The following is a 64,679-nucleotide window of genomic DNA, read 5'->3' as shown; positions in this document are numbered from 1 at the left end:
ACTACCTCGACTGTCTTCAGAGGTGTGTCGTACTGACTGTAAAATATAATAATACCAGTAAAAATTTGCACGATCAGAAGCTGGAATAGTAAATACTGAACGGTGAGCTGCTCATTTCAGTTACCCAATTTAATTATAAGATTTACAATTATGACCATTATGAACACTGGCAATCTCAGACATTTATCAATAACGCCTGAACAAAGGATGGATCGATTTTAGGTATTACTGATCAAAGCATTTCGAATAAAACCAAGACTAAATCGAATTATTCATTTTAGGAAATAACAAGCAAGTACTCGTTCATGTATATTTATGAACTATGGCTGCTGCAAGTATTTGTCGATGAAAATATTTCACGAAGTAAAATATTTTGATAATTATGATCACTTTTAATTGACAGACGACTTTTAAAACGATGCACGCAACAGACAAGATTGCTTCAAACTTTAGAAGGTCAATGGAATATTATTCTATTAAGCCATTCCCTCGAGGAAATAAATGAGAGGTTCTACAATAGAACAGAATAAATTTACTTACCAATTTGCAGCGGCGGCAGAAAAAACTCGAAGATGTCGAAGAATAAGTCCGCCTCTCAATATTTTCGAATGATTTGTCTTTGAATTACGGAAGTCGTTTACCAAAAGGTTTGTGCATGCCAAGCAATAATTTCGTTGAAAGATTGCGTCTTCTTATAACTAGTAGATTATGAGGTGGAAAACAAACGAATACTTCAGCTTAAAGCGAGTTATTTTCCAGCTTGAAATTTCAAAATTTTTTCATAGTTATGAGGAAGAATTGTATGGTCGTCTCGGAATCTAAAATATCGTGCATACCACCATTTGAAGCGATGATGTTTGTATGGTTTGAAGTTAATGGCAGGCGTTTAAAAAGCATAAAATTGAAAAAAAATATAGGAGGAAGAAGGTCGTCCATTTCGACTTGTTCTAAGCAGCATCGTCTGTCTCGAAAGATTGATACATCAATTAAGCCAACATGAAAAGCATCTTAAGACATCAAGAAAGCGTTACATTAAGTACCAAGCGAATTAAAAATTGTCACTTGTGGCAATTTATTGCAGTTTTCAATATTAAATTTTATTCATTTATTGGAAATTATGTTAAAAATTTGGCATATTTTCTATAGATGACGTTCATGTTCTCTATCATTTTTTTAATAAGTTTACAATATCCTTGAAATTTTCAGGACATAGCTGAAATTTGCTAATAAATACAACATATTTTGAAATACAGACCAAAATTCGTAACAGAATAAATTTCATTGTAGAAAAACAAACAGTATAAATAATTTTCTTGAACGTGTATTTATTAATTAACATTAAATGTAGGGCAGTAATTCTAGCATTAATTTTTGTTCTTAGGATGCAAAGATTAGTCGAGTAACTCCGTATCACTTTTCCTGCATTCAGTGATTAATTATCACAGCTATCACTGTGATATTTAATCACAGTGATTAAATATCACAACCGCTGTCGATGAAGATGAAATTTTGAAGCGTTGGAAAAATTTATCAACTATTTCATTTGAGAATGAACATAACATTTTAATCTCGCAAACTGTAAACAAAATTATATTAACGAATGACTGAAATTGTTCGGCCTGTAGTATATCAGATACAGAAGGTAACATATCATCAAGATTTCGATTCAATAAATACCTACCGATGTATTTCTATGAAGATCATTATGCAGGACAGAAGATACAAGATAGAATTTAAAACATTCAAGTAGGTAGTTTTTCTCCAAAGAAACGATGATAAAATGTCATAAATTACATGTACCTAAGGTTCATATACTGTTACTTATAGAAATAAGTAAATTTCAAAATCTTGTTGGGAAATCATGTCGGGTGAACAGGACAGCTCCTGATATGAAGAAAATTGTGACAGCTCCTGATATAAACATGAAGAAAATTTAAAAATTAAGACAGACATACAAGAATTTTTTTTCCATATTAAAAACTCATCGTAGCTAACGAAACACAAATAGGAGACAGAATATGGAGGAATTATTATAAGTAATATATCATCTGAAATATTTTTCATCAGCAAGAAGTTGAATGTAGGAGTAGATCCAAGATACTCGTCTGAAGTACTTGTAGATCAATTCATAATCTACTGCTTATGAAATACAAGCATGAATTGTCCAGTTTACCGAACTAAATTACCTTTATCTAAATCAATAAATATTTGTTACGGAAATGTCAGCAGCCAAGAAGAGAAGCAGTCAAGGTCTTTAAAAACGCACTAATTTCTATCAAACGAATTATAAATATTTATTTAATTACTATTCATATGGCTATCAAACAAATTATAAAATATTTATTTAATTACTATTCATATGGTCCCCCAGTTTCCTCATCAGCAGGATTAGTTTTCCTCTCCGCTGCAATCCTGGCGTGCTGAGCTTTTATTCGTTCAAACAAATCCTGGTGCAAGTTGCGAGCTTTTTCCAGCACCGGCGTGAACTGCGGCAGTGAGGCTGGATCCACGTTGCCGTCTGGGTACTCCACATTGATAGGAGCGTCGTATCTGCAGTGAAAAATATTAAATTTCTATGGAATTTCTGCTTTAATAATATGCGTTTAAAAATTACTTTTTAAAGACAACACTTCTAAAGAATCCAGTGTCTTTGATGTTACACATGTATAATGAATTTCTAATTTTATTTTCAAATATTAAAAAACTTAATTTTCAAATTATTTTACTATATAAAAATTTTTTTCATTTTTCAAATTAATCATTCTGTCAATTGATTCATGCATTGTCTGCAACTTTTCGCAAGTATGCAAAATTTCAGATCGATTGGACAGGTAGAAGTGTGTCAAATATCGATTATAAGATTTGTAGGAGACAAAATTATTTAAAGTTTTTTAATAGTGAAAAAATTTACATTTTTAAAATTATTTATTCTGCCAATTGATTCATGCTCCAACTTTTCGCAAGTATGCAAAATTTCAGATCGAAAGGACAAGTAGAAGAGTGTTGAATATCGATTATAAGATTGTAGAAGACAAAAGGGAAGTGTTGTAAAAATGCTAAGTCTCGGGAATATGCTCAGCTACTAGCCGAAAGGAGTACCAGAAGAACCACAAAAATCTCCTGAAACCATTTAAAGTGTTCAATTTAGATAGTGCAGCTTGGTTATTCAGTATCTTTGTGTATGCAGTGAAATTTGACACAAGTTTTATAAAGTGAACAATCTTCTTGAAGGAGAACGGAACGTGATTTTTCAAAATAATTACTTTAGGCAAGCAAATCAAACATTTGTTTCACATGAACAGAAAATATAAATTTATTAGCTTATTTTTGTCAATATACCGCATTAACCATGGAAAAATTTATTGAACTGAATCTGTTGCAATATCTTTATACATGTCTTTATATATAATATCTTTTTATTATAGCAACGCAACAAAGCAAATTATTTTCAACCATAAACTTGAATAAAAAACTTAAAGAAATAAAGAACTGAAAAAAATGAATAAAATGAGCCATTTCAAGTTGCAAATTTTTTCCTGAGAGATATGTTCATAAAAATAAACTAACGTCTGAGGTTCATATCCCAGTTCGGCAGCCCTGAGCGCATGCTCGGAGCCAATCTTGGAGTGTTCCTCAGCAATCTTCTGGAAGAGTTGAGCGTGGCGCTCGCGCTCAGCGATCTGGGCATCAGTGTACTGGGGCTGGTTGGTGCCCTCCACATGGAAGCCTTGATCGTCTGCAGTGTAGATCACTTCTTGAACACGCAGGCTAGGGTCAACGTACCTGCAGTAATGAGTTATTCATTTTATAATCACGGCGAATTATCTGTTCATTTATAATCATAGCGATTTATTCATTTATAATTACGGAGAAATGTGCATTTATAATCATAGCGAGTTGTTCGTTTATAATCATAGCGAGTTGTTCGTTAATAATCATAGCGAGTTATTCATTTATAATTACAGTGACTTGTTCAGTTATAATGATAGCGAGTTGTTCATTTATAATCATAGCAAGTTGTTCATTTATAATCATAGCGAGTTGTTCATTTATAATCATAGCAAGTTGTTCATTTATAATCATAGCGAGTTATGCATTTATAATCAGAGTGAGTTATTCATTTATAATTACAGCGAGATGTTCATTTATAATCATAGTGAGTCATTCATGTATAATCACTGTGAATTGTTCATTTATAATCATAGCTAGTTGTTCGTTTATAGTCATAGTGAGTTGTTCATTTATAATCATAGCTATTGTTCATTTATAATCATAGTGAGTTATTCATTCATAATCATAGCGAGTTATTCATTTATAATCACGGCGAGTTATTCATTTATAATCACTGTGAATTGTTCATTTATAATCAAAGCGAGTTGTTCGTTTATAATCATAGCAAGTGGTTCATCTATAATCATAGCGAGTTATTCATTTATAAGCAAGGCGAATTGTTCATTTATAATTACATCGAGTTGTTGGTTAATAATCATAGCGAGTTATTCATTTATAATCACGGCGAATTGTTCATTTATAATCATAGCGAGTTGCTTGGTTTTAATCATAGCGAGTTATTTATTTATAATCACAGAGAGTTGGTCATTTATAATCATTTATAATCGCAGGGTGGCAGCAAGCCATGTTTTTAAGGAGATTATCAGTCGTTGGAAAAAGCCAATGAATGTTAACATACTAAATACAACGTTATCTAAAATTTTTTTTGATTCAAGCGTGTAAATTCTTCATTGTATTCACTACACAAGTTTAGTCTCATCTTGTTAAGGAAAATATTTTTGGACCATACAATGCTAATTGTCCATTTAAATTTTTTGAAGTAGACAAACACCTGTAAACGCCTCTAGTGATGCCATCAGCGCCCCTCTCTTCCTTGTGCTCCCGGTCTGGTGCGCCGTGGTAATGACGTGAGGCCTCCCATGCGAAGCTGTACGGCCGCTTCTCATCGTCATCGTCGTCACGATCGCTGCGAGATTCACGCTGGTCGTGCAAGTCGTCGAGCTTGTCGGGCAACGCTTCCGTGACGACAAGGATGCCGAGTAGCATCCATAGAGCGAACGCCTGACGAGAAGATGTGCCGACATTATTTTCCTAGCTACGAGGGGTGATACAAATAGAAGAATAAGGATTAATAATTAGTTATAGAAGTCGATATGTTCTGGAAACCTACCTCTTACAGATATCTTAATTAGAATATTATTTGCAAATCAAGAGTTGTCTGCAGGATTGATTTGCCGACATTATTTTCCTAGCTACGAGGGATGATACAAATAGTAGAATTATGATTAATAATTAGTTATAGAAGTCGATATGTCCTGTGAACCTGTCTCTTGCAGGTCTCTTAATTAGAATATTCTTTTGCAAACCAAAAATTTTTTGCAGTCTTTATTTGCAACTATTTTTGTCGTAAAGTTTAAATACGATCGAATATAGAATTGACATAAATTTGCTGAAGTCTTGACAGTTTCCAAACTTCGATGTTTGGAGTAGTCATGACCAGGTAGTTCGATGCTTGAAAGGATTTGGCTGTTCATCATTTATTGCTTTTTAGTTCTTTTCAATAAATGAATACAAAGGAAAAATAGTGATAGCATTTAAATTCTGCCTCGATCTTTGCTGCGTCTGCGTTGTGGGGGTAATCTGGCATGTGCTTTCGGTCGGGTTAGGCACTGGTTTCTTGGTGGAGACTGCGAGTCAGGCCAAACGAATGGGACCTCCTTCCAATATAATGCGCATCATAGAACGGTTCCACATTCTTCACGAAAATGTTGGGGTACATGGGGTCCATATTGGCTCTCTGTCCCCGCTTTAGATCGCTCAATCTTATTAGAGACCCCGTTGCTCTGTCCGCCTAAAATTTTCTTTTAATCCATAATTCACATCTTATCGCATGGGCTTCACCCTAATCATGGACCACATTCATGCTGTCCTCGGCCGTCCAGTGACCTGGCGAGGATACTTCCTCCAGTGTTCAAGATCCAGTGCCCAGTCACAAAAGAGCTGTTCATGCCATCCGCTTATAAGTCCACCTTTGATCAGTTTTATAGTCTTTGATTAGAATTTCAGGAGAATATTTTAATTTTGAGGAATGATTAATAACTTTGCAATAATAGAAATGAAGTGGTATAACGAAGGCTTAGTTTAATATACAATGCATTACTTTATTGGGAACCTTCTGGCCAGGCAATCTTATCACCTGCAGGTTTACCAAGTGATTATACTTCTGAGTACCAGGATTAGAATAGTGAGTTGTGGGCTCGATCCAAGCTTCCTGTGACAGTTCTGGTCAAAATCGGAGTAGTGGCCGAGTGGTTAGGAATATCAAGATTAATTGGAGCACTTATATAATTAACATTGGGTTCAAAGCCCAGTGAGCTACTTTCCCAATTATTTCTGGAGAAACGATCAAAAAACGTTGAAATTAAATAAATTAAATGGTACAACGGAACCATGATATCATCCTTAATGCATGTCATTATAAAAAACCTTCAGGCCGAAAAATCTTTACCAATTATTTCCGAAAAATAAATGCATCAAGACACGTGCTTCAAAGTTGATTACTGAAGAGATGCATAGTGCAAGTGTCCTCGGTCATCGCCTTGATCTACGCCCAGCGCTTGTGCGCTCGAGGTCATAAAATGAATGAAAAAATCTAGTTACCTCTGCTGAAAAGAAATCAGAGTTCCTAGAATTAAGCAAAGGCCGAGATTGTATGGGGGTTACAGTGACAACGAAATATTTATTCAAAATCACATGTGTAACCTGTGATTTGATATAATTTTTTCACCGTTCATTGGCATGTAATGTTGCAATATGAAGGTCAATTATTGCACATACTGAACTTTATTTTCTAAGGGAGTCAAAACAAATGAAATCTTGGGCAACATTCAAATTTTACTTATTCATGTGACAGTTAGGTATATGGTAACATGTAATTTATAGGCAATATAAACTTGAATAATATCAATTTAATTGAAGGAATATATACTAGTCATAAGTTTTATAAGCTATTTGAAAGCTGAAGCGATGGAAATGAACGACCTGATTGGGGAACTGTTTCGTTCCATATGTTGGAGATAAGAAAGTCTTGATTTAATATATTCTCTACGTGTACTTATTCAAATGTAACTTTTTATATTATTGAAATAGGATATGCCTCAAATTTACGTCGCACTGAGCACAGCTTACTTCAATCTCAATAGAGTAATAAAATCATATTGAGAATATTTACGTTCATACTAAGTGTCTAAACTAAAAGTCCACGGCACAAATCCACGTTTTTACGAAGAATATAGCTTCCAACAAACCATGCGCTGCAAAATGCAAGCCTGCAATCCTGAACCATATAGTGATGCGAGTTCAGGAGATCAGTTCATGGCCAACGCTGCTTCCGAAACTTTCTATTTAGTTTGACATTAAAGAGAAACGTGGCAAGGGCAGAGCACAAAGCCAACGAATCTTCGAGCTAGTATAAGAATCGCTGAATTTGAACTTTATTTCCAGCTATAGCGAGACCAAAATTAGACAAATATAAGCATGCATTGTTGCATTAGTGATTGCTCGAGAAGTTTATTTTAAGCTTAGTATTTCTTATTAGTTAGCACCTTCTTAGTAGATTGAAAGCTGTTTGAATTCGAGGTGAGTTTAATTAGAAATACGATATCATGTAGCTACATTAAAACCCAATCGTAACACTCGGCAAAACACGCGATTTTTATTATAGGATTTTCCCAATCAGCTGAAATTAACATGAATTCCATATAATTTGTTTAGGTACCTAGAAATAAGCATGGAACTCGATATGATTACCGATATTCAGAAACATGAAGTCAGAATTCTATCGCTAGCCTTACTGTAATTTATTTTAATATATGACAAAAATATGGATCAATCCTTACCTTGCGGTTCATGATAATCCTAATTGCGCACAGTAATATACCCCCAATTCACTCAATCGATGTCACCAGGAATTTTGATCAGTTCTGTGTCGTAAGTGAGGCAAGAACTAATCAAGCACCGATACCTGCGCACTGCTCACTGCACCGAGGCAAGACTGCAAGTGGAGTCCAGCGTTGTTGTTGCTCACTTTATTAGTCGCTTCCATGCGCCTCAGTGAAAGTGTCTGCTCACAGACTGCGCACTTCCAAGAACGCAGACCATACGCGCTGTGATCTTCGTGGCTGTGCTCTATGAGAATGTTTTCTGCCATGAGTCTGTCGTGGGTGTCGCAACTTGTATGTTCGTCACTGCTGTGGCTTGGGTTAGTTAGAACGTTTTTTTTGCGGTTAAACTGTCTTGAGTGCCTCGACATGTTCATCGTCTTGGGACAATTAGACGTTTTTTTGCCATTATAATGTTATGAGAGATTAAACTAAATTAAAATGGCTTAAGTAGCTGCAGTGTCATACCTGCGACCAGGAGTTCTTTATGCAGTCATGCTTTTTTAAGATGTGTCGAAGGAGTAAACAAAAAATTTAGTTACATGTTGATCATGATGGTGGCCTTCACGCTGATTCTGTCAATAGGTGTCATTATAGACTATTATGTCTGAATGATGTTTTCGTCAATTATAACTATTGTATTTGTAACAACAGCTCTTGGAGCCAACGTTTTATTGAAACTGAGCTCATTCTATTCAGTTTCGAGGTTTATGAAGAGAAGTTCCTTTCATCTTATAAAACACTGAAGCTAATTAAACTACACTAAGTAGTTTAATTTATTTTGACGTAACTATATACAGAGAGGCAGGCAGCTGTTTTAAATGAGAGTAGCGCTGCCAAAAAAGTAAATAGTTCACAGTAATCGCCCCGTCTGTACTTAGAGTACAATTCTTCTTGACGACGTGAATATTACCTTGATGGTAGTACAAGAAAACTAATTGCGTATTTAATACAGATCCATCCTATAAATGTAGCTTCCATCTTACTACCGTTTGCTAACCTTATTGTAGAGACAAAATCGGTAGAAAATATCCATCTTTCTCCATCTTATAGTCACACGATTAAATTTATTTCTATATTGTACATATCAATGGTTGGAGTTTCACGATCAAAACAAACCGTTCACGTGCATTGATGTCTGAGCTGCGAGGCAGGGTTGAATTTTGAGCCTAACCGACTGAAGCTGTTCAGTGCGTTAGCCGTTCGCTGAATTTTTAAGCGGTTTAAATTTTTTTCATCGAGAGTGCGAGAGCTTGCATGCCTTGCATATGAGAGTACCCGTGCCAACCAGCACGGTTAAAATTTCACAATAATATCGAATCCTCTCCTACTCCAAAATCAATTTATTCCCATTTCGGTGGTTAGTACAGTAACAGCATACAAATCCCACCGGAAGTTTTTCCATTATCTGAGCCAATTAAGTGGTAAGGTTGCTCGCCGGTCAATATAGTTCATTTTTTTATTCAATTCTTAGTAATGTTTTAATAAATCCTATATTCTTAGAATCTTAGGGCATAATTCACAAATCTATCTTCACTAATTTATTTATAGAACTTTACAATAATAAAAAAACTTTACTGAGTCCAACTGCTATTATTTTGCCTCGGTGCTGTCAAGCGCTCGACAATTTATTCTTCATACAATTTGTTTTTCATACATGAAATACAAGCAACGATTTATTTCACAAGCCATTAATTAAAGTTACAAAATCTCTTATGATACTTATAACTTATAGGGTATAGGTACTCTTCATACTTATAGGTTCTTAAGAAAGATCTTCAGGCGCCTAGCATTTAATTAGATTTGAGTCAAGTCATCAATTCATTATTCAAAAATGTTGAACCTGAATTGCACTTCCGAGTTATAAAATTTAGTATTATTTAAAAAGAAACAATGAATTTTTAGGAATTCTTCCTGACTTATCAAGACTGAATGTAATTTTGAATGCCTTCATGTTCGCTAAATAAGTGTTATTTATGATTATTTATATATGTAGGTTCAATGAGGAAACATTGCTTTGAAAACCAGTGACCGATTTTCAAAATGGCGATTGCACTTTTAGATCTTCACCAGCCTCGTAGTATATATCCCACTCATAATTATACTATCAAAAGTATAAATAATTTTTCCTGGTTTTATTTTTAATCAATTTGCTGAGCTATTTGATCTTATCTCCATCGAATAAGCTATGGAAAATATATGGTCCTTTTTTAAATAAATTCGGTTGACGTACGTAAAATCTGAACAATTTCTATGTTATTTTTTTCGTAATAGGAACGTTTCGAGGGAAAATAATTAATCACGTTAATTAAATTTTCTAATTTTATCATCGGTTTTATCATTGGGCTTGATTTTTATTTTTATCAACAAGTATTGCGCAAGTATTTCTGCTGAAGACTAGCCGGGAAATACTCGAGTCGTGAGGCTCGCAATTTACGGCAGAAAAAAGTCCCATGCCAAATTCGTCTGGGTTCTCACGCACCCGCCGCCCTCCGAGTAATNGATGTGTATAAGAGACTAAATGTGATCCGTCCTTTAGATCTTATTTTTCAAGGGGAAAATTTTCCAGGCAGGTATATAATTTTTACCTGTTGATCGATCTGGATAAAACGAGGATTGGAAAAATTCTTCAAATAGATGACAAAAACAAGCAAGATAATAAGATTGAGAGGCTCAATGGTTGGCGATACATTCCGATTTCATGTAATAAATAAGAAATTACTTATGACAATTAAATGTTTTTGGCTGGTTACAAATAAACACGTTCGACTTCAGTATTTCAGCCCCCAGGATGCAGTACTGTTGTAGTCTCACGCTCTTTTGGCCCATAAACGCAAATTAAGAATTTTGATTAGATACCTTATCTTTAAATTAAAATTACCGAATTTAACTTGAACCGACACATTCGCGCAATACAATAGTGGGAACACGGCACTGGATGCAACACATTCGCGGGAACACGGCACTAGGCGCAGCACATTCGCGGGAACACGGCACTGGATGCAACACATTCACGGGAACACGGCACTGGCGCAACACATTCGCGGGAACACGGCACTGGGCGCAACACAATCGCGGGAACACGGCACTGGATGCAACACATTCGCGGGAACACGGCATAATTACTACTAAATATCTCTACTCAACTTGTTAGATGAACAATATCCTCTTGAAAAAATTCCATCTCGTAATTCCCTTGTCAATACGAAAAGATTCTTGATGTCTTTCAAGATCTCTTTGACCACTCCTTCGTGAATTGTACGAGTCATGCAGTCAAAGTCGTCGAAGCTTCAAACAATTCTACCTTCCGCTTTTATCATGCTCAGTTTGTATATTTTTCTCAGGGGTACGTCTAGAATTCTTGCACGTTAACGTTATAATTGAAATACAGTACAATTAAAATAGCGTAATTTTAACGTTTGTTGCTTCACTTGCATGATTGTTAAGAAAATTATTATAAAATTTGTGTAAGTCGTTTCTCTCGGGGAAAGAAACATTTGCAATATTAATTTCTACAATCTCATTGCATAAAGTCGTATGAACATTTATTGCCATAGAAGGTACTTCTTCATGCATAAACGTGTTCGGTATGCATGAAATTAAACAAATTTTGTAGGTGCGAGACAAGGCACCGATAATTTTCATATTTGAAGCACTCTGATTGAGAACAATGTTGCTCTATGCTTAGTTATTTAGGAACGTAATCAAATTATCAACTAATTGAATTATAGATTACGTAAAAATACTAATCAGAATTAGCGACACTCGACATCCGTATATTCCTGGTTGAATGGCCTCATGAATAACAAAGGATCATATGCTAGCCTATTTTCATACATTAATACACCTCTACAGAATACATACAGAATAACATTTCATATTATATTCCGTATAATATCACACTAAGATTATGCCACGTTTACTGCACGACGCAATGCGATGCACTCTCCGTAGCACGTCTACGGGCGTTTACTGCGGTCGCTTAATGGTCTGCTAAATGCAATTCATTTACGTGCAGAAAAAAACCGATGAGCGGAAGGCAATGAGCCTTGTGGGAAAAATACTTTGGGTTTTTGTCTGAATACAAGCTTCTTTTCGATGTTTTTCGAGCGGCAGATTTTTGTCGGTCATTTCATCTATCGAAATTCAGGGTTTGAAATGATTCATGTCGTTCAGTTCTGAATTTATATTGATATTAATTTAAAAAAATGGTATATGTAATTCAAAGCCCAATATTTGTACAGCGTGCTGCGTGCATTTCCCCGAAGTTATTTATGCACTGTTCATCCGTCGTATTTACAAAGATTTTTAATCTTAACGTATTTTAAATCTTGACACAGAACGTTAATAGCCATAAACTATGTTCAATGAACACAATCTATTGGTCCGTCGAGATTTTTTACACGTATCTCATTACTATAGATTTGATACTATTTATACAATAAAATATACGCCCTATGTGTATTTCCAGCATTTGAAAATGTGTTCACGGTATGGCAAGAATGATTTCGATCTGTGTTTGATGTTGAAAACACAATGGCAGTGCTAAGTTTCTAGGCATTACTTTTGTCAAGTCATCGATCGTGATGTAATTTATTTGCAGACAACAAAAACTGGGCCTATTGGTGGTGCACAACTTTTTTTCCCCGTTTATGGGGAAATTTAGACACTATAAATTCATCGATCATTTTCAATAAAAATTATTACTGCTGAGTAATTAAACGATATCTGGTGAGTCATTGAAGAAAGTCAGTTTTCGAAAATATATAATACGATTATCTAATACATGGAAGTTCAATTTCTTGAGCTGAATTCTAGTATGCTTCTTTATTTGTGTGTATCTCTAAACTGGGTGACGTAAAATTACCCGCATTACGCTTAAAAACTCATAGAAATGAGTGAGAAATTTGTCCAAATAGCGATGCAGTTTTATATATGTGTGTGTCGTCCTGACCCAGTTTGGCTCGGCTAAAGTCCGTATCAGTGCTACAGCTCCACCGCTCTCTGCTCGGACTGTAGATTAGAATGTTTGCCACTATTTGAACGCTAAACCATGAATGTTTGGACTTTGTACACAGTCTGTCATTTTCACAGTACACAGTCTCTTTGTACACAGTCTGTAATTTTCACAGTACACAGTCTCTTTGTACACAGTCTGTAATTTTCAAAGTACACAGTCTGTAATTTTCACAGTACACAGTCTCCTTGTACACAGTCTGTAATTTTCACAGCACACAGTCACTAATTTTCACAGTACCCAGTCTCTTTGTACGCAGTTTCACAGTGATTTTTCTGAGCGTACAGAATGACCAGGAACTTCTCGGGCGCCGGGTTCGGAGGTTACGTGGCTGGAGGAAGGGCATGACACGGACAACGTCCAAGGACAAGCCAAGGATTAGGAACCCATGACGTGTCAAGATTTATTCCGTCTCTTTTGCCAATTTCTCGCTTGAGTTACCAGTAATTCGCTGCCTGGTTATTTTTCTGTCTAGGTGTTCCTGATCGTTTACTACAAAATTAAAGATTCATTCTGCTTGCAATTTCAGTTATTCGTTTGAGTTAACAGTTTTTCTCTCCCGAGATATTTTTCTGTCTGGGCGTTCCTGGTTGTTTCGCGATCGAATTTAGAATTTCTTTGCTTGGAGAATTTAATTATTTATGTGTTCCAGACTGTTTTTTACAAGACTTCAATGTATTCAATTGCTGAGCATTTATCTAACGTTTATACCTCCGTTGTATAAGGTGATGAGCTTTCGATCCAGCATCAGGGATCAAGCTTCAAACCATGAAATGTTCTCGAGGACATTTCTATTGAAATTGCTTTGTTATATTCAATAGGCGCATGAAGAAACTTTCATCTCAATGATTTTGTCCTAAGAATCTCAATTGAATATTAATTACATTTCAGATGAAACTGAAACGGTTAACAGGAGGTTTATACAGGAATAATCATGATTTTGATCAGATTTGAAATAAATTCAAATGTGAGCTTCAGATTAATATTTGTTCAAGATTTATGAGCGATTTTTGATCATGCAAATCGATGAAATTTCGAATAAAAAAGCCTTAGTTAATGTAAGGGATCACAGCCGGAAGTCTTATTTTATTCCAAATGAATAAGGTACGAGAAATTCTAAGTGTTGCTCTTTCCAATTTTGTTCGTTACTCTAAAAACGTGTAAGTATAAAAAGCTAATATAATTCTTATCAATTTGATCAATTCTTGTTTCTATGAAAGCAGTTCAATTTTATTCTTAGGCCGACTATTAATTTGGAAAAATGAATTTAAAAATCATATGAGCTTCGTACTGATTAATTCCAGTGCAGGAACTAACTTGCATGTTTTCATTGAATTGTAAGATAATATAGCTAAATCAGCAACAACCAATTACATAGAATATTTTAAAATTAGTTGACTTATTAGACGAGTTAAATAATAATGATTGTTTTGTTTGCATAATCAGTTTTCTTGGAGAAAAAATCAGACTTCCATGTTCCGTATTTGAAATTTAAACTTTGAGAAACAAACTTTAATTTTTATCTCAAAGTTCACCTACAGAAACATTCAAGAAGAAAAAATTATTAAAACATGTTCTTTAGTGATTTAGCCTCTGGTATAATCATAAGTCTGGAACTACAAGGACTTGGAACTGTAAGAAATGTACGACGATCTTAGATGGTCTGTAGGACACAGAAGGATGTTCGAGCAGTTAGCCTTGACCACAGACTTAGGGTTACTCTAAAGTCTGCTGACGTACAGACACAAGCTCGCTGAATGTAAGAACAAGCTCAACACTCTGTATTATTACAGCAATCCATTCACATTTATACCGTTCAGTTCGGCAAACTAACAAAACGATGGGTGATCAATGAGCTACAAGTAAGATTCAATGAGCTACAAGTAAGAACGCGTCCAACGCTGCGAATTAAAACCGCAATAAGATCAAATTTACTTTATTGTATTCGGTACAAAACGGATGAGTGATCAATGAGAAATTATAAGTAATCTGTGTCAATATCCGTATAATAGAATAGAAGCGTCAGCGCTGAAGAAAAGGTACATGGCCCGTTGCATAAAGTGTGTAAAAGTAGAATGTGTAACGTAAAGTGAAGGCATGACCCCCATTACCTGCGTAATTTAAACTATATACAGTAGCCCACTGTTGCTTGAATTTAGTGTGAACTTTTCATACTTGGATGTCATAATTACTTCTTAGATTACTCCTGGGTTATTTCATATTTCATTTTGCGACTTATCTTTATCCAAATATTATTGGCGCTGCTTGATGCTGAAAGTCTAAATAAATTATCTGGACTGTTAATCACAACTGAATTATATCAACGAAGCCAAAAGAAATACTCATTAAATTGGATCAGATTTTATGGCAACAGTGACATCGACATCAAATATCAATATTAAAGGAAGGATAGAGGAATAAAACTGGTGCAAATAAAAAGATTGACATAACTTAATATCATAAAAGAAAAATGTCGCTAAAATAAATAATAGTTGAAAATTCACGCGCAGGCCTCAAAAAGAAAATATTGAAAAGTTGGTATTTCCTGGAGCCGTGTATTCAAATATATTAAGAGATAAGAATAAATCGATGGTAACCAACATCAAGTTTATAGTGATAATATGAACATTATATATATAAAATACGATTACTTAAAAACCATTACCTTATACACATTAAATTCAATTTAATGATCAAAACATCTAACATCTCTTGATAATTCATCATATGGGAATAACTTCAGCATGGTTTATACTAACATAAATTAAGGTATGAGACAAGATATTCAACATTGTTAGTTGCACCCGAACTTTAGTATCCCTGCATTTCCACATAAAAGTTAAGATTTCTTGTAAAATCAGAAGCTGATGGATAAGAAAAACATAAAAGTGACACGAGTCAACTCGAGCTACGGGTTCGGAACAGATTTATCCTATTTACTAGTAAATTACTAGAAAACAGAGGTAAATCGACCCTCGGTAAGTCGAATTTATTTTTATATGGTTATGTAGCGATGTGTGTTCAAATTTCGCCTTACATAGAAATACTGACAACTTTAGTATGAAGTATATAATTAAAATTTTTCGAATAAATGTCTGGAGAATCAGAGATTTATGTGATGCAATAGACAACCAACTATAGCTTAAATGAGGTAAACTTTACATTCATATGCGTCCGTTATTTCAACTTGTACAGAAGGTCAGACACCCGGACGAATTAGAAACTCTTTTAAAATAAAATTGTTCGTGGTTAACGCTGGTGTATTCTTCAGGGTATGCACGTCATAACATCCTGGAATGATCGGGGAATGGTTTCTTACCGCAAAGATCCGCCATGTTGACATGTACAATTTATTTTCTAGATTTAAGTTCATTATTTCTAGATTTAAGTAAGCTATTTAGATTTAAGTAAGTAATTACATATCGAAGGGCGATCTTATTCAAGAAAGATTGCAATATGAATTATTTTTTTAACTTACAAAAAGCGAGGAGCTGATTGTATTCAATTATACACAATTTAATGCATGCATTAAGCATGACATTGGGATTAATGTGAAATAAACGAAATATAAATGCGTTAAACTCTGACAAGATTTTTTTTTTTCACTTCAAATGCCCATCATAAGGATAGAGTTTTATGCCAGAAAGTTCCACTATAGGATCAACTTGTATCTTTGACACCCTAAGTTTCTTGGCGCGGATTTATTTTCCTACCACGAGTATGCACTGAGTCTCCAGTATTCATATTTTTTCTTACGAAACGTTTATTGCTTAATTGCTTGTATTTTTTTGGCCTAATTTTGCTTTCTTTTCAAAAAAGAAAAAACTGAAAAAGTTTAGCATCTGATCATTGAACATGATATAAAATTGGTTAAATTTAAAAAATTTTCCATTGAGGTAACATTTTGATTACTTATAACGAATAACTCTATTATAGAGATATTAATACTAACCTATTAATTTCTAATAACACTTCAAATCAAGCAACCTGGATAAAATCACCATTCAATTATATCCAATAATAAATATTTGTTAAATATTATTAAATCATTAATAAATATTTGAATTAATAGCCTGATTCCATGTGAAATACAATTGTTCATAAGGTCATAAATTTGTTCATTAACTCAATGCAGTCTTCCTGCACTTCGGGTTCCCAGGGACTTGTTCGTGACGCGCCTCCCGGATGTGCAATGTACGGCCGAGCAACCGGAGGTCGCGCGCACTCTTAAGAGGCCAATTAATAATCACGTAAGTGACGAAAAGTTAAAGGAGAGAAACTAACGTAATTGACGAAAATGTAAAAGATAGATATTGACGTAATTGACGAAAAGCACTGGAGAGAAATTGACATAATTGACGAAATAATGTAAAAGATAGAAATTGACGTAATTGCCGAAAAGTTAAATGAGAGAAACTGACGTAATTGACGAAAGTGTATAAGATAGAAATTGACGTAATTGACGAAAAGCTTTGAGAAATCGACGAAATTGCCGAAAAGTTGGAGGAGAGAAATTGACGTGATTGATGAAAAGTTACAATGTAAGAGAAAAAAGGAGGTGAATATAAAGAATATAAATGAAATTCAAAGTGATGCCGAAATGTTGATACCAGATAGAAAATTACAAGTCCATCATTTGAAGTGCATGACAAAAATAGTTAAAAACAGGAATAAAATGTAGAGCAGTGAACTAATAAAGTTGAGCCAACCTAAAGGAAGGATCTGAAGAGGGAAAATCGGGATAGGAATGAAACTATTCACACAATAAAACTGTACATTTTACAAATAACGAGAATCGGCAACAGGCCAAACTATGCCAAGTTTTCAGCTCCGACACTGTTCATTATACAATACGATGGAAAGAGAACAAATTCAGTCAAATCGGTAAATTACTTTAGGATGTTGAATTTTAAGGTTGTTTAAGAAAATAAATTATTTTGGAAGAGGAGACCTATCCATTACAATAGATTTTCTACAAGAGGCTAGGTCACGGCTTCCAAGCTATAACCTTCCTCAGCAGTGTAAATCCGTAAATCGTTAAACATGATTCGAATGAAGTGTAAAATTAAGTTCAAAAGTTTTTCGAAATAAGTGTGAAATCAACAACGCGAGAACATTCTAAGCTCTAAGAGGGCTACGTGGATTAAAGGTTTGAAATTCATTGCCAATGACGGAAAACCCCTGATTTGGGGGGCGCAAAGCCCCCCGGTTTTACCCCGCGCCTCTACGCGTATTGTGCTTTGCACGAGCTGTCATTATTCTACTCACAGTACGTGCGATTGTAGAGCGAGGTAAAGTTTTCACTCTCGCAATCCCTGCCAAAACGATCACGATCGGGCTCAAACTTGGCACGCGCATTCTCCCAAAGCGTGCGCAAAAAGAGTTTTTTTTGTTTTCCTCTGCGACCCCCGTGCTCCGAGATATCAACCGTCAAAATGTCGAATTTTGGCCTCAAACTGATCGTCGGCAAAATGATCGTCACGTCCAAACCAAGCATCGCAGCGGCTTGGCGTTGCTTTATAAAGATTCTCCACATCATCACCTACAAAATGAGACCCAACGCACGTCACAGCTCTTCCTGAATCGCCCGCAAACTGTCGGCAAAAACACGCGTTGAGCGGCCGAAATTTTTCGCTCACTCTTTTGTTAATAACTTCCATGAATGAGCTTGGATCGACTTGAAATTTCACACAGCACTGCTCACGTTTGTTTTCGATGAATTTTTGTGGTCTGCCGATTTTTTCTTGTCCATTTTGTATTTTTAGTTCCGATTTTAAATTCGCACTCGCACCGAGCAGTGCCAAGAAAAATGGCCACAGCTTCCTCAAATCAACACGGATTGCGATAAAACTGTTCAAAAGTGTGCTCCTATGTCTCATGAACGTTTTAATGTCCCAATTAACCTTCTGCCTGTACTTTTTCATTCATGAATTTCAATAAATGTATGTTTGGTCTTGACCGTCGTGCCGTCGATTCACAAATTTCCCTGTCCAGGGTAATGTATAAAACATGCATTTAAAAATACAAATCGACCCAATTTTCGCGAAATAAATAAATTAAAAATCATTATATTTTCTCTCACTTCATTATCCATGCATGTCTCATACATTGAAGGCTGAACAAGGATTTTATTAAAATAAATCGAAAATCAGCTTTAACTTAAAATCGTCATTCAGTCACCGACAGAGATAAAATTATTTTTTTTCACTCACCTGATATTATTCCTGATGAACTGTTATCGTTTTATTCGATTATTCACAACTTATGAACAAATTTTTTCTGAAATTTCAAGTAATTTTATGCTCTGTGTAGACCTTGGTATCGCTGTCTAGTGCTGTCACAGACACGATGCCAGCCATGGGTGATGATGGTGTTATGAATAGTATCAATCTCAGTGAAAATTTACTGCTTGATCATAAATTAAGACTCTCAGTGATCTATTATTCACAACGAATTGTTTTTATTAACTAGCCTACTAGCCAAGATGGCCGGCTATTGCTACATCTGGACAATTAACTCAATTATTATCAGTCTTGGTGAGGTGATTGTGAACAATCGTGATGTAAAAAAATAGTGCAGAGGTGATATTGTTGAGTTAATTTTTTTATTTTAGATCCACGTTATTCTTAATTTATCTATTCATTCTATGCAGAAAATTCTGGCCTAGCCCTCACCTACTGAGTTTTATAGCTGCAAAGTAACATATTTTTGAATTAGCCTAATTTGAATTCTCTCATCAGCAGGATTGGAATTTTTCTATTTGTTTCTGAAATCTTGCGGCTTCAACATGACGAATTTTCAATACATTTGGAATCTCGCGGCTTGATCGTGCACTTTTGTTAACATTTGGATAGGAGGTAATTCATCTGACGGAAATCTCGCGGTTTCAGAAATGGCGGGAAACCTCTAGTTCGCCCTAAAGGCAGATGTTTTCCATGCTTGCTCTCATGGGCATGGCTTGATCATGCACTAAGAAAATGGCTCAAAAATTTGTTGACAATCTTCAACTTGAATTTTGCCCATCTGAAATCTACACGGAGCTCTGCAGGATTGGAAAAGTCTGTCTCCTTTCTAAATATTTCAGCTTTGAATTTTTTGTTCATAATGATTTAATATTTAATGGGTGAAATTTACCTGGTGCAAATCTTGTGGCTGCAAAAGTGTGGCAGGAAGGTACTTTTTGAATCAAACAGCTGCTTTCTTCCCGCTGGAAGCAGCTGCGCTGTCACCGCGCAGCTGCTCCCAGCCTCTGGCCTCGTGGCCACGCTGCGGTAGCAGCGCTTTCTAAGCGACTCATGTCGCTGGTTTGTAACTTGGAGAAGATGTTCAAGAAAATGAAGATGCTCCTTTTGTTATAATCGTTAACGCTCATACGGGCTGAAAGTTTCAACGATTAAAACATTGCTTCTAAATAAGGTACCGATTCCAACTAAACTAAAAAATAAAATTTTTACCACCTAGCAGCTCATGTTAATTTCGTAGATTTCGCCTTCGTTTTCAAGGTTCACGGCTGAACGACCCGGTCTCCAAGATTTGCTCATGCACAACGACCAAGAAATATGTCTTAATATAATGAACGCAACTCGCTCAAAGTCTGCACACATATCCGTTAGGACCTATGGCTTTTTGAACTGCATGAGAACACTTTGTTGTTAAGCAGATGAGCTGTCTCTTATACACATCTAGATGTGTATAAGAGACAGCTGTCAATCACTGCAGTGGGTACTGATCTAATTTTTTCTTCTATATGTGATTGGATTTTAACCCTGCACTTTTGTAGAAACTAATATAAATAATCTCTTTCTTATGAGATATATACCATAAACGGTATTGGTGAACACTCACCGAAACCTGGACAAAATGTAACTATCTTGCTTCAAAAAAAGTTTTATTTGGCTGAAATGTAGATAATTACAAGATTACATTTATTTTAGTGAAACGTCGAAGAGAATTTGCGATAAAATCGTAGTTCGATAATTAGTCTGCAACAAGCTACTGACCTGTTTAATTACGACTTATTTGTCAATTAATGAGAAAATTATTTTCTTAAGTTATTTCATTACAGCAGGAAAACTATTCATTATTTATAGAATCAATTATTCATCAAGATTTACTCGTTGTCACTCTTATTAGCCCTACGCAGCCTATTATATTACTATAGTCAATGCCTAAACGTCAAAGTAACTACATAAAAAATATAACTCAATACTCACTGCAGTGAGTGACAGAGAGCGCACATTCTCGTCGACGAAAACGTGGTCATGGACGGACGGACAGACAGACGGACATAGCGAGCACAATAGTGCATTTTTTCCATAAATGACAAAATGCGTTGAAAATGAAACATGGAAACGAATTTTTGGCTATTCATAAGTTTCATCGTGAATCATAACGTTAGCAGTTAGTGAAGTTTGAAACATGCAGAGAATTAAAGTCATTATGAAAGAGGTAAAATTGCAAGTAATTAGCAGCATTTGCATATTAATAGTTGAATGGGTTTTTCATTTAGTTGCAAAGTAAAATGATAGTGGAATTTGGCAGAAGAAACTAATGTAAATTTAAAAATAGTGACGGCGAATCAATTCTTAACAGGATCCTTGCTTTTCATGTCATATGTTAAATTAAAGTTAAAGTTGGTGCATTGCATGGCAGCAGGCCGCTTAGTCGTGAAGGTCTTGTAGCTGCACTTGTTGTGCCTGCCGTATTTTAGCTTAGCAGATAATGGAAAAAATATAACTCAGTACTCACTGTCCTGAGTGACAGAGAGCGCATTTTCTCGTCGACGAAAACGTGAAGTCATGGACGGAAGGACAAACAGACAGACGGACGGACAGACGGACATGACGAGCACAATAGTGCATTTTTCCCCCAAAGGAGAAAATGCGCTAAAAAGCATCTTTTCATGAAATATCGTTAGGAAATTCATTTCATTTTTGTAAAAACGATATCAATAAAGTTTCTATATCAGGGACACAGAGAACTAAATTCATGCATGTTGACCAAATAACCCGGGTAATGAAATTTAAAATATCACGGTCCAATTATAATTGAATGCAAAATTTTCATGAGTTTTTAATTCGTACGTTTTTAATTTGTTCATTTACTCGACGCAGCGTTCCCCGCACTGTGAGTTCCCAGGGACTTTTTCCTGACGCGCTCCCGGATGTCTACACTGAAAGAAGTAAGTGGGACTTAGTCCAAATCACGATGCACTTCTGGTGCATGCGTGAGTTATTTTAATCCAGTTTGGCCTGGAAAAATGACGTTTAAATGCTACATGCAGCAAGTGTGTCAGTATTTGAGCACTATTACCCCTACATTTTTATGAGTGCAATGTGCGCCTTTAAAAAAAAAACAAGTAAAAATTAATTTAATTGCAAAAGTTGACCTAGAAGAGGGAAAACAGTAAAATTTAAATATGAATTACGAAATTAAAGAGACGCGATCGACGGCTGAAATTAATTTAACCGGAAGTTAGTGTGCAGTATGAAACTCATGCACGTTAATGTGTATACAAAATTTTGATGAAGCTAATGAATATCTCGAGTTAGAATGGCAAAGTCGATATTAAATGAAATTAGGACCAGTAAGAAAGAATAATCATGCGAAAGCGAATAATCCTACGGAGCTATAAATTTTATACGCCAACCCATCGAACATAACGCATAGTAACACATTCATGAAAACCGAGCGCTGCGTACGAATGATTACGCTTACCATTGATATCGTAAGCACAAATATATAAGGATAAAGTATATTCTTTCTGTTATACATTGCAAGTTTACGTTAAAATAATGATAAAAAAGCCAAATGGATCGTGGAAGCCAAAAATCATTGTTTTACGCTGGAAAACCGAGTCATTATCAATATTTAAATTGATCATTTGATTATGTAATCCAATCGACTGCAAAGCTGTTTCAAATTTCGAAGTTTCATTTAAGTTGTCAACTTTTCTCCTTGAGGTACATTTTTGTACATTAATTGCGAAAAATTTTAAATTCTGTGGAGCTGGAAAAAAAGCCTCGAATGGAAACTGAGGTGAAATTTTGAATGAAGAGGATATTTTAAATCCATCTTTCAGCCGATCGTTGCACGGAAATGATCTCAGTGGATTTCAGAACGTGCTAGATCCGCTCTATTAATCCGAATAAATATGAAGGAGGATATTAAACAATGCAAAGCCGCAACAATATCAATGTAAATAAAACTGTTGATTTAGAGATGGTTTACATGCGTTGTTACTTTTTTTCTACGCATGCTTATTTTACAATCTTTACGAAATTCGACTTCAGCCAAATGATGAATAATAAAAATACGGGAATTAATAAGTCCAACAGAGAGGGGGTTTAGTTCAAAAGAAATGAAAACACATTCATAATTTGTATTTATTCAATATGAAACATGCTGTATGGTGGCGACATTAGTGTTATAAGATTACATTAACAGATAAACGAAACTGTTAATTAAGAATATTCATAAATTATTGCACATAATTACAAATGAACATGTAATATATATGTAAGAAAATAATGATAAGACGTTTAATTCTGCGTTTTTGTCCGTAAGCGACAACAGAACACATTTAACCAGGCGTAATGGAGTAATTTTACTGATAAGCCTAAGAGATAAAGAGAAATGATGAGCTAATTGCGTTAAAAAAGCAATGTAACTTCAACTTCACAAACTTCAATGTTAAAATTAATGTTAATAAAATGTTAAAATTTATTCTATGGTGAAGACGCACACGATAGTCAAGATATCAAAAAATGAATTCATTTTGATTTGTTGAATTATATTTAACGGTTATTACACTATCTATTAAATTATGGACCAGACTGATGATTGCAGGAAATATTCTTTTAATATCGGAACGCGCATTGTTATTATAGATTTTTATTAAAACTAAAAATATTTTTTTTTCACCAAAAAATGCACAAGTCTAGCTAATCGATCTAAATGGTTGATAAAACAATAAAAGAATGATCTCTGAAATTTCGAGCTAGTAATGCGCATATCTCCAAGAAATCTTCCCTGTAGTTGGGATAACTCTAAAAATGTCAATAAATTTATATGGCAAAAAAGGTCCATAAAATACATCACAAAATTTTATACCGGTAACTATTAAGCGGTTCATTAATTTTCTAATCAGGTCAGCCTAGAGCCACAGTTAAGTCACTTCTTAGCTACATCATGTATCAAGTTCCCATAAATTAGACACGTTGTATTTCCAACGGATGCGCGCACTGTAGAACGCAGAGCTGTTCGTTTTTATTATAAACATACATCCTTATTCTATGTAAATTTCCTAGCGGTGAAGCTACGATAAAAATACATTTTTTCGTCAACTGGGTAACAAATCTACATATTTTTCTGCAGATAACAGCATCGTTTTCAATTTATCTAAAAAGTTCATCTCATTTCTTTTCACAAGCAGCAAATGATTAACTAATCTAATGACAGAACATCTACATATTCGTATTTAATGCTATCCGACCTTCACTTAAAGTAGAATTTTCTTTTGCAGTTTAAAACTTTCTTTACTTCTTCGTTTAGATGAATGATGCAAACTTTCCAACTCGTGAAAACCCGAACACTTAACCATTTAATTCTGATGGCCAGGCACACTAGCAAGGTTTAGAAAGAATTCCGACTGTGGGAATCTTTGAGACTTTTCGTTGATAAATTCCTTCCAATTTTTTCTTCTAATTTGACATCAATAACATCAGTAGCCTCGCTGTCTTTTTTCAGACCAGACCCAGCCTTTCTTTCGGTGGATTTTTCCCGGGATCCCGCTCGTTCTCCTTCCGCCGATCCCGAAGGTCCTTTGGAAAAGTTAGACTGCAGTCCAGCCGAAGAGCTCCCCATTTTATTCAAGACGCTGCCGGAGCGACTGGCAGATCTGGAACTGTTATCGAAAATCATCTTCCTGGACTTGGCTGAGGGTGTGGTCGTGATTACGTTCGGGATGCACACGTAAACTGGTCTATAAAGAAGGACAGGTTCTCCGGCTGTGCCATCGCCACCGCCGTCGTATACTTGGCCCAACTGGAACTCTGGTCCGATGTACATGCCGCCTTCCACGTGGTCGCAGCACACGTCTGCCCAGATCGTAAGGTGGGTAGAGTTTCATTTATGTATTAAAGCATTTTAAGGTACTAAATGACGTACAGAGTAATGTCTTTGCAATGGACGAATTCACAAAATATACCGTACTGAGTAGGTTTGTGCCTTGTAGTAGATAAACATTGAATTTAAGCATTTGAATTCTCAAGTTATCGTTGTATGAAAAAATATACGCATTTTCATGCACATGCAGATTTGAGTAATTAAATGTATGAATTCACCCATAAATTTCTGTGGTCAGATTACTGATTTTGCATGAAAAATTTAACTTGTATGCTGTGCAGATTGTGTAAATTTTAAATTTCGAATGAAATTGTATGTCTTCAATCATGAAGATTATTGTTATCGATTATAAGATTTGTAGCAGACAGACAGACAAACAAACAAGAAGTGAAGTTAAAGAGAAGTGTTGTGAAAAGTGGACTTTTTAGCGCATTTTCTCATTTATGGAAAAATGCACTATTGTGCTCGCCTGTCCGTCTGTCCGTCCGTGACTTCACGTTTTCGTCGACGAGAAAATGCGCTCTCTGCCACTCACTGCAGTGAGTACTGAGTTACATTTTTTCAGTTACGTTTGAAATCGTGCATCCAGGACCAATTTTCCGGATGTTAATTATTGACTTGCTCACCCACAATATATACATGCTCAGAACGCATTGTTATCTACTCACAAATTTAGTCGGAAAGGCACCGTGGCGATGGTGATGGGGAAATGCATGTGTAGATCCTCCCCAGCCTTACTCTGTTCGATGTTCACCTGAAGATCAATACCAGTTTATCAGTTAGTTTAATAAAGAATACCAGTTTATAGCAGAATACCAGTTTATATCAGAATACCAGTTTATATCAGAATACCAGTTTATATCAGAATACCAGTTTAAACTGGTATCAGAATACCAGTTTATATCAGAATATACCAGAATACCAGCTTAGTTAAATGTTTACAACCAAGAAAATGAGGTTATTGGACGCGAATTTAGTTATATGAAATTTTTAATAATGGTTATTTTCTGGTCTTGTGCTATGCTATTGATTAACATATTCAACCCGATTAGAATTCCATCTTTATAAACAGTCTCTGTAACATTTTCAGAGAAATAAAGTACCAAAACGATTTACAACTTTTATGCCTCACTTTAAACTGTTAAATACATATTAATAAGTAATATGATCACTTAAGAAAAATTAGCATAAAGTAACGTAAGAGCTTTTAAGCACTTAGTGTTCATGTAAATGCTTGACACAATAGATGGAACTGATAAGCATGTCAGGGCTCACGCTCAGAGATGTTCTGAATAATATCGACTATTTTGTATTAATGTTGGAGTATTGATTTTAGGAAGCTCAACTAAATTAGAAATGCATTATATGTTGAATCTATTTGATCTAGTTCTAAAGTCAAACGTCCGTCGTGTGCAATTTGGGTATTTACCATCGAAACATTTCCATTCAATCACTGATAAATAACCTTAAATGCAAATATATGAGTTAAAATCTCTTGTGTAATTTTTTCAGACTTGGTAACTGTTGTTGTTTTATTTTTTTTTTCACGCTAAAAAAAGCTCCGATTATACTTATATTAGTTCGGATACAGTACTGATAATATGATTATAAATAAAAAAATTGAAATATGTAGAATGGGACGCTCATTTAATTCAATGAGGTAAAAATTATTCTCATGTCTCTTGAATGCAACACAAAAAATACAATTTACACACTCGAAGTATTAAGAGTAGCTTTTAATAAACAAAACTTGTAGTTACCATAACATGAAATTATCACATAAAGTTATCCCTCAACAAGTTCTTTATGACACAATATTTTTTCATGGCTGACTATAACAAACCAAGTAGGCGATTATTTCGTCATGCTGCGTCACAACCTCGTTCGATGTTCTCGTTGTAACGTGTAATGTCTCAGAAGCTCTGTGGTTTTGGTGGCCGTGGCAGTCAGTAGGTTCTACTCTTGGAGCTAAGAACTTAAGTGTAACGTGTGGCCGAGTATTGCCGAGTCATCATCATGTGGATTAAACTTGCTCATCAAATATTGATGGCTACACGCTGTAAACGTGAGCTTTATTCTTTCACAACCATATCTCAAAAGTTACTGGGCTTACCCATGACTAAATAATACTTCAGAAAACTTTTATTTACAGTGTTTTTGTTTATAGTCACTCATGAAAACCGGACCTATAGCGAGTGCCTCGTTTGTATTTACATTGCAAAACGAGAGCTTTTATTTGAAAATTATACAAATATTCTTAGGAAAATTCGTCATCGAGCTACATTGGCCTTACAAGGTAGGTTTAGAAGGAAGATTGTATGGCCTGTGAAAATAATTTTGTATATAGATAAGTGTTGTTTACTTTATGATATGTACATAATATCGTATACATACTGATTTGTTTTGGCTATCGCACTGAGAACTGCGCTATAAATAGCCAAGGGCCCATTTTAAAAAGTCCTTAATAGAAACTTGCTGTGGATTGCATCATTGAATACGGTATAGGTTGCAGATGAAGATTACACAGCGTTTTGTTACATGCCCTCAAGAATTTTAGTAATTAGCCTAATTAATCTCTGTCTCAGCTTCACGCATTAAAATCTCGTTCATAGTTTTAAACAGAAATTTTTTTTAAATTAACATACAAAAAATTCGCAACTTAATCGCCGAGTGTTGGCTTTGCCACGATTAAGCATTTGTCTGATGTGACAAAGGCTTATGGCCGATTGGCGATCTGGAAATGAATTGTTTTGCAATGCTTAAATTTAATATGTTGAATTGTACATTACTCTTTGCTTTTATTAGCTGTTCGGTAGTTCAAGCAATTTACGCTGCTTGTCGTTTCATGAATCATAATGTATGGTTAGTTTTTTTCAATCTGATTGTCTTTATTAATATTTTGAATATGTATACTGGGTTAATGAGTCTAGTTGTTCAATGAGTGAAAAATGTATATGCGAACCCAGTTTTTGGGCAATTAATGAGTCTATCAAGAAACCAAACCCATAATCATGAGTGCATGAGTTTAAAAGATCGAACATAAGCTGAAGCTTCTGCGAATTTTCAAGCTGCAGTTATATGACATAACTTCGCTGTAAAATAGGTACTAGTATGGATGTGAATTGATGGTAAATTAAGAAAATTTTCCGGTTGAAATTTGTTTAGAAGAGGTTAAGAGGACTTTTACACATAAGCTAAGATTTGGAAAGTATGGCGGTAAAATTTGCGCTCAACTACGGATTAGAATTTCTTTTATGAACGCTGGGTATCGAAGCAGCTATTAAACTTATTATTATCGTTTTTTGCTCGTCACGTGTGAAAGAAAGAGTGCAAATTTCATTCATAAAATGAATTACATATAAATTGGGTTCAAAATTAATGTGTTTTGTTCGTATTCTGCTAGTAATAATCTCCCTACGTTTTTCTTTAGCCCATGCAGTTCAACTTTATTTTTAATATTTTGAAATGCAGCATCGATATTATTGAATACTCCTATAGTTAAATGTACAGTTAGTAACGAAAAAATAACGGACATCGAACTCAACATTCACTTGTGGTGTAATATGCATGATTCGCACTTGACCTTTGCCCAAGATTAGGGTTTTATATAAATAGCGTAAATAAAAGATCTATTTAAAATAATCGGAAATACAATGACACATTGAATCAAAAGCTCCAATAAAACTTTAGGCCTCGCTCGTGTGTCTGTTTTTTTTCTTTTTTTTTAATCGGAATGTTCTGCAGTTTGCGTATTAAACAAAATTTATGATGATTGTAATTTTTATACGACCAATTCTTATATCGGATCTACAATCGCACCTTTATTTCGCAAATTAAAATGACAATTAATTCATCTAAAACCCTTTATATATGACATTTCACATCAATCCTTTAGGCTCAACCATAAAAATTACTAAATAACGTTGGTTAATTTCACCTCCGTCAATACCGATTACCACGAATTTCACACGGAGAATGCTTATCGCATTGAACGAGAATTTGGGGAATCGTGACGCTTGCTGGTCTGTCCGGCTATTTCCGATGTTATCTAATGTCAACTGACAAGGGAAATGCCTGCTATAGATCCACAGAAAACGACGGTGAAGCTCAGAAAACGAACATATCCTCATGAAACAACTTTGAAATTCAGAAAACGGGTAAGATGATAAGATCCACAAGAAAGACGTTGAAATTCAGAAACCATAATACATTTGCTGAAATAGATATGGGAAGGGTGAATAATTGCAATGATGGGAAGGGTGAATAATTGCAATGCTATGCACGATGATACCCAGATATATTCATATGATACGAAAATTAATAAATTTAATCCAAAGCTGGAACGGGCAAATCAGCAATTGATTGACAAAATTGTGAACCGCAGACTAGAAGATCGGCGACAACCATTGCTGTTTACTTTTACCTTAAAAGTTCACTCTAGATTTGAATGGAAGAATATTAAATAAGATTTTTTATTTGAATTGTGGTTGGAAGGCGTTTTGTTGGTTGTTCAAATTCAGTAACGTTTACTCGACGAGTATCTCGGCTTGAATTCAGAACTTTTGTGCTGACCTCATTCAAATGTGTTTAGTATTTTACCTGACATTTATCTTAAATTATAATATCTGGGTTAAGAATTCTAAATTTATAATTTAATACACATCGGTGAGATCGAATTTAGTTATTCGTTTAGTATTATAATGCTGGCAAGCCAGGTAAATGTCTATCGTTCACTCACCGCTAATTTGAAGCTGTCCTTCTTGCTGTTTTATCGCTGACTTGAAAATTTAATCGTTCGCTTATCATAGAATAACAAATTCCACTTTCGCTCTCAATAGCTTTTAAAAATTCAACCTCTTTATTTCTGTCACTTAATCCTTATAAGTGTCTGGCAATTTAATCCTTGTAATCCCATTATGACAGGCACAACAAGGCACTGCGAGCTGTCGAACTTCCATCTGCCGCCTGTCGCTACAGGGTCTCCTGTGAACTCCAGTACCGCGTGCTGGGAGTCCTTCGTCACCCCCAGCACCCCGCGCTCCAGGTAGTATTCCACGTACTGCACGGGCAACAATATCGTTACATGTATGCAAGTATTGATGTCACTCGTTTGCTTCAATCGTAAATTTAGAATAAATTTAAAAGCGAACGAAATTACACGACAATACATCATATTTTCATAGAAAACTTTCGGAGTCCAGCTCCCTGTATCGTCAGTTCGAAAATTCTAGAATACAGATACCGTGAGTAATTAATACGCTTTTTTGCCTCACGTACTGCGTGAGGAATCATTAACTTCTCCAGAATACTGCACGCAATGCATGAAGGCATCATCTATTTTAACCACATTCTCGTACAGCGTGTAGTATAAATACTTTTTTTGCATGCATGCTCCATATACTTCGTGGAGCTTTGATTTTACTTATTGGTACTTTTACACGCATTCGTTAAGTTCGAAGCTAAATAACATATGCAATGATTGTCATACCACATTTCGATAAAAAAAAGATGTACAGGCTCTATCTTAGAGTGACTAATATTAAAGAACTCTGAAGTTTACTTTCACCTGCAGTTTCTACAATTTTATTGGTGACTTAATTTCCTGCAATTTTGATATTTGCAAGAAAATTAAAGTAAAATCTTATTACCTGAACTAATTTAATCTTTAAGGTCGCGTCTTCCTCGCTCTGGTTGTCGATCTCAGCCTTGAGTTTGATGCTCTCGCCGCAGACGTAAGCGGTGCGCTCGAGTTGCGTCCGTAGCGTCACGGGACCGCGGGCGCAACACAGACAACACATCGATCTTTTATCCTCCCCGCACATCGGCTTCTGCAATAAAATTAACTTAACCAATAATCACTTATTAATTAATAATAAGTGATTATTAATAATAATTTAATTTAATTAATTAATAATCACTTAATTACTTATTATTATTGCTTATTTTCAGTTTAATTGTTTTTATTGAACTCGATAGGAGTAAATTTTCAGAGATCAATATTCGTATTTATGACTTCGTTTAATTTTTTCAAATATTATATTTTTCGATTACTTTATTGATGATTTTAATGATGATTGCGAAAATTCTAAGTGTAGCGAATTGTCGTATATTATAGGTGCATGACTACTTCTCAGCCCAGTAAACCTTAATCACAAATTAATTGGATAAAATAACACGAACTTTCCTAGGAAAAAAATTACACGAACTTTCCTAGGAAAAAATACTTACCAAATATTGCTCATCCATGCAGTCGATGTGAGGTCCGATGATTGTGAAATATTTCATGCCTTGCGGGGGCGATGCGTACGGCATGTCAACGGTCACCTGAATTTACGAAGTAAATTTTAAATCACGATGAAAACAAAAAGTTCGAAGAAATCATTTGAAACTAAAAAATAGGTTTTGGGGAAATAATCAAATTAAAATGCTTGGAGAAATCCCCAAAACGGTAAGAGGGAATTTTGAGTCATGATGAAAACGAAAAGTTCGAAGAAATCATTTGAGACTAAAAAATAGGTTTTCGGGAAATAGTCAAATGTAAATGCTTGGAGAAATCCCCAAAACGGCAAAATCGAATTTTAAGTCATGATCGAGAAAAAACTGCTGAAACTAAAAAAGTTGATTTTAGAACATGGCCGAGAAGAAATGCCTGAATAGATCCTTTGTACGTAAGAAGTAATCAAGTTACTGTCAACAAGGAATTCAATGAACAAGTCACATATGAAGTCACTTAACATAAAATCTGCATACTGAGGACTAGCTATATAATCAGCAAGAAAAGCTGTCACGCGCACTAAAATTGTTCTCAAAAGATGATGTGATAGTGATGCTGTCAAGAAAAAAATAATCGAAATTGTTAGAGGCTGTTGTAATCATGACATGTGCCATTTTAATGAAATTAATTGCTCTGGACATTTAGTCATTTTTTATTATAAATTCATTAATTAAATAATTTCAAAAATGAAGTTATCGGTAACCAACAGGAACGTTACATGGTCTTTACATATGAAATGCTGAAGTTGGAGTTGAGAAGTTTTAAGAACAATTATCTACCTACGACTAAATCTAATTTTATTTATAGACTTTTTGCAACTCAACAAAATTTTTAACGCTGAGAATAGATTCGGGAGAATACTTTCCTTTTTCAATTCCGTCGGCTAATTGCATGCCATTTTTCTAACTGTTGCCGTCAATTGCTAGCCTTTTTTCATCTATTCTACAAAAATTGTCAAGAAATATATCATGTAAGGCTATTTATACGGGTCTTCGTGCATTATATATACCTTAAATTCGTCGTATCCAAATTAATACAACCTTGAAAAATTGGATATGCTGGATCTTAATTGGACCTAAAAACGTTTAAATAATAGCAATCTTTCAATTAAAATGTCTCAAATTTAAACTGTTGCCTGCACAATAGTCTAAATTAGACGAAAACTTGCTAAAAAATCAGTTACCATGACCGATATTTTATTTACCGTGAGACGCTTAACTCGAATTACATACTTAAAGTGGCTGCGTTTACAAGAAATAATTCGAATGCGAATTTTATTTGAATCAACAAAGAAAAAATTATAATCAGTTATGAATTTGCTACTATTTTTAACTCAGGCCAAAATAAGAGTATGACTCACTTTAATCACATGCTTATCGTAAGATTGTGACTCATAGGCTTGTTGATAAATCATAGATTACAGAGAAAAATGATATTAGTGATCACTGAAGAATTAAAGCCTTTATTCATTGAACCTGCATTTCATTTCGATGATATGAAGCTAAGAATTAGTTTAATTACTCGGTTCTATTTTTAATGAAACCCTGATTGTAAGATATCGTTGTTGACGCGATTCCTCAAAATTTATTAATTTTAACTTAATTTAGTTCTCTTTGAAAGAGACTCCTTTCTTTTTTTGAGTGCGAAACTTAATTGAACAAAAACTAATCTTCATATTCATGGAGAATGTAAACAGGCGGGTGGGGTATTTTTCTAACAGCAGAACGTACTGGATGTAAAACTAATGTAATTTTTTAACATGCAGGTATATAAGGTAACATAAAAAGGTAACAATATCAGTGAACGAGGACTCTTCTTCGCAATATTTTTTCATTTATTTCAGTAACCTGTAACCGTACACTATCAAATCCATTTTCACAGATTTCAGAGACGAGAAGTTCTTCAAGTTATGCAATACATGTTTTCTTCTACTTGTACAAATAGTCTGGATTGCTTATTCCAAATTTGTCCGTGATGCTGGGTGGCATGGCATATTTTCATTTAGATTTTATCTCAAGTTTTCGCGTGAAATGAAAATGCAATCGTGATGAAAACGCGTTTAAACAAAAAGCGAAAGTTTTCTGATCCCTTTTTTTACAGGCTTGAATAGACAGCATTTTTTCTCTCTTTTTTCTAAGTAATTCGAAACGAGTCGGAGTTCAGGTATTTATAATATCAACAAAATCGCCGAAAAGTGAGCTAACAGGTTGGTCGCAAGTGAGTCAACCATTGAAATAATTTGAAGTTAGCCCCAAAAATTCGAGTCGTATATGCAATATATTTTTGATTCGTAATTCATACAAAATTGGACGTTATAGCAGCCTGAGGCTTTTGGTACGGTGCACCGCTCGTTAATTCGTTCGAACTTCTATATAGGCGAAATTTTTTACTGTTCATAACGAAGTATTTTTTAGTGCACCACCTTAATAATTCAGTGACATTTTAAGTAAAAAATCTCCGTGTTTTACTCATTCTTTATTGTTGCAAAGCTCGCTTTGAAAAATCAGTTTATCCTGATATAAATCTCATTATTATTCAATAATTCAACTATCATGAACGCTGACTTTTGATTAAATAAGGTCACAATGGCTCATAATAGGAAAGAGTGTGGCAACGACAGATTCGTCGAAATTCGTTATCCGAATAAAATTTTTTAATGTAAACGAGTCAAATGAATCCTTATCAAAGGATTTCTTTGTCATACCATATCCCGAGGGTTCAAGTTACATTAAAAATTATATGAATAACATTTTCGACATAATTTTGACTTTAAAATGTTTTCCGGGTTATGAGTTGACAAAGTATCAGCTGAAATAACATCCAGCATTACATTATACGTTAGAGAGCAAAACATGACGCAAGTTAGCTGATGCTTAGATGTCCTTCAAGCCTCCTATACATTATTATATTATAGCGGAGCGCATGTAGCTGCTGCTCTAGACCTTGGTTGACCAGACTATGTTGCGGTGTTTGACATGGTTGGTTATAGGTTAATATATTGCACATAGTTCTTGCTTTCAAAAAGTTCTTCATCGCGTTTTTATTAATTTTTTCAATTTCATTTGACAAAAACTTTTACTTTAGATTGAAAAAAATTGATAATTATTATGTCACATAGGACCAACTTGTGCGGGTTTTCATTATGTATGCGCGAATAATAAGTAATAGAGTTAAATGTTTAATATTCTGCTGCTTTTTAGGATTGAAGAAGCTCTAAGCACCAATAGATTCGTGCCATATTATACGCACTAATTACTATTAGTGTACTAGTATTATTTATTACTACTAGTGTAAAAATTAATTGTTTTTATTTTACTCATAATACAATAATAAATATGTATTCGGAAGTATCAACTCGATAATCCCGGTTAACTTTTGAAAATTTAACGCTCGATTCGCTTAATGGCGAATGGAATGAAGCCAGCCTGATGCGAGTGCTGATGGAATCTAATTTACGGAATGACTTACCATGATGGGCACGATCGCCCTGGATTTTACTCTATTACGTGCATTGATTGAAATCTATGTGTAAAGAAAATAATTTTATGACCTTACTGAAAACGGAGATGGCGAGAAGTTCACATGCAGTAGGACTCACCTATTTTGCAACGCTCATGGTGCGGTATTAACAGTGCAATTTGCCCTGATGCAACAGTGAATGGGACTCTATTGATCGCGAGATTGGCTACGATGCACTTGCGGATGGTGCCGGAATTACTGCAAGGCTAGCCTGGATGTAATGGCTTTTGTTCCGGATTTACCGCACGACTTGCCTTAATGTAACAGCGGATGATGCCGAATTCACTGCATTTGAGCCTTGATCTAATAATGGATGGGGCAGGTTAAACTACATGACTTACCTGCATGTAAAAACGGATGGAGTCGGATGACTTGCCGTGCTGTAATAGTAGATGGAGTTCGGGTTCACTGAATGACTTGCTTTGATTTAACATTGGATGACGCACGTCAAACTCCATGACAATTGCCTTGATGTAATAGCGGATGGTGCCGGATATTCTGCATGACTTGCCTTGATGTAATAGCGGATGGTGCCTGATATACTGCATGACTTGCCTTGATGTAATAGCGGATGGTGCCGGATATACTGCTTTTTAGTTATCTTTGGAAATATCAGCAATTACATTAACTAACTTTACTAAGATGGGATTTCATTGGCAAAATGAAGATTAAAACTAAATTTGACAATGATAGAAAAAATACAATAATTTTATTTTAAGGCATTTTGTTAGATTCTATGCAACCCGCTGAAAATTTTAGGAATTTTGTTCGTCACATTAATTTTAAAGGGATTAGCCTGCCTATAATTTTTGGTGAATTTGAATACCAGTGAAATAAGTAATCAATTTTTTGTAGATGTTTGCTTAAATTCGTAATTATTCAATAATAATGAATGCAAAGCCCAGAAATGTAAGTATTAAATTTCTTGTTATTCAAAAAATTATCAACTTTTACAAGTTTCTGTTTGATGAGTTGAGCTATTCACCTAACAGTATCACACTTGTGACTGCGATATAAGATGCTTAATTTATTATAAATACGTAAAAAGTCTTATGGTATGCCGCTCTAGGATTTAGGTAACTTATTTCATCCCGAGAATGCATTTATGGTTTGTTATTCATTACATTATTCATTTCACAAAACATAAATGAAAGTTACAAATTTACGTTAAAATTTTGCTCTACAATAGGGTAATGTAAGGTCGTCTTTACATTTGGTTCCAGAATAATATCTGTATTGCTTTTGCATTGCAATTAAACCTTATCACATATGATCATACATATATTTAAAGGACTCAAAATGAGCTACGTTTTAACTGCGGATTCGATACAGAACGTACAAACGTCTTGCATAGATAACGGAATGAATCTTAAGCTCCAACATTATGGTACTATATTTCTAAAAGAAAGCGATATTAGAGTGAAATCAGTAATAAATGACGTTATCACAGCACCTTAACTCTTATCAGCGACCGTTAACTTTTTACGATACGAATAATGTAAGTGCACATGCACACCTCATGAGTGACCAATTTTCTTGATGCTGAGGTCAGTAGATGGCAAAGCCGTATTATGGATACACGCTGGTACTTAAACACGCTTGTAGTTCTTTCTCGCTCTCCATTTCAAGACTCAAGACAGGACGTGTATTGCTGAGCTATGAGTTACTTGTTCATGTGTGCGGTGTTTTCAAACAAGTGTTGCGCCATTGTTCGAAGCTAGAAGGCGTGCACGCAAGTTCTGTACGCAGCGCATTTAATTTTTCGAGATCGTCTCATTAATCTGTGAGTGCTTGGGAATTCGCGGAAAATTTAATGAGCAAAATAAATAATTTGGTGGTAAATTAAATTAAATTAAGGGAATGGCATCGGTTGCAATTTCATTGCATTTTATTATTCGACAAAACAATTTTTTTTGTGTGGGCTGGAAAACAAACGTCACTCACGTGAGAAAGGCTAATCTCACTCCTACGGGCATTTTCTACCAGCTGAGGAATCGGGGACCAGTTTCTTGCGGGGACCAGTTTCTGCGATATCAGACGGAAGTTATTTTTGTCTTCCACTTTCAAGATGTCAATAAACAATTTTTGAAATCACTCGAAGTCGATTCTTGCTGATATCATGCATAGTTTCAACGTCGTCGAGAGCTGCATTTTTTTGCATCCACAGCCTCTATGAAAAATTTTCGAAAAATTTGCTGCGAAAAACTTGATCGAATTGCCACTCAGCGGCATAACTAACGTTATCAAGGCCAGAACAAAAATTTGTGACCTTATCTCGAGTATAATCCGCCTATAATGTCGTGCTGTTGCATGGAGTATTATCAAGACCATTTGTTCATTATTAATTTGATTAGGTGGTGGTTGACAACTCGGAATTAAAAGACTCGTTGACTTGACAACTCGGAATTTAATTTTATTTAAATATTGTAGCATACAGTGGAAGATCTTCAAAACCCGATTTAAATATATTAAGTGATTATTTTGGATGTGATTATTATGTTGCACGAATTTTCTATTATAGTCGATCGAATGCCGGGTGTACGTATGGCGTCGTGAAGTAGCAAGAATGCGCATGGATTGCCCTACAATAGGACCGATAAGACGTTGTTAATTACTATAGAGTGTATAAAAACATGTCTTAAAATTTTTTGTATTTTGTTCAATTGGAGAAAAGATGTTAATGTTCGCGGCGATAAATAGGGTAAATATTATGGAACCATTTTCTAATGGTAGATATTGTGGTAATGTGAGTGCGTCTCTTGATAATGTGTTACCTGCAGATTTTCTAATTTTACTTTGATTTTTCAGGTACGGGCTGCTTCGAATCCTGGCGGCCACTCATCACAACTGCTTGGCGGCGTCTTCAGTTTCCAATGCCCGAATTTCTGTCTGGATTTTGTACTGAACTCTACCAACTTTTTGAAGACGCGCAGTGACAAAAGAAAGGATTTACGAAATTTCTTTCCTACTCAACTGAATTTTCACTGAAATTTTAGTGGATCAAGAGTGAGCCAGTATCGATAAAAATTCTCACATAATAAAAGGTGAGATACAATCGATTCTATGATGTCATTGATGGCTGAAAGTTTGTGGAACAGACCTACGATGCCTGATACCTGCGAAATACAACCCATGGAGTGGTCAAACAATGACTATTCGGTTGAAGATTTCGTCCAGCATCCTATGCTTCTTCCCAACGGATACCCATATAATTTTGCTCCTCGAATGGAACATCGTCGTCCACATTACCCTCCTGTACGTCAGCCAAAACCAAGGCGTTCCATGGATGTGGGAGCGATGAGAACACCGTACTCAAATTACTGTACTCAATTGTCTTTAGGAGGACCTTCATATGAACCGCGCTATCCAAGTTATGGGTATCCCAGTCCACCAAATTTGGTTCCCTACAATTTGCAGAATAATTTTCCGGGACCGAAAAGTTCCATAAGTCCTGATGAATGTAAGTATAAGCCAATGAGTTACAACTCACAAGAATGTCCAGCCTCGATGCCATTTCACCAAGTGCCAGAAAATCGTGTGCGGTGGGATGAGCCTAAATGTGATCCTGTTATAGTTATCGACGTTGACGAGCCAGACGATAAAGAAGCAGCAGATTGCAGCAAAGATGACGAAGAAGAACTTCAGGACGACTACGACCAGTCGACGTATGTGACTTATGTGCCAAAAGAAGTGAATTTCGGGGTTCCTCACCCCAGCGATGTAGTTGAATCGGAAAGCTTATCATGCGTGGACTCTCCGAAGATAACTTATAAGCTAAGTCTGCCTGAGACAGTTTTCTCTGAAGGAAAGTTGTCGAATGTTCAAATTGAGGCTGTGATTTATGCGTGTCAGGCTCATGAGCAACGACTCCCGTCCGGAGAGAGGATGGGGTTTCTGCTTGGCGACGGTGTTGGCTTAGGCAAGGGGAGGACCATCGCTGGCATCGTGAGGGAAAATTGGATCAAAGGAGAAAAGAAAGCGTTGTGGGTCTCAGCCAGCAGAGATTTAGAGCTGGATGCAAGGAGAGATCTTGACGACGTGGGTGCGTTAGACATTGCAATCTGTCCAGTGACCAGAGTTCCTTACTCGAAGGATGTAGAACATTATATCTCGAAAGGAGTGTTGTTCTCAACCTACACGTCGCTCATGAGCAAAAAATCCGGGAACTTCTCTAAGTACGAATCGCGCTTAGACCAAATAATTCATTGGCTCGGCCCAAACTTTAATGGTCTTATTGTATTTGATGAGAGTCATAGAGCTCGCAGAATTAACGGGGAGAAAATTAAAGAAGCCAATTCAACTGGAAAAGTCGTCATACGCCTTCAAAAAGATTTTCCTAATGCCAGGATTGTTTACGCTTCAGCAACCATGGCTTGTGATCCCAGTCATCTTGGTCACATGACTCGACTTGGCTTATGGAAAACCGAATCTACGTTCACAAATTTCAAAAGCAAGATTGAAAATCTAAACATGATGGAAATGGTTTCGATGGAGTTAAAGCAAAAAGGCGTATATCTCGCTCGCAGATTGAGTTTTAAGGGAGTTAAATATGAAACAAAAAACATTGACCCTGACGAAAAATTTCTGCAGGTTTACGAAAAAAGTTGCGCTCTCTGGACAGAAATGAGAAGAGAATTTTACGCACGCGATGACATCAATTCGAAGCACAACCGTGCATACTTCTGGGGAGCAAATCAAAGCTTCTTTCGTTACCTTTGTATTGCAGCGAAAGTCGAGTCTGTTATTCAAATGACCAGAGAAGCTCTCAACGAAAACTGTTGCGTTGTGATAGGGCTTCAATTAACTGGAGAAGCAAATTCATTAGACATGAAGTTTAATGCCATCCACGACGAGTTGGACCAAGGAATAGTGTCACCAGCGAAGTGTGCAGTTGAACGCGTCATGAAGAAAATACCGGAACTTTGCACGCCTAAAACTCTTGAACTTTTCAAATCAGTGGCAGATGATCTTCCTCGTAACACATTGGATGTGTTGATTGAAAACCTTGGCGGTGAATCAAAAGTCGCGGAATTGACTGGAAGAAAACGATCAGCTAACGTCAAAAGTGCAAACATACATGAGAAAGACGCTTTCATGCGAGGAGATAAACTAGTGGCTGTGATTTCAGATGCCGCCTCGACTGGAATTTCGCTTCAAAGTGACAGAAGGGCTTTGAACCAGAAAAAACGCGTTCACATCTGCCTAGAGCTTCCTTGGTCAGCTGATGCATCCATACAACAAATGGGGAGGACCCATCGCAGTAACCAAGTTGTGCCCCCAAAATATATTTGCCCGGTCACAGACATAGCGGGAGAGAAACGTTTTGCTTGGGGTTTGGCCAAGAAATTGGAAAAATTAGGTGCTTTAACCCAGAGTGATAGAAGAGTGCAAGGTGCGTCATTACTACTCGACTGTAATTTGCATGAAAGTTTGGCCAATGAAGCCATCGACGCACTTTTGAGCGATGCTTTCGAGCGAAACCTGAAACTAAATTCAAAAAGCGAAGACTTAATGAGTACTTATCTAGCAAATGTCGGCTTAACACCACACAAAAAGGAGGGAATATCTTGGCAGAAATTCCTGAATCGGTTGTTGGGATTACCGCCTGCTGTCCAGACGACAATTTTTGATGCATTTCAAGTAACCTATCGGCGAGTTATGTCTAAAGCAATTGAGAAAAATGAAGTGAAATTTGGATCGAATTCCTTAATTGCAACTTCTCTCGAGGTGCTGGAAAAACTACAGTACAAAGATACTGGCAGTTTCTCGCACGACGAGCAAGTGACGCTTCAGAAGATTCGATTGCAATTGGGAATGACTTGGGAAGAGGCAAAACAACTTCATGATAATCTGGCCGAAAAACTTCCCAGTGATGGCTTTTACGAGAAAATTTGCAGTAGCTCCAATTCAGACATCATTTTGCTCTTGTTCGATCGTGATCGTAATGTTCAAACGTCAGTGGGGCCTGGCTACACTGGCCATGAAAGACTTTACTCAAGTGAAAAAATTCCCGCTCGGTACCAAAAAATCACTCCAGAGGAAGCCAAAGAAAAATGGGAACTGCAATATCAACATTTAGAAAACGGCTGCCGACATAAGTTTGAATTCAAGAAACCTAAATGCCTTGAAAGTTGCTGTGAAAGTAAAATTTTCAGGGAAAAGTTCATCGTCACAGGGTCGGTTCTATCGATCTCTGGTGTGATTGACATCGGTACGACGGAATCACTCAACATCCAACTGAAAAACCCCCTTGAAGAGAGTGAATATAACAGGTTTATTGGACTGGACTTGAAACAGTCCAGCTTTCAGAAGCTCAAAGCATACCTTGAAAAACAAAAGTATGCGCCAAAACCTGCTTGTGCCCTTGAAAACAACGACAATAATTCTCCATTGATGGACAATGTAACCCGTGGCATCAATTCCAACTTTCCTTCCTGTGCAAATGAGACACGAACCTTCCCAAACATCGCCAGCAACAGCATGAATTTACCGCCTTGTGGTGCAAAAGCCAGCGCGCTGGAATCTCCTTATCACAAATTCAATTTCACATACTCGATAGATGAAGTAGAAGAATTGATCGAACATGAAATGCAGGGACACTCGACGCAACAACTGCCAGTTTGCTATCATTCGAAACCAGAATTACCGACTTCATCTGGCTTGCCGAACACTTGCTGGAGTTCTACATCTGGGTCAATGATGGACTCAATTTACCCAAGTCGAGCAATAACACCCGAATTTATGGACCAAAATTTGTGCCAAGACGTTGAAGTGGACGGCAAGCGTCACAAGATAGATTACATTTTAAACTTTTTGGATTTTTTTCTGAAATGAAAATAGTGAAATTGAAAATCGCGAACAATGATGGACTCAATTTACCCAAGTCGAGCAATAACACCCGAATTTATGGACCAAAATTTGTGCCAAGACGTTGAAGTGGACGGCAAGCGTCACAAGATAGATTATATTTTAAACTTTTTGGATTTTTTTCTGAAATGAAAATAGTGAAATTGAAAATCGCGAACAAGAAGAGAACGTCGAAACTTAAGAGCTGTGATGTTTGCAAATATAAAACAATTTAGAGAGTAAAAAGAGCCAAATTGATCAAAATTTTTTATCTTCTAATTAAGTAAGAACGTGCGATCAACACTAATAAACTTTTTAAAACGAATGTCAATATTAGGATTTGTTTATAAAATAACTTATTGTCTGATTTGTTACAGTTTTGAGAGGCTATTATTCCAAAATGTTAAAATGATGCTAGCATTGCAGCATTGTACAGTTTATCAAAGGTACAAATTAGCTATAAGCGCCGAAAATGTGTCTCGACCGAAGCTGTGATGTTTTGTGATTAAAGGATATAACTTTAGCTTGAATTAGCACATCTAACATTATTTCTTTAATTTTTTATGATGTTTGCATAATCTAAAGCATCCGTGTAAATAAGAATGTTTGTTGCTATATTCGCATCATTTTTTTCTAGCGATAATGGATGATACTTTAATGGATCTATATGAATAATATTAAATTTTGTTCTTGTGACTAAAATATTAGTTTTACTTATCCTTTTGCTCGTATGCAATACACCTCGTTTTTACATGAAATTGTGGAATCTTGAGCAAGTGGAAGTGGAATTGTCCACTTTAATTTAATTTAATTTAATTTAATTTAATTTATTGTCCGAGATTAATCGTTGTTATGGTTAAATTTAGAGCATTATTGAACTTTGCTTTTGCTAATCAATTTGAATTGCATTCCATTATTCCACAGATTATAAATCATCATAGAGCTGTAATATACGAACAGTGACCCTGTTCGTATATTGCAGTGAAATTGGTAGAATCGATTACATCATAAAGTGAAATTGGTAGAATCGATTACATCATAAAGTGAAATTGGTAGAATCGATTACATCATAAAGGGAAATTGGTAGAATCGATTACATCATAAAGGGAAATTGGTAGAATAGACTACATAATAAAATAGTTTATGCAATTTTTGAAGTGAAATTGGTATAATTGACTACAACATAAAATATTTATGCTTTTTTGGAAGTGGCAGAAAATGGGACGTGGTGGTCACCTTTCCCCCAGATGACGCTCCTGTCGTCGATGAAATATTGGTCGTCTTTGACGGTGCGCCTGTCGCCCGACACCATCACCTTCCACTCGGCGTGCGCCTTGCCACGAAGTATCACACGAATTGCTGAAACATAATTGGCGATGACCCCGAAGAAGCAATCGTAATCCAATTTCGGAATGAACCGTAAACTCTTGTATTATTTGAGTACGAATAAGAGCTGCTATTGACTTCATTCATTCACGACCATAGATCCTATTTGATAACAATAATATCGCATCTATATTGATTAAAACTTTTTCGAACATTGAATCTATGAAATCGACACCTCCTTTATAGAACTCTTCATTTATTTATTCAGTATGACGAGTGGATTCATCAACATAAATGAAAATTCACCTAATGAAATTGATGAATGATTAGTAAGTACGAATGTTGTCAGCCTATTGAATAATTTACATTTGAAGCAAAAAAAAAAAAGATAGAGGGGGATTTTAGTCAATACAATAAAAAAAATAAAGATATTTTTTCATTTGTATATCACGATTCAAGTTTGAACTTTGCTTTAGTTCTTATAAAATATTCGCGTAATCACAAGTGCATCGAGAATTTCAGGATACTTCACGAATTATTTGAAATCTGTACAAATAAATGGATAATAGTCAACATTATTTGAAACTTAATTTTATTTATATTTATAGCGTTTTTAAATGATAAGAATTGCACAGACTGATTATGCCATGTAATGCTTCTCATTTACATGTTATTACATGTAAATTATTAATTTATGTAATGTTATTACATATATTACAGGTCTAACGACTCTTCTACTACCGCGAGAAATAGAAATAAGGTAATAGAAATGCTAAGTGATGACCATAGATCAAAATTATCCCAGCTAAGACTAAAATGAAGTGAAGTGTTCAGGTCAATGCAGTGATTGTGTAATGTGAATATGATTTATTAATCACAATCCATAATCTATTAACGTCTAATAACTATTTTCGTTTTCAGGTAAGAATTGTTTATAGAAACATGCTTGTGTTCTAAGGAACATTAACAAAGTCCCTAGTCCCTAGGTGAAGTTGAAACTCTAATGAACAAATTAGATTAAATTTCAATTCTATATTTTAATATCATAAATATATGCTTTTCGTTTAATAATAAATTAGTATGACATTTTTTTCGAATGACTACGTATAAAGTTTGCCGATTCGCATTTTTATTATTATAAGATTAGTTAAATGTGGAACAATAGGTACAGATCGATTAATAAATATTGTGTATTGCTCTTCCCGTCATACCAAATTAAGGGGACGAATTTTAAAGATTAAGATTAGCATGCAAGATTAATAGTAAGAAAACAGGATTAGTTACCGGAATATACAAGAAGCTTTGGATTTGAAATGTATTTTTTATGAAACATTTGCTAACTGCATGCATGACTGTTGATGAATGTGTAGGGATCGCTCAACCTGATTAATTATCAATGGCTATTTAATCTCTGCTACTCAAATGATGGTGCCCATTGTGTGAGGTAAATTTTTAGATATTTTTTAACGTATAAGATTTTTCACAATCAATATTAGCAGTCATAGTGAAATTCCGTATTTTTTTAATACAATTGCAAAAACTTAATCCAGGAAATTAATCCCGAATGTTAAACGTAATAAGTTTGCATGAAATTTACCTCTTACTTTGAAGCTTTCGATGGTGTCAAGAACAACGTGGCCTTGCAAGATCTCTCCTGCGTAGTACATTTCTCTCTCCAAGCGAATGTCAAACTCTCTGATGGCGTCCATGACGTTTTTATTCAATTAATCCGATTCTGAAATCGAAATATAATTACGGTTAATTAAAAACTAAAATAAACAGTAATTTAGCAATTATTAGCACTCTCATACCGTTAGTTGGTACAGAGGAGCAAAATTAAGCTATTTCACGATAAAAACAAGGAAATTGCAGTAGTAAAGCGCGTGGAGTTTTGAACTTTATGAAATGAAAATATTTTCAGAAATGAAATAGACAATTTTTGAGGGTAGTTTGTTCGGAGACATTTAAAAAAAATTTACCGAATGTCGTGGAAAATTTGTTTTTGGTCAGATTCATTTTTTTCTATGATTCTACATTAACTTTGAACCATTATTTGCCTCATGTAAGCTTTAACTTGCACCAATAACAAGAAAAGTAACAAGTTTTCTCGTTAAAACGTCTGAACTTATAACAACAAACTAAAGGGCCAAAATAAATTATTTCATCGCCGATCGTCATCAGATTTCAAAAATCCTTCAACGAAACTTCTGGAACGACAACGGCTTCGGTTCGGCAAAAGAAACCTTTTGATTCGACAAAAAAGTTAGTCCTTAGCTGTCCTCGGAAGTTCTCTGGGGAAAATTCGCGACGTTATTAAAAAGTTTCTCGTGGTTTCTTTCCTCTCGTAATCGGTCGTTCGGGATCAAACCTTTGCCCAACTGGCCGTCCCTCGTCCGGTTTCCTATGGACTCGGAAAATTGAGACTTCGTTGCATCAACCAAAAAGTTTAGAGATAAAAATTACATACCGTGAATTATATTCGAACGCGTGGCAAGAATTAATTATTTTCGTAGGATTCACTAACTTTAATTTCTGGTGAACTTTGTCGGGTCAAAACGCAATTTCCCTGCCAAAAAGTCATTATGGTCACCGTCACGAATTAAATACAATTCTTAAGTTATAGTTCTATCTGTGAATGCATGTGATTATTATTATTATTATTGCATGTGATTATTACTATACGGCTTAGAGGAAATATAATACAATCTCTGCAAAATTGCCAGAGTTGTGCTCTCCTAAAGTAAAAAACGGTGAAAAAATAATAATGCTCTTGTTTGCACGGCAACGAACGAGTTGCCGAGTTGGCAAAGCCAAACTACCCGCAATGTAAACAGTAAAATAAAACTTAATAGAAAATTTGAATGCGTAACGGTAAAAATCCACTGAAATAAAGTGAGTTGCGTTGTTGAACGGAGCTGTGTGCACTTCTTTGTTTTGTGAAAGTCTTTTAAAATGTAAGAAAACCTGCATCAAATTAGTATGTATATAGAGCAAAACAATTTCAGAGTATATTTAAGAAGATACTACAAGAGATACTAATACCTGGTGAATTGTGATTAAATTTACGGTGGAAGTTGAAATACTTGATGCAATGCAAGCGATCATTGGTTTTCGAATCAATTCTACAATTTAGCATTTAAAAGTAGTAATGCTGACTTAAATTACGGAAAGACAAATCTTTTATTTCTATAATTGGAGACATTTTCCTACATCAATTTATCATACTTTCTCAAATATTTTTTTTCATAAAATATGTTTGAAAGAGGTTGTCATATTAAGAGCTTAAAGATTAAAAGTGAAAGAATATATACAGTTTTATTTACAATTTACGAAATAATTGGCCTTTTCATAGTAATATCTATATCTATAATTGCTATCAAGCCCAGATATTTTCAACCTATTAAAACACATTTGATTCTATTTCACATAATTATCAGTTTAATAAAAACACTACGATAGCAATGAATCATAAACAACAAAATGCATTTTTTCGAATTAACCACACAGGAGGACGAGGCAGCTATTAAACTGAATTGATTCAATTTCACCGGCCATCGTGAGTTAACAGAATTAAGCACGATGGGGTTTTACTAGACTCGAGTTTTCTTTTATATCCTTGCATTTTTCTTTCAGCCATATGATAAGGATCAAAATTTATTGCATGACATATATTCTAATGTTGAAATTCTCTAAGGTAATCTATGTTAAATGTTAAAAACTCTCGATTTGAATTTATAATGGTTTTTGAAACGAAAAGAAAGCTGTAATCACTCGAACTGCTTGATAACACGCTATATTCAAATCAAAAAATGTCCTCCAAATTCATCGAAAGAAAAAGATCCCCGGATAAATTTAAAGGGGTCTCAAGTGTACGCATGGATGAAACTCACCACCAGGATCAAGAAAATTTCTGCAATACAAAAAGAAAAAAAAATATAACTCAGTACTCACTGTAGTGAGTGACAGAGAGCGCATTTTCTCGTCGACGAAAACTTGAGGTCACGGACAGACGGACAGACAGACAGACGGACGGACGGACATGGTGAGCACAATAATGCATTTTTTTCCATAAATGAGAAAATGCGCTAAAAACAGTGTTGCGTGACCGAGGAGACGACCTCCGTGATAAGCAATCGCTGGCAATGGAGTGGACAACTGTCAACATGAAACGAGTTCCGTGATTGGATTGCGCGGATTTCATGTGGAATGATTGCAGTTATATTTAGTGAGGCTGGAATTTAACAGGATGTTTGCTAAACCAACTATAACTAAACTTTAATAAAAAAATAAAATTTTTACAAACTTACTAAAACTTATTTATAAACCTTTCCGTTGGTGGTCAGTTGCGGAGCCTTTGGTGTTTAAATATAGACCCTCTATCCCAGCAACGTCTGTATGAATGTTGCAGTAGGGAAAAGACTATTGGAAATTGATGCTTCAGAACCATTTTAAATCAAACTTCTCATGCTCAAGTGAAGTCTTTGGTAGAATCGTTATAGTCAAGCTGGGAATCTTGCATTAGAAAAAATAGATATCACAGATGATTAAATTAAAAATTTTTGAAGTAAACCTTTCTCACACAATGTAAACAAATCTATATGCGTAGGTCAGCTAGAAATTGGTAAAACGAGCCAAATCATTGATCATGCAAATGAATTGCACACTCAAAGTAATGAGCAAGACTTCGACTAAATAACGATGCTCTTTCGGCACTTGAATGGGTCATATTGACCCAGTTTGGCCCTTCGATAGAAGGTATCATGGCAACGTCAATTCTCTGCTTGTGTTTTAGGTAAGGAACTGGGTTGATGGTAGAACAAAAGGACCCATTCGTTTTTATGTGTGTACCTTAGTGAAATAGTTGCCACTCTCATAATTAAGGGACTTTTATCAAGGACTATTATATCGTACGAGCTCTCGTATTTATATTTATGAAAGAAAAATAAAATCATTGTATACATAAACACATTGTATAAATAACTGCCAAGAGGGCGACTATAATAAATACTTCGCTCGACGCAGCGGTTGAATTTACGCTGATTTTTTGAGTTTGCCCTGCGAATAAATTGATCGCGTTAACGTTCAATGAATCGAGTTAAGGTTCAATTAATCGCACTGAAACCAATTCTCATGCAGCTTGCAGTAATGGGAATTGAGATGAGCCGTTCGCGCAATTAATGGAATTTGGCTGCCTTTGTTGCATTGGGTTTTATTGAAGGATGAAATCCGGTCGCATTCGCTGACAGAGAAATGTCTGGCTCTATTTAGTGATGCCTTGTGTCTTTAATGTGATTCTTAATGTAAAAATTTAATTATATATGGTTTTGAATGATGGTGTAAATATATTTATTTAGTCTTGTGGTTCATTTAATTTTATTCTGCCTAAGCTTTCCCCATTGAAGATGCTGGTGTAGCGAAAGCCACAAAGTGAGTAAACAAATTATCTATCAAATTCCGATAACTATGGCTCGTTAGCGATCAGTTGTAGCTTTTATTCAGAAGAACCTTCATTTTTATAAAAAAACGCGAGTTTTGATCATATCTGAACGCATTAAAATTTATTAACGACTTACGAGAATTGTCTTTGGTAGAGAAATTTTCACGATTCAATTCTTCATTGTATTAACATTCTTATTTCTTTGTTGGTCACTTATTTTTCCAGTTAAACAACAGCTTACCAGCCATTACGAATTTCGCCAGGTCATCAGTAATAACCAAATATGCTTTTGAATATTTTCCGTTATGCTGAATTACGTTTTGATTTGAATATACTATCACTAAAATATATTTGACTTGGACGCCCATTTTTTACAGGGATGGGATAACAGTCATAAGTAGATATAACAAAATTATTAGCTCTAAAAGAATCGAGGTTCTCGCGGCAAGTCAATTTCAATTCGATATCATCACGTTTGAATGAAGATGCGTATGGCTACGCATTGCGTTTGCGGGATTTGAACGATCCACAAAGAGAAGATAAATTCTGGTGTATTTCTCATGCATTGCAACGGGTGTTGGTTACCATTTAAATCAGTGGCCTCGAAACAAGCCTCAAAATTACCATCTTTTGGCAATTCATGAAGCTTTAGTGGGTAATAGAGGGGCGAAAATATTTTTTTCGTTTTAAAATGGCAATTTAAATAAATGTCTCAAGCAAATGTGTAATCGGATTGTGTGATTTGACATTAATATTATATTGCATTGAAGATTATATAGCATATAATCAATTAACTAATGTGCCGTGTGGCATTGGATAAAAGAGTGAACAATTTATGTAGCCACTGATTTAAACTAAGTACTGAATTATTTCATTAGTTTTTATATATTTTAATTCATCGCAGGCTGCAGGCTCTTGGAAAAGAAAGGGCGGCAAGTTAGGAGAAAATATTCACGACAAAATATATTAAATTGAATAGGCTTTACGATTTTATCAATTGTACGGCGCAACCAGACAAGAGGGGTAAGAGAAAAATTAGAATGAATTATTATGAGAAATATAATTAGGAGAAGCTCATTATAGTGTGATGAGGGAGCTGAAACTTGATAAGCCTATAATAGCGACTAATGTAGATAATGGCACACAATGACCCACGGTGTACATATAATAGCAGCGATTTGCTCTCAATTCAATATCCAATAACCGAAAATAGTAAGGCCGCCATTTTGCCAGTGATATTCCAAATCATCTGCGTCGGATGCCTTGTGTTATAAAAAAACATTAAAGATCGAAACGTTGGAAAAAAAACGTTTGAAACGTTGTTATTAATGTTACTGAGGAACGTTATTGACCAGATTTAAAAATTTGATCTTATTCAACAGATCGACTACGCGGAAATGTTCTTAGTTTCTTTATCAATCTGTGGAAGCTGCATCTATTAAAATATTTTCAGAAAAAATTTCTACGTAAAGCTTTCACCACTGACTTGAAATTCTTTATCAAATTGGTCCAACAGATTCTAATTTCTGGACGAAACATCCTAATATTGGGACGAAAACAATCCAAAAATTAAGCCGAAACAAGTCAGAATATTATGATGAAATAGCTATTGATATTAGGGAGAAACAGATCTCAATATTAGGACGAAACAGATCATAATATTAGGACGAATCGGATTTTGATATTAAAACGAAATAGATCTTAATATTAGGACAAAACAGATCCTAATATTAGGACGAAATAAATTTTGAAATTAGGGCGCAACAGATTCTAATATCTGGATAATAAAGATTCTGATATTAGGAAGAAACAGATCCTAATATTATGGCAAAACGGATCGTGATCTTAGAAAGAACGAGATCCTAATATTGGGGCAAAACATATCCTAATATTGGGTTGAAAAAGATGCTAAAATAGGACGCAACAAATCAGAATTTTAGGACGAAGCAGATCCTAATATCAGAACAAAGTAGATCCTAATATTGGGTTGAAAAAGATCCTAAAATAGGACGCAACAAATCCGAATTTTAGGACGTAACAGATCCTAATATTGGGACAAAGCAGATCCTAATATTGGGTTGAAAAAGATCCTAAAATTGGACGCAACAAATCAGAATTTTAGGACGAAGCAGATCCTAATATTTGGACGGAAAAGCTTCTTGCGATGCGAGAGAAAGTTTTCTAGGTACCGAGGACAATAAATCCCCAAGACAAGAATCTCGCCGCCTGCAATGCTCTGAGGCTCAGAATACAACGATCCTGTTTTCCAGAATGTAATGCTTTCTTCCATTAATGTATCGCTTCTCCCAGATTGTAAGGCGTCTCTCAGAATGAACCGTCTCTCAGAAAGGCGTTTCTCAGAAAGAACGCGTTTCGCGTTCGTCGCAAAAAAAGCGCATTTCTGCCATAATGCGTTTGTCAGTATAAACGGCATTTCACAATTAAATTCGTTTTCCACAATGTAACGTATTTTACAGAATGCAATGATTTTTGGAGAATGTAACGCGTTTTTTAAAATGATGCACGCTGTTTTTAGAATGTGACGCGTTCCACAAAATGTTGTCCCCAGATTGATGATCGTTTCTCAGAATACAACGTGTTTATCAGAATGCAGCGAGTTTCTCAGAATGTAGCGTTCAGAATGNAATGTAGCGCGTTTCTCAGAATGTAGCGTGTTTCTCAGATGTAACGCGTTTCTCAGAATGTAGCGTGTTTCTCAGAATGTCGCGTGTTTCTCAGATGTAACGCGTTTCTCAGAATGTAGCGTGTTTCTCAGAATGTAGCGTGTTTCTCAGATTATAACGCATTTATCATGATTTGATGCTTATCTTGGCCGGTATCTCCTCAAATGGTCGGTTGCGACATTTCACAAGTTTTCGATCCTTGATGATAAGCTGAAGATAACGGTGTCAGTTTCACGAATCAAATTGGTTATTTTTATTTAAGAACACAGCAATACTAATGGGCAGTTGTAGCAGGCTCGGGACTACTAATCAGTGAAGCACACTCTACTAATACTCAGAAAATTTTATTATTATAGATAATACTCAGAAATTTGAGATAATTAGAGATAATACTCAGATAATACTCTGAGTATTATGATAATACTCAGAAAATTTTTGTTATTCAAATGTTGATTTACTTACTCTACGCTTCATTCATACGCATTTTTGATGGGGCAAGAATAGGTCAATATATAAACAGGAGGGAAAAGTGCATCGATTTTTAGACAAAGTCTCACTGATTTCTCTGAATAAAGGAACGTCTCATAAATTTTCAACCATGTTACGACGAAGATCATGAGTCACGCTCTACTTCTATAATTTTCTAAAAGAAATAAAGAAATAAATTTTCTAAAAGAAATAAACCAATTTTCTAAAAGAAATAAACCAGACTAGAACCTTTTGAAGACATTTTTTTAATATGAAATCCCCGAGATGAGTTTCCCGAGTTAATTAAAGACTATTAATATCGAAGGCATTTATGGTCACCGTAATTATATTTATCTGTACATTATTACCTAGGCGCGTCCGATCGCGGTCCAGTGATGGAGACAATATAAATTATGAGTTATTCCATAAATATTATGAAATTATATATATTAAAAGTAAAAAATTATGTAAATGATATAGATTACTCATTGCTACGTGCAGACATGTGATGCTTACTCCTCCGTAAAGTGGGATAGAAAATTTAACTTTCATGTCAACAGATATTTTAGATGAAATATTTTTATTTAATAGCATTGCTATAGGCTAACGGGAGTCTAGTATTATTAGGCTTAAAGTAGCTTTTACATGGATTTACACAATGAAACATATAAATAATATATTTAACATTAATACAATCATGAATATTTTGTATAGTTGCATACAAGGTAATAAATAACATTGATAACGTCTTGTATATTTAACATAGTTGTAATATAACTGATTTGTAACTCTAATGCGAAATGAATTGTGCTCTGCTCTACTTTACAACGCACTGTTATATATAGTCTTATATTTATTAATATTAGGATAGGCGTTTTGGCGGTTCGGAGATATTGCTTTCAGAACTATATTAAAATTTGGAGTAACTTACTTTAAGTGAACCATATATTTTTAAACTTCATCATTACAAATTTAACCAACTCAATATATGTGATTTTTTAAATGCCGTTTCAGCCCATGGCTGCGAAAATAAATGCTCGGCCAGCAGTGCAAAAAGTAATTAATGGTCGGGAAGAAATGGCCAGCAATAAATAAGTTTAAAAAGAAGGCCGGGATGTCATTTAGAAAACAAATTTTAAAAATTCTTGCAGTAAGTATATCTGCTTTATGTGTATAAATAAAATTGGTTTTGTGAATCTATTTGTCGGTGCAGCGTAATTTAGGAATTATAAATTTTTTGAAGCTTACCGTGTAAAAAGATTTATTTCACGAAAGGCCGGCAGATTGGCTTTATAAATAGTGTCTAAAACTTGTGAATTGGAAGACTAAAACTTGTGAAGAAACCGGCTGCATCTTACAGCGGAGCATAAGAGTTAATCAATTGTTCAGACATAAGTATCTTTAATTGTGGGCGTCGTATTTAGTTATTTGAAGTGTTGCTATGAATAGAATAAAAATGAATTAATGTTTCTAGATATTATTAAACACTAATTTATAATTGATTATAAAAAGAATTCACTGGTCTTCAATCAATCTCGCATAAACTTTGAATGTAAAGGCACAATCGTAGATGTTTTTTTTTTCAATACAAATGTTGTTAAAGTTCAAAGGGTAATTATTAGTAAGAGTTCTATTTGTGTTTTCCTATCTATTTGTGGCTTTCGCTTGTTGTAAGATTTGAAAATTAAAAAAATATAATGCGATAAATTGAGAAGAAAGGTAGCAAAATTGTCAATAACATTACCCTCTGTTTTTCAATAAAACGAAAACATAGATTTTGTGCAAACGTGTGAATGAAATAAAATCAGCGAAATGCAGCTCATTATTTAAATCTGCGTCAACGAGGGGGCATAGACGTTCCGCCCTACTTCCATGTTCCCTGAGCAGATGAAATTAGACTGCATGATGACTAGACAAACCGTGGATACCGCTAGGCCTAACTAAATAAGTCGTGTTAATTCGCACATGGGCAAAATTTTCATCTCTTTATCGACTAAGTCGCACTCTTTATTGCTATATAAGTCGCACTCAGGAGGCTCTGACGAGGCAACAATTCCCCGGCGATAATATGCGTTATTACTTCTATTTGTCTGGAATGAATCTTTGTTTGAATAACCAGGCCGTAGACTCAATAATTGGCATAGAAAGATTGTTATAGATAAGCAATAATGTAAGATGCAACTTGAGATTATTATGAAGTGATGTTGTTAGCATTAAAGTCTTGTTGTTGTATGAAGTATTGTTGTTGACATGGCTGGTATCGTTAAAATGGTTCAATGCAATTTGACGCAATCCCACTTATAGCATTCCAAAGACAAGTTGTCAGCAAAGATTGTCGTAAAGGGTCAATGACAAATGATGCCATTAGAGCGCATTAAAGCCAAGTTGTCAGCAAGGATTGTCGTAAAAGATCAATGACAAATGATGCCATTATAGTGCATTTAAGCCAAGTTGTCAGCAAAGATTGTCGTAAAGGATCAATGACAAATGACGCCATTAGAGCTCATTAAAGCCAAGTTATCAGCAATGATTGTCGTAAAGGATCAATATCTTAAGTGACGCCATTAGAGCGGATTAAAGCCAAGTTATCAGCAAGGATTGTCGTAAAGGATCAATAACAAGTGACGCCATTAGACCATATTAAAGCCATGTTGTCATCATGACAACAAGATCGTTGGATCGATGCTTGCTTGGCTCGCGTAAGCACTTGCTAGGTTGCTCTCTCTAGGCTCATTCGTTTCCTCGTTATCGCTGTTGTTTTACGTCGTTTTCTTCGTTCGAGAGAAAATCTACAATCGATGACGCAGAATTTGTCACGTTAACGCCATTGCAAGACTCTTATCGCCTATCAAAATGGTCGATCTAAATATGGGTAAAAAATACATTTATTTGTGTTCAAAGGACCGAAAAAAGAGGTTTGAATGTAATAAAATTCTAATCGCGTTTTGTTTGCGAGATACGATATAGCTTCTGCAACGCGGCGACTATTAATATAAACTATTGTTGGTTTTTAAATCGCACTGGCTCAGTAAACGCATCATCGAGCGGCATTTTCTGTTCAAAACTTATAAGTATGCTTCTTGTTATTATTTTATACATAATGTATTGTTTTGTATTTGTATTTATTTTGCTGAAAATTGCTATCAATGTCTGTAAAAATAAAACTTATTTATTGGCATGGCCTCTTATTGTATCCCAGAACTATAGTTGTTATAAACTTTTTTAAATACCTTAATTGTGTTTTTTGTGTAATTAATTTTTTTAAGTGTTGCTTGTGTTTGTTTTTTGCTCCGCAGTTACAATAACAAATACATTGGCAACTTCAATTACCATGTTACTGATGTTCGATTTTAATTTCCAAATTGACAAAATTCAACGTCCATATTAACAATGTATTGATAAAAATTTAAATGTTCGTGAAATTTCACCAAAGCATTCATATTAAAATAGTTGATATTTTTTCGTTGATCCTCTTGATTGTTTCTGTAAAAAATTTTCATTTGTTTATTTATTTATCACGGATTGTTTCTATTTTCCCTTACTTATTTTGATGATTTCTAATCACAAAAATACCATCTTTAGCATTGAAACGTATTACTCTGATTTTACAATACCAGATAATACATTGGAATCTTTTATTTTTTTAAACTATTCACTCACTTAATTTTAGTGGTTAAGAATAGATCCTTTTTAAATATTACTGATTTGTTAATATGAAGCGGGGAACGAGGATGAGTTAGGAAAAATAAGATTAGTATTATTTATTATTATAATAATTATTTCTATTATTATTATTATTATTATCATTCTCATTATTATTATTATTATTATACATAATAATTGGCAATAATGCTTGATATAATAAGCTTTTATACTGGCAATTAAAAAAGATGAAGGATTTACTTCTTCGGTTTCTAATGGAATTTCAACTTCTGAGTTTCAATCTAAAATCCTTATCATCGTGACAGAATTTCGTTCTAAATGTTTATTTAAAAAGGGTTGTTTCATGTCAGTAACTTCTAGTAAATGTGTTGTTTATTCATGTAGTTTGTCTGCATTGCGTCTATCTCTATTGTGTTTGCTTGTATGAGTGTTTGTTTGTATTCATTGTGTTTGTATTGCGTTTGTCCGGTTGGTGTTTGTCTGTATTGTATTTGCATGTATGGTGTTTGTCTGTACTGTGTTTGTTTGTATGGTCTGTATGCTACCGTCAACATTTCCCTCATCTAAAAGAATCACCGGATGACCTGGTAATAAAATGAATGGTGGGTGTCGCTAGCCACCACGCAACTCGAGGCTTCATTAGCAAATGCGTCCCTGTCTGTTAAAAAATCTCGGGTGATTTATAGGCGGCCGCTGGGAAGACGATTGTAGTCCGTAGGTAAAACAACCGTAATTTTCAAATACATTTTCCGTTGTGGGGGAATTTCCATTCTGGGCTTGATAAAGAAGCCACGGTATGTAAAATAAATTTTTGTTATATAGGGAACTTAGTGTCAGTTTGTCTCGGACGTCGTCGTTTACTGAAGTTTATGTTACGCTTCTTGAATTTATGAATTGAAAGATATTACAGAGATTCTGGGTATGCCGAAAAAATAACGTTGAACCAATATCCATTTATGTTAAGGTTAATATAATATTATGCTGCAGTGCATATCCTTATTTTCAACAGACGATATCATAATATGAGAAGACCTTGATCGATCGAGCATTCTAGTTTTTTAATTACTAAAGCCCAGTTCGGAGGAAAAGTAATGCTGGCCACTGGGATCTTTCGGCTAAAACTTTATCATTTTGCTAAAGTAACAATCAGAATTATTGACTGAATAGGAGTGCACAGTCATAGTCGTGCATATTTATATCATTCACATAATATTTAAAGAACTTTTTCCGGCCAATGCCATCATAAGCATGAGTACAGACAACCAAGCGTTGCTCTGGATAGACAATCCCTGAAACATTATAATTATTATTATTGCAATATTATTTCATTTGATCATCATTGAGAAAGTAACAATAGCTTCTTCAACCATCAATAGTGTAGACATTAACTATTATTAATTACTAACTCGTTCCAAAAGTAATTCATTCCGAAATAGCAACTTTTTTTCTAGTAGATTTTGAAACTTCAAAAAAATCATTGTATGTTCCAACATTTTTTAGTGATGCTTTTGACGAAATGTAAATTCTTTTATCTATACTTTCAAATGAACAATAGAATAATAATTAATCGGAGACAACTCCAGTCTAAATAATATTAAGTTTATAAATGCCCTTTTTCGCACTAATATTCAATCATGTTATAGATTTGTTTTTTATACTGCAAACTCGCCCATCCAAACTTCTACGTCAGAAATGCACATACTGTATCTGTTTTTGGGCTATGCTTAAGCCTATGCTTAAAGAATTTTGCAAAATAATCCCAAAAAGCTAAAAATATTTCCAAAATTTGATTAATGATATTTTATGATAAGTGCTTGAAAAACTGGCGTTCTGAGCCGCACTTGCTCAGGCTAAATTCTTTCAGGCTAAATTGAGCTGATCTGGGCAACCTTTGAATACCATTTGCTACAGAATAAATTGTGTTTTTCAGCCCCATCACATCGCCACAGCCCCATCCATCAATATTCATCGCAATAGATATTAGTATCCTTGCACTTGCTTCAATATGCCATAAAGATATTTGCTACAGGATTCTGGTCTGTCCTATTGAGGGGGTTTTCTACATGGCAGGTTGGCAGCATGGTAAGTAATCTAATTTCTCCCCACTACGTGGCTTGAATAACTGTATGAATAATATTATTGGTTCTGCATGACTCTGCGGTATTTGGGATACGTCAGAATACGACACATTCACCGGCGCATCCACTGGCGCAAAAAGTATATGAAAGTATGATTCTGAGTTTCAAGTTAAAATTCGATAGGTTGGATCATGTTTAATTCACTTATTAAGAACATAATGTCGATAAAAAGATTTTTGAGATCCGCAATCTCTATTCTCGATTCTAACTTTCTCTAAAACATTCATATAATTCTAATTCTATTCAATTACAAATTTACAATACCTAAAAATTTAATAGAAGCCTTATATTACAACAGTAAAATACAATTTATAACAAGCCCTCTACAATAAGAATCGTGTAGTTGATGTGAATCTACGTTGTTGAGAAACAGGAAATCTTTTTTCTAACGGGGTCATGCACATCGAACGAAGGATCCAAGCATGCACACGCATCGTGGATTGTGTCCAATAAATTGTCCAAACTGTCTAGAAGGCCTACAATCAATCATGCAATCTGACCGACATTGTACTGCATCGGAAGCAATCAGTCGTCATGCCTCAATCCCGAGAGATTGTCAGTCTATTCCTTACTGATTTGGTTCAACTTGCGCATAAATCGGCACTACGTACAAATAAAATGGAAAGCGATCTAAAATTTATATTAAGTGAACAAATAATGGTTAGATATTTTACAATTAAAATGAATGGCCTTGAAACATAACTTCGTGTAGCGATTGTCCACTCGGAAAAATGTATAAGTTCTTAATGCACTTCCAATTTAAAGCTAATTTTTCCACTATGCCCACGAGAATCGAGCAAAAATCCTCATCTTTTCTAAAATAATAACGTGAAAATAAAAATAAAAATAACTATTTCAATGGATATTTTTTACTAAACTGTATGACAATGTATGAAAATAATGAATCAGTTTTATTGACGCGTTCAATGGAGTGTTTGCAGCCTTTCTGTTAATAACGACCACATTTAACTGCAGAATAATATTACAATTCAAGTTCATTATTACAACTTGTAAACGGTATATGACAGATCAATTTTCGCAGCCTTTAATTTTTACGATACACAAATTTCTCTGGGTTCAAATAAACATCATTTCATGTCGAATTAAATATCCCTTTACGACGAAGCGAATATCCTTTTATTGTAAACTAAAGCCTCATTTATTGAGGAATGAATATCCTTTTATGACGAAGAATTAATTATCCATTTATAGCGACTTTATACGCTTTTTAGGCAAGTAAATATCATATATATTTTATTTTTAACTGAAGATCTCATACCGTTGAACTAAATAGTCATTTATATTGAACTAAATAACCTGTTTTTTGGTAATGGTGCACTAAATATTGATTTTAAACTTACACACTTCATTAATACTCCCTTGAAGTATAAGTTTCATTTTTTGTATTTTTAACGGAGATATTCGTATATATATCAATGTGATATTATAGAGGTAATTTCTTGTTTGTTTGGTGAAATTTTAATTCATTCTCAGTGATGTATATGATAATTAATATAAATCATGTTTTTTTAAGACAATAGTCGCCCCTCAGTGTTTGTCATCAAAAATAAATGAAAAATTTAGGCTTCAAATTACAACGAGAAAAAAAAACATTGTTTCTTTGTCGTCCGGCATTGCATTTATTAAAGGGATGAGAGAATTTAATTCTTTTGATATTGGCAGCCATTGACTCGCTGGAGGCGGAAAAGAACGAGTCAAAGGTTTTTTTACATTTTTTCACCGAGAAGGTTCATTGTTATCTAATAAAAATAAGCTTTACAATGGGACTGATTATTTTTATTCTTTATCATCCACAAGCTTTGAATTACTAAATACCATAGTGAGGCTGTATTGTTTTGTTCATCAAAGTTTAACATAATTTTTTTGAGAATTGAAATCAATTTTATGGTTTGGAAAAATTCTGTAACTGAGAATTTTTCACTCCACTGATTAACCTACACTCTAAGCAATAATAACAGGATACATGCGCTGCAATAAATCATAATGAGTCACGAAATAAATCAGCTCAATCGATCAGAGAAATATTTCTTTAGAAAATGTTCGTCAAAATAAACACCTTTTTATCGCATTTTCTCGTTTATGGAAAAAATGCACTACTGTACTCGCCATGTCCGTCCGTTCGTCTGTACGTCCGTGACTTCAAGCTTTCGTTGACGAGAAAATGCGCTCTCTGTCACTCACTGCAGTGAGTACTGAGTTATATTCTTTGATATTTGAAATCGCCGTCAGGACGAGTTTTGTATGTAGAGGCCCGAGTCTCTAAGCTAACGAGCGAGTCTCGAGCGAGGCTGCAGGCCGTCAACTTATCTCATTAAGAAGTTAAGCAGGCCGGTAACTCGGTGAACTTGAAGCTTCAATCACATCCTCATTGATAAGCAATATGTGCATCGCAGTACGCCTGCGTAAACTCAAGTAAATAAAGATTACTCACATACGTATAAAGCATCCATAAAATTTTTCTACAGCATATCTTCATAGATATGTAATTTGTGCTGTGCACGTGAACATCCATAAAATTTGTGTGACTAATATATACATAGACGTATAATATGTGCCATGCACGTTAAATGTGAACATAGGTAATGTAAACTGAAACTTTCAGAAACTGCAGATTTATTTATTATAAGGTATAATCTGATGCAGTTTCATGCGATTCTATGCTCATTTGATAGTTGCAAGATAGACGTAACTGTGTGATACGTGAGCATAGTTATTCTGTGTAGAAAGTTTTATTTTTATCTTATTTATATTCTGTTTCAGTTTCAATTATCAGAATTTTTTCCGCTGTGGCTCTTACGAAATTTAACAACGGCTTAACTTGACATCTTTTCAACTTTTATTAGACAGAAAATGGTCGCCTAAATTAACTCTGCTTGTACGGATAAAAATTTACTTTTGAATAAAATTTATCCTCTAGTATTTTCACCGATTATTAATTTACCTAAAAATCTCGTCGAACAAGACCTGATTGAATTACGCTATATTAAATTAAAGAATTAATTAAATTCTAAGAAAAATCAGAAAGAATTGGGTATGAATTGCCCTAGGAATTCCTATTTTCTCGAATCCCATTTTTTAAATTATATCTAAAATTAAATTTGCTCAGCAATATAAGATTATGATGCCAATCTTCTCACACAATTCATAACGCTTTAAAAAATTCCCGAAGTCATTCGAAATATTGTCTCCAAGCCTTATGATTTTTGACTCATCCTGGAGGCCGTTAGTCCTACAGCCTTTAAAACAGTCTTGTAAAAAAGAACAGCTGTAAAGCAATCAACCCTAAAACGATCAGTCTTAAAACTACGGCCGCCGAGTTTTTTTGAGATCAAGTCAACAAGTGAAGTTCGAAGCCAAAGGCACTGAGGTCTTTACGGCCCTAGGCAAATATTAGCTTAACTAGAAAGCCATTTGAGGACGCCATTTCTAGAAAGGCGACGCCTGGATAACTTTTAAAACATGAGCAGCGTTTGGAATTATTGTTCGTGAAAGTTTGTACAATAGAATAACTATTATAGGTGAATTCGTTTGATAATTGGGTTATAAATTGAGATTTATATAAGAAGTAAATGCGATTGTATGTGAAGACTGTAAAGCGAGAGTTAAAGTCTGTTGACTAAGGGTTAACTCTTTATCTACAGATACATTAACTGTCGTCAATATTATTCGTATGTGCAGGCCTATTAACGATGGCTCCGTCCGATACACTATAAGAATGACCCTTAACTATTTGTCTATGGATAGTTTATCGATGGTAATTCTATTTGTCTTTAAAAGCCTGGCACCAAGAGTCACCCAATACCAGAAAAGTGCTAAATTCGTTACTCTAACTCATTATTATTAAAATTTCTCTTGAATACAGGGACATGAGTGAATGTTATATATGATATTTTTTGCAGACTTTATTCGATTTAATTTGTTTTTAAGTCGTTCCTATGTTCAGTTATAAATAATCAAGAAGAACCAGAAATACGTTCCATCAAAATATACACGAGTGGAAATGTGATTACAGAAAGACAATGCCGAAAGAATTTGAACAGTCCTTTGACTGAGTTCGATGAACTCCATTTGATTTTGGGGTGTCCTCGAGTTCACTTATTCAATTTCCTATAACCTGCAAGGAGAAACAGGATATCCGCTTTTAGGGACGAGAGAAATTTACATAATTAAGGCTATGCATAATTATGCTAATATGCCCCATCAAGATACTCCTGACCGGCAAGAGTCGACACAGTCTTCATCTAGTTGACTTTCTCTAGGTTAGATCTGAGAAGAGATAGATTTTCGTTGAAATGGAAAAAAAATTTGAGAAAATCTTACGCTAGGTAGCCCTGGATATGGAAACATGCGCTCAAATTGAGACTAAAGTTGAATTAGTGCGCCATTTCAGCGCATTTTCTCAGTTATGGAAAAAATGCCCTCTTGTTCTCGTCATGTCTGGCTGTCTGTCCGTGACTTCAAGTTTTCGTCGATTTCGAAAAAATGCGCTCCTCTCTTTGTCACTCACTGCAGTGAGTACTGAGTTATATTTTTTTAATGCACGTGAAAAGAGTTATTTTGTGAGATGCCTCGATAGGAGACATTTAATGCGATGCACGTGACGCTTTCGATTTGTTATGACGCCCGTATATTTTATCCTTAAAAATTGTAAAAGAAATATGACGAACCCAGCACATTCTTTTGAACAATTTACATGGGTGCCGTAATAGTTCCAGTAATGCAATATTAATATTATATATTAGGAGGAGGAATTTTCAATGGGCGGGATTCCTATGTGATGAATGAGACCTTTGCGAATGTCCTTTTCACAAAATTATTATATGTACATTTAACACACGCAATTCAGAAATAAGCACATTTTAAAACACATTGCGATGTTTAAAAGCAGGTATTCATTATGAAAACAATTTATACATAGAATTATTTAATGTAGATTCAGGTTAATATTATTGAATAGAATTCATATAATTCTATTATTATTTATATAATTTAGGAATTATTTTAAACATTTCTTCATGATTATTGCAACATTTGAATATTTCCTAGAGTATTTTTTTTACTTTTCTCCAGCTGCTCTTTTCTTGGATTTTTTTGGGAAATGGAATGAATTACTAAGCTAATTAATTATCGCACTCAAATAAATCAATGGATCATTCTCTGACACTTTCTTACTTTCTGCCCGAGCCGAAATCAAACGTATAGCACAAACATGCCCTTTTGCAGAGCCAAACTAGGCCAAACATGAAGGGCACCGAGTGTATCGCTTTTTGGACCAAGTCGCTCTCATTTTCTTGAGTGTAGTGATCGACACACTTCCTGCCGGCTCGTCATGAACGGAGGATAATGATAATTGTCATAATGTCTTCATATAAACACAAATACCATCTTCATCCATTGCATTATGACACAAAATGGATTTAACTGTGTTTGTACGAATACATTCATACGGACATACGAAGTTGTTTACAGTTCGTGTACGAATACATTCATATAGACACCGCTTGGTATTATCCATGTATAAGGGAGTTTGCACTTCCTATATATAAGCTTGGACTTCACATGAAGTTCTCTCTAAATGAGAGAGTTAACTAATTATTAAAATTGACTCCATACCAACGGGTAGTGCGTGAGACCAGTCAATAAAAACCAACTTTGAATTCCAAATACATTATAAATTAACGTTAAACAACGCATGAATAAATCAATATCATGCCACGGATACCTATTACATTGACGTACTCTCAAAGATCAAATTACAATGGAGTGCTCGATAGCTCACTGTGATGGCCCCGACCTAGTAATGTATTACCACTCAAAGGAATCAGTTTCCCGGTTATATGTTGCCACAAAGTGAGTAAACAAATTATCTATCAAATTCCGATAACTATGGCTCGTTAGCGATCAGTTGTAGCTTTTATTCAGAAGAACCTTCATTTTGATAAAAAAACGCGAGTTTTGATCATATCTGAACGCATTAAAATTTATTAACGACTTACGAGAATTGTCTTTGGTAAAGAAATTTTCGCGATTCAATTCTTCATTGTATTAACATTCTTATTTCTTTGTTGGTCACTTATTTTTCCAGTTAAACAACAGCTTACCTGCAATAACGAATGTCGCCAGGTCATCAGTAATAACCAAATATGCTTTTGAATATTTTCCGTTGCGCTGAATTACGTTTTGACTTGAATATACCATCACTAACATATATTTGACTTGGACGTCCATTTTTAGCGCATTTTCTCATTTATGGAAAAAATGCACTATTGTGCTCGCCATGCCCGTCTGTCTGTCCGTCTGTCTGTCCGTCCGTCCGTCCGTCCGTCCGTGACCTCAAGTTTTCGTCGACGAGAAAATGCGCTCTCTGTCACTCACTGCAGTGATTACTGAGTTATATTTTTTATTGGGATGGGATATCAGTCATAAGTATAACGAAATTCGTAGCTCTAATAGAATCGAGGTTCTCGAGGCAAGTCAATTTCAATTCGATATCATCACGTTTGAATGAAGATGCGGATGGCTACGCATTGCGTTTGTGGGATTTGAACGATCCACAAAGAGAAGATAAATTCTGGTGTATTTCTCATGCATTGCAACGAGTGCTGGTTTACCATTTAAATCAGTGGCCTCAAAACTAGCCTCAAATTACCATCTTTTGGCAATTCATAAAGCTTTAGTGGGTAATAGAGGGGCGAAAATATTTTTTTCGTTTCAAAATGGCAATTTAAATGAATGTCACAAGCATATGTGTAAGCGGATTGTGGGATTTGACATTAATATTATATCGCATTGAAGATTATATGACATATAATCAATTAAAAAATGCGCCGAGTGGCATTGGATAAAAGAGTTAACATTTTATTTAGCCACTGCTTTAAACTAAGAACCGATATATTTCATTCGTTTTTTATATATTTTATTTGATCGCAGGTTGCGACAAAAAAGGGCGACAAGAAAGGGCGAAAAAGAAAGGGCGACAAATTAGGGAGAAATATTATGAGAAGATTATTATTGTGTGATTATTCCTTAGCCTATAATAACGACTAATGTATATAATAGCACACAATGACCCACTGTGTACATATAATGGCAGCGCTTCGCTTTCAATTCAACATCCAATAACCGAAAATAGTAAGGCCGCCATTTTGCAAGTGATATTCCAAATAAGCTGCGTCGTATGCCTTGCGTCTTAAAAAAACATTAAAGAT

At 34.9% G+C, this 64,679-nt stretch overlaps 3 protein-coding genes across 4 annotated transcripts; 1 reads left to right on the top strand and 2 right to left on the bottom strand.

Annotated features, from left to right (window-relative positions):
• Positions 1-1,523: 1,523 nt before the first annotated feature.
• LOC108669140 lies at positions 1,524-8,088 on the bottom strand. Of its 2 annotated transcripts, XM_018156438.2 has the most exons (5): positions 7,911-8,088; positions 4,844-5,073; positions 3,568-3,783; positions 2,337-2,550; positions 1,524-2,291 (listed from the first exon to the last, which is right to left on the bottom strand). In XM_018156438.2, the coding sequence occupies exons 1-4, from the start codon at positions 7,920-7,922 to the stop codon at positions 2,352-2,354; spliced, it is 657 nt and encodes a 218-aa protein (XP_018011927.1). In that variant the 5' UTR covers positions 7,923-8,088; the 3' UTR covers positions 1,524-2,291; positions 2,337-2,351. The 2 variants fall into 2 exon arrangements, with proteins under 2 accessions (XP_018011927.1, XP_018011926.1); XM_018156437.2 differs by having other exon boundaries at positions 1,524-2,550; positions 7,911-8,087.
• A 15,610-nt stretch (positions 8,089-23,698) lies between these two features.
• LOC108669139 (arrestin domain-containing protein 3) lies at positions 23,699-44,789 on the bottom strand. The gene is made up of 8 exons (XM_047881369.1): positions 44,658-44,789; positions 42,971-43,093; positions 41,344-41,414; positions 31,324-31,419; positions 30,744-30,923; positions 30,017-30,154; positions 25,834-25,849; positions 23,699-25,067 (listed from the first exon to the last, which is right to left on the bottom strand). The coding sequence occupies exons 1-8, from the start codon at positions 44,767-44,769 to the stop codon at positions 24,604-24,606; spliced, it is 1,200 nt and encodes a 399-aa protein (XP_047737325.1). The 5' UTR covers positions 44,770-44,789; the 3' UTR covers positions 23,699-24,603.
• LOC108669141 (protein strawberry notch homolog) lies at positions 37,879-42,423 on the top strand. Its single transcript, XM_018156439.2, has 2 exons — positions 37,879-41,606; positions 41,772-42,423. The coding sequence occupies exons 1-2, from the start codon at positions 37,952-37,954 to the stop codon at positions 41,885-41,887; spliced, it is 3,771 nt and encodes a 1,256-aa protein (XP_018011928.1). The 5' UTR covers positions 37,879-37,951; the 3' UTR covers positions 41,888-42,423.
• Positions 44,790-64,679: the final 19,890 nt, after the last annotated feature.

Source organism: Hyalella azteca, unplaced genomic scaffold, assembly GCF_000764305.2.
Source record: "Hyalella azteca isolate HAZT.00-mixed unplaced genomic scaffold, Hazt_2.0.2 contig1029, whole genome shotgun sequence".
NCBI lineage: Eukaryota > Metazoa > Arthropoda > Malacostraca > Amphipoda > Hyalellidae > Hyalella > Hyalella azteca.
This window is presented reverse-complemented; position numbering and strand designations above follow the sequence as displayed.

What these genes read in the sequence shown, in the direction of transcription:
- LOC108669140 (XM_018156438.2), bottom strand. An exon ending in ATCACTAGAGGCGTTTACAG is followed by an intron (nt 3,784 to 4,843) that starts GTGTTTGTCTAC and finishes TCATTACTGCAG; the next exon opens with GTACGTTGACCCTAGCCTGC. An exon ending in CTGGGATATGAACCTCAGAC is followed by an intron (nt 2,551 to 3,567) that starts GTTAGTTTATTT and finishes TTTTCACTGCAG; the next exon opens with ATACGACGCTCCTATCAATG.
- LOC108669141 (XM_018156439.2), top strand. Translation starts at nt 37,952, where the DNA reads ATGATGTCATTGATGGCTGAAAGTTTGTGGAACAGACCTACGATGCCT. An exon ending in GATGGACTCAATTTACCCAA is followed by an intron (nt 41,607 to 41,771) that starts GTCGAGCAATAA and finishes CAATTTACCCAA; the next exon opens with GTCGAGCAATAACACCCGAA.
- LOC108669139 (XM_047881369.1), bottom strand. Translation starts at nt 44,769, where the DNA reads ATGGACGCCATCAGAGAGTTTGACATTCGCTTGGAGAGAGAAATGTAC. An exon ending in TGCTGGCGATGTTTGGGAAG is followed by an intron (nt 31,420 to 41,343) that starts GTTCGTGTCTCA and finishes TCGTAAATTCAG; the next exon opens with GTGACCGTTGACATGCCGTA. An exon ending in GCATGGATGAGCAATATTTG is followed by an intron (nt 30,924 to 31,323) that starts GTAAGTATTTTT and finishes ATTTTATTGCAG; the next exon opens with AAGCCGATGTGCGGGGAGGA.